We start from the raw sequence: 72,089 nt of genomic DNA, 5'->3' as shown, positions 1-72,089 counted from the left end.
TAATGAAGTGTTCTGTACTTTTGTATATATATAGTAATGTCATATATAAGTATAATGATATAAAAAACTCAGGAAAATTATTAATTATTTTTGTCTCCAGCTTCTGTGCCTTAGGGCAAAAACTTAATTGTTATTATATTTTGCATCCCTGTGGGGGCCCCGGCTGTAGCATGTGCTTTATACGCTAATAGGTTAAACTGACACAGACCATAAGTTGTTCTTATGTAAGGGAGGTTAGTCAGATGTGAGAAGCATGAACATCAAACAGGATTGATATAGATTATAGTCTTGTTGCATGCTCACTTTAAAAATTTTTCCCAGTATTCCCTAAGATGACAGTGCTTCAAAATTTGGCAAAATGAAACACAAATATATGCTCTCTTAATAATGAAAGATTTCAGTTGCCCCAAATTGAGCTTATTGCAAGATATGAAATTCATGCAAGTCCAACATATGATTAACAAATTATTCTGATCATCATATTGCAAAAATTTGTCTTTTTGTCTTTTGTCCCAATTATAGTTTAACTTTAGGTACATCAAATGTCAGTAGATCAAGATATGAGTATGTCCTTTACTTTACTTACTTTTGTACTTTGTACTTTTCTCCACTTTGTATAATTCTATATTAAGAATTACATATTTTGATTAAAGGAAGGTACATACATAGATTATAGCAATTTAGAGTTTACCACACAATAATATGCTGAATTATTCTTTACTGTCTTTCAGGTTGTGGTCAGCGGATCTTGGTTTTTACATCCGTCCACGTTGCTTTGTCCTATTGCCCCAACCATCAAAATCTGGTGAATGGGATTGTCACTTCTGGTTCAGCCATGGCCTTAATACTCTCTGCACCATTTCTTGCTTATCTGAATGAGCAGTATAGTTTTAGGGGCTGTTGCCTCATATTTTCAAGTGTTTGTTTAAACATGTGTGTTGCTGGAATGGTATTTCACCCTGTTAAATGGCACATGGACTCTCCTTACTTAAATTTTGGAAGAGCCAGTGTTAATGATCAAGCATTTTCTTTTGGCAAGAGAGAAAAAGTGTGTGTTCTTCTCAGGAAAATATGGAAGGGAGCAGGCAACACCCTGCGTCTTATCACTTCTCCCAAAGCTGTCCTCCTAAGTATTATAGTGTGCTTGAATATTGGAACACTTTTGAATGTATGGACTTTTGTACCATTTGTAATGAGATATGAAGGTCACTCTGTTGATGACATTTCATTTTCTATGTCGGTGGCAGCTGGGTGTAACGTCGGTGGCAGACTTGTGTCAGTAGTCCTTGGTTGTTTTATGAAGCAGAAGAGCCGTATTATATACATTTTGGGAACAATACTCTCAGGTGGAACACTTTTTGGTATGTATTGCCTATCATCAATAAGAAGTTTTCTGTTGTAATTTTTCCGTAAAGTGTTGCACTTAGTAATGCTTTTCATTGTTTATTGATTGATGTGCTGCTACAAGTGGCATCCTGGTGTGCATTGTACCACACTAATTTTTGAGGCTTGAAAAGACTTATTTTCATATTTCATTGAAATAGATTAAAGGAAATAGTGTTTCTATACACACACACACACACACACACACACACACACACACACACACACACACACACACACACACACACACACACACACACACACACACACACATGGAGCAAAAAATGGGAGATGGAATTCAATGTGGACAAAAGCCATGTCATGGAAATGGGAAAAAGTGAAAGACGACCAGTGGGAATCTATAAGATGGGAGATGGAGTAGAACTAGAAAAAGTAAAAAAGGAAAAGGACTTGGGAGTGACAATGGAAGAAAATAATCAACCAGTTAGCCATATTGATAGAATTTTCAGAGAGACGTATAATTTGCTAAGGAATATTGGAGTAGTATTTCACTATATGGACAAGGAAATGATGAAGAAATTGATAAGTACTAAAATAAGACCTAGATTGGAATATGCAGGAGTTGTGTGGACTCCCATAAAAGAAACACATAAGAAAATTAGAGAGACTACAAAAACTGGCTACAAGAATGGTTCCAGAATTTAAAGGGATGGCATATGAGGAGAGACTAAAGGCAATGGATCTACCAACCTTGGAGCAGAGAAGAGAGAGAGGGGATCTGATACAAGTTTATAAATTGATTAACGGAATGGATGAAGTGGATAATGAGAAACTGATCCTGAGAGAAGAATATGACTTTAGAAGCACAAGATCGCATAGTAAGAAACTAAGGAAGGGACGATGTCTGAGAGATGTTAAAAATTTAGTTTCCGCAAAGATGTGTTGAGACTTGGAACAGTTTGAGTGAGGAAGTGGTATCAGCAAAGAGTGTACATAGTTTTAAAGAAAAATTGGACAAGTGTAGATATGGAGACGGGACCACACGAGCATAAAGCCCAGGCCCTGTAAAACTACAACTAGGTAAATACAACTAGGTAAATACACACACACACACACACACACACACACACACACACACACACACACACATCACACACACGCACACATCACACACACGCGAGACACGGTCAAGAACAGACGTGGGACCGATGCTCTGCGCAATCAGCTGATCCCACTACCTGATGTTGTTGTGTTTACAGAGGCCTGGGTGACTTGTGTGGCAATAGTTTCCAGGAATACATTGTAAGGCAGCATGAGTAAGGAAGAGTTTACACCTAAATGCAGGTATGAAACCAGGGAAGGAATGCAAGAAGAGGATGAATTTGTTGATGAGGGAGAGGGGGCATTCGGAGGTTTTGATGTTAACGCTAGAAAGAAAATTGGATAAATGGATAAAGGAGAGTATGGGAATTAAAGAGAATGAAGAACAGGAAAAAGAGTTTCAGAACTTGAAAGAAAGGATAAAAAGAGTGGAAGAAAATGAAGCAAGGGTAAGAGCAGAAAACGAGGAACTGAAAAAGGAACTAGCCAAGTATAAGAAGCAGATGGAAGAAGGACTTGGTAAAGTCGAGAAAGAAAAAGAGGATCTTAAAGATCTAGTAAACAAAGAAGAGGAAAGAGTACAGATGTGATTAAGAAAGAAGTACAGGCATGGAGAGTCCAAGATAAGAAAGACAAGGATAATTTTCAGGAGGTGATTCAGGAACAACTAAAAGAAAGAGATGAGAATATGGCAAACAAAATGATAGGAGTCCTCAAGGAAAATTAAAATCTAGTAAGGGAAATTGCAGAAAAGAAAAAGAGTGTAATCATATTTGGACTGAAGAAAAAAAAATGTAAAATATAGACCAAGAAGGGAAAAAAGAGGAAATGAAATCAGTCAAAGACCTACTAAAGAATCTATGACAAGGATAGACAGAACTTAGAGGAGGTGGTAGAAGAAATCCACAGAAAGGGACCATATCAAGAAGGAACAGTGAGACCAATTAAGATACTACTAAAATCACAAACAGCAACAAGAAATACTATATAGAACAACAAAACTCAGAGAAACAGAAGGTTGCAAGGATATATATATATATATATATATATATATATATATATATATATATATATATATATATATATATATATATATGAAATAGAAATGAGTAAGAAAAGAAGAGACACAACGAATTGGTGGCAGAAGCAAGGGAAAAAAATAATGAAAGGTCAGAGGAGGAGAAGAAGGCATTTTTTGGAGAATTATAGGAGACAGGATAAGGAAATGATATATAAAAGAGAAGGAAGAGGAAAAAAGTGGAGCAATATTAAGTAAAGGTGATAAGAGCAAGAGATTAAAAATGATGTATATGAATATAGATGGGGTTTTATCAAGTAAATTAGAATTAAGAGATTACATAAAGAAAGAAGAGCCGGATATTGTATGCCTGGCTGAAATAATATTAAATTAGGCAATAAAAATAGACATGGATACAGTAAAACCTCAGCTCACGACCATAATTCGTTCCTAAATCCTGTTCGTCACCCGATTTGTTCATCCCCTGAATCAATTTTTCCCATAAGAATGTATTGAAATACCATTAATCCGTTCCAGACCATAAAAAAATCATACTTTTGTCCATAAAACCCATTCAAAATAGACCTTTAATATATGCATGACATGAACAAAATAATTATAGAAAGCCTAAATTGTTTTACTTACCTAAATGCTATCAAAATGATAATAAAATGAATAAAAAAGAAAAGGTTATTTACTTGAGAGACTGGACGTTGATGGCATGATGGAATGGAGGAGAGGAGGACGGGGAGGAAGACAGACAAGATTCGAGAAGACAGTCATGAGAGAGGACTTTGGATGTGCGCAGCGTGCCAGAGCTACACAACAGCTGTGTAGCGTAACAAATCAGTGCCGCTATGTGGGAGCCTGTTATAGTGAACATCGACGTGGGAAACATGGAAACATTGCCAGTCTTCGTCTCTGCCTTTGGAAGACTCTTGCCTGCTGGGGATTGACTTCCTCACATGTGTGAGAGCAAGTTTGGACTTCCAAGAAGGGAAGTTAAAGGTACGTGGCCAGAAAGTTCCTTTGATCCTCGGAGGTGATGCTCAGTGTGAGAGGAGCGGGCAGTAGAGCGGTGTTCCTTGCCAGGCGAGCAAGGAAACAGCTGCGATGGATGTGCCACAATCTTTAGTACCTGGACATGGCCAGGATGATGATGACAGCAACGCTGAGAGCCACCAGAGCAGCAAGGATAATGCCGAGGAAGCTACAGTAGAGCGCGCCGGTAACATCACCATGCCCAGGAAAAACAGGAGAAAATCGTGGTGGCATGGAGATTATGTTATGTAATATTTTTCGTATGTTCCTGTTTCTATTTTCTTTTGTGCTTATGTTTTGTTTTGTTGTTGTGTGATAGCCGGATTGGCTATCACACAAACGCTTGCAAGCGGGTTTTACTGTAATAGGTATAATGTAAATATGGAAGAGTTGTAATGGGTGGATAGATGGTAAACCAAGTGGAGTTTGGGAAGTAAAGCAGAAGTACTATATATTAAGATGCATATTGTTAACAATCATTGGAACATATGTACCATCAAAACAAATTCATGGACCAATGTATAAAGACATGATAATGACATGGAGGAGTCTACAGAGTCATTAAAGGAAGGAGAAGAGTCATGATAATGCTAAGGAAAGGAGATGGATTGGGAAAATTATGAAAGTGGTATGGGGGAAGAAGCCTGGGGAGAAAGATAATATGATGGACCAAAGAATAAAGGAAAACACAAGATTCAGAGGAAATGACAACCCGGCGAGATTGTACCTGGTTTTTACAAGGGGTATACAAATGAACATATGATATAAGATATAACTGCCCATTGGGAAAGAGTGACCATGTAATATTAGAAATGGATATAGAAGAGGGAAAGGAAGATAGAGACAAATCATACAAAGGAGACCAATTAAATTACAGAAAGGCTGATATTCAGAATCTCGAGAACTATTTAAAAAACGTTAACTGGGAGGAGATGGAAAACTCAGAGAGGGTGCAAGAGAAATATAACTTATTTTTGGAAATATACAAAACAGGAGTCAGGGAATATGTCCTGAAATATAGACCTAAAGAAGAAGGAGAGAAAGATTGGTTTAACGCAAGGTGTGCTAGGGCAAAGGAGAAAAGAGATGGAGCATGGAAAATGTGGAGGAGAAATAGAAATCCAGAAAATAAGGAAAACTTCAAGGCAGTGAGAAATGAATACTATGTTAAGGTGAGGAAGGAAGAGGAAGGGAACTATGAAAAGGACATTGTCAAAAAATGTAAGGAGCAACCGAAATTGTTCTACAGATTCATAAATGGAAAAATAAGGAAAAAGAAACAATAGAAAGGTTAAAGGGAGAGAATGGAATGGTGAAATACCCAAAAGTTACGGCAGAACTGTTAAATAGTAAATTTCAGGAGGTCTTTACTAAGGAATTCAAATTTGAAAGACCACATGGTAATAGAGAGACTGTCTATATGAAAGAGATTAAAGTAACCAAGCTTGAAATAAAAGAGTTGATGAAGGAATTGGATGAAGAGAAGGCAATGGGACCAGATGAAGTCTCAGGCAGAATACTGAAAGAATGTAGGGAAGAACTAGAAAGTCCTATATACAACATCATAAAATGCTCAATAGAAAATGGAACAGTACCAGTAGAATGGAAAAGAGCTGAGGTGGTTCCCATATATAAGAGCGGAAGGAAGGAAGAACCTTTAAATTACAGACCGGTATCACTAACTAGTGTAATATGCAAGATATGTGAAAGAGTAATGAAGAAACAATAGATTGAGTTCCTTGAAGACAACAAATTATTATCAAATAGCCAATTTGGTTTTAGAAAAGGTCGGTCGTGTGTAACAAATTTACTAAGTCTCTACTCTAGAATAGTTGATAGAGTACAAGAGAGAGAAGGATGGGTTGACTGTATTTATTTGGATTTAAAAAAGACGTTTGATAAAGTACCACATGAAAGATTACTGTGGAAGTTAGAGGAGAAGGGTGGCTTAAAAGGAAGCACATTGAGATGGATGAAAAAATATTTGAGGGGGGAGAGAAATAAGGATGGTAATTAAAGACATGAGGTCCAAGTGGAGAGCAGTAGAAAGCGGAGTGCGACAGGAGTCAGTATTGGCGCCAATACTTTTTCTCATATATATAAACGACATGCCAGAGGGAGTGAACAGCTACATAAATCTGTTTGCGGACGATACAAAACTGTGCAGAGTTATAAAGCAAAAAGAGGATTGTGAAATACTGCAGGAAGACCTAAACCCCTTCAGTACTGGAATGCATTTCTACCATGAGTTTTGGGTATGATTAGATGATTTTATTGACATTAGAAAGAATCTATGGAGGTCAGAAGATTAATGGCTAGAGTCTTCATTATTTTAATCCCAACATAAGGATCTTAATCTGTCTAAAATCACCAAATAGTAACCAGAATGAATAGGAAAACACGTCATGGTACTGAAGGGGTAAATAAAATCTGGAAATGGAATAGAAATTGGGAGATAGAATTCAATGTGGACAACAGCCTTGTCATGGAAATGGAAAAGAGTGAAAGACGACTCGTGAGAATCTATAAGATGGGAGATGGAGTAGAACTAGAGAAAGTAAAAAAAGGAAAAGGACTTAGGAGTGACGATGGAAGAAAACAATCAACCGGTAAGCCATATTGATAGAATTTTAGAGAAACATATAATTTGCTAAGGAGTATTGGAGTAGCATTTCACTACATGGACAAAGAAATGATGAAGAAATTGATAAGTACTACAATAAGACCCAGATTGGAATATGCAGTAGTGTGGACCCCTCATAAAAAGAAACACTTAAGGAAGTTGGAGAGACTACAAAAAATGGCTACAAGAATGGTTCCAGAATTTGAAGGGATGACATATGAGGAGAGACTAAATGCTATGGATCTACCAACCTTGGAACAAAATAGAGGGAGAGGAGATCTGATACAAGTTTGTAAATTGATCAATGGAATGAACCAAGTGGATAATGAGAAACTGATCCTGAGAGAAGAATATGACATTCGAAGTACAAGATTGCATAGTAAAAAGCTGAGAGAAGAAAGATGTCTGAGAGATGTTAAAAAATATAGTTTCCCGCAAAGATGTGTTGAGACTTGAAACAGTTTGAGTGAGGAAGTGGTGTCAGCAACGAGTGTGCATAGTTTTAAAGAGAAATTGGATAAGTGTAGATATGGAGACGGGGCCACATGAGCATAAAGTCCAGGCCCTGTAAAACTACAACAACTAGGTAAACACACACACACACACACACACACGCACACGCACACACACACACACACACGCACACACACACACACACACACACACACACAGGAAAAGAGGAAAAGAACTTTGAAAAGGACATTGTCGAAAAATGTAAGGAGCAACCAAAATTGTTCTACAGATTCATAAATGGAAAAATTAGGCAAAAAGAAACAATAGAAAGGTTAAAAGGAGAGAATGGCATGGTGGAAGATCCATAAAGTATGGCAGAACTATTAAATAGTAAATTCCAGGAGGTCTTTACTAAGGAATCCAAATTTGAAAGGCCACATGGTAATAGAGAGACAGTCTATATGAAAGAGATTAAAGTCACCAAGCTTGAAATAAAAGAGTTAATGAAGGAACTGGATGAAGAGAAGGCAATGGGATCGGATGAAGTCTCAGGCAGAATACTGAAAGAATGTAGGGAAGAACTAGCAAGTCCTGTATACATCATAAAATGCTCAATAGAATATGGAACAGTACCAGTAAAATGGAAAAGAGCTGAGGTGGTTCCCATATATAAGAGCGAAAGGAAGGAAGAACCTTTAGATTACAGACTGGTATCACTAACTAGTGTAATATGCAAGATGTGTGAAAGAATAATAAAGAAACAATGGATCGAGTTCCTTGAAGGCAAAAAATTAATATCAAATAGCCAATTTGGTTTTAGAAAAAGACGTTCGTGTGTAACTAATTTACTGAGTTTTTACTCTAGAATAGTTGATAGAGTACAAGAGAGAGAGGGATGGGTTGACTGTATTTATTTGGATTTAAAAAAGGCGTTTGACAAAGTGCCACATGCAAGATTACTATGGAAGTTAGAAGAGAAGGGTGGCTTAAAAGGAAGCACATTGAAATGGATGGAAAATTATTTGAGGGGGAGAGAAATAAGGACGGTAGTTAAAGATATGAGTCCAAGTGGAGAGTAGTAGAAAGCGGAGTGCCACAGGGATCAGTATTGGCATCAATACTTTTCCTCATTTATATTAACGACATGCCAGAAGGAGTTAACAGCTACATAAATCTGTTTGCAGATGATATGAAACTGTGCAGAGTTATAAAGCAAAAAGAGGATTGTGAAATACTGCAAGAAGACCTAAATAAGATCTGGGAATGGAGTAAAAAGTGGAAAATGGAATTCATTGTGAACAAAAGCCATGTCATGGAAATGGGAAAGAGTGAAAGACGACCCATGGAAATCTATAAGATGGGAGATGGAGAACTGGAGAAAGTAAAAAAGGAAAAGGACTTAGGAGTGACGATGGAAGAAAACAATCAACCGGTAAGCCATATTGATAGAATTTTTAGAGAAACATAATTTGCTAAGGAATATTGGAGTAGCATTTCACTACATGGACAAAGAAATGATGGAATATGCAGGAGTAGTGTGGACCCCTCATAAAAAGAAACAAAAACAGTGGAACAGTTTAAATGAAGAAGTAGTGTCTGCAACGAGTGTGCATACTTTTAAAGTAAGATTGGATAAGTGTAGATATGGAGACCGGGCCACACGAGCATAAAGCCCAGGCCCTGTAAAACTACAACTAGGTAAATACAAATAGGTAAATACACACACACACATGTTCAAAAAAGAAATCTATTTGTTAACGTTAGTGAATAAAGAGCTATTGAAGGAAAAAGTAGAGATGGAGAAAGAAAACCAACAACTAAGGAAACAATGTGAAGAGATGAAGGCTAAACTCATGGAAATGGAGATAAAAATATCCGAAGGGGACTTGAGGAAGGAGGAATGCCTTAATCTAATTGATACCAGGATGAAAGAAGTGAACCATGAACATCAGGAGGTACAAAGGTCGTTTAGGGAGATAGTAAAAAGGAAGGAAGAGGAAAATAAAGGGATTACGCAGAGGGAAATGGTAAAGGCGCTAAAGGAAAATGAGTATGTGGTGAGAGATATTGTTAAAAAGAAAAAATGTGTGATCATAATAGGATTGCGGGAGAAAACTAACAGGAACTGGCAGGACAGGAGGGATAAGGAAAATGACAGGATTAAGTCTTTACTGAACAAGATCTCTGTGGAAGAAGAGGACCTATATGCTGAGGTAGAAGAAAGTGTGAGATTGGGAGCTTTTGAGGAAGGCAAGAATAGACCATTAAAATTGAAATTAAAGTCTCAGGTGGCAGCGGAGGCCTTGTTGAGGAGGGCTTGGAAACTTAAGGACTCTGAGGAAACCAAAACAATTTACATAAGAAGAAATATGTCTCAAGATGAGCGAATGAAAATGAAGGAGCTTGTAACTGAAGTGAAGGAGAGGAATGACGAAAGAACAGAGGAGCTGAGGTAGAAGAAAGTGTGAGATTGGGAGCTTTTGAGGAAGGCAAGAATAGACCATTAAAATTGAAATTAAAGTCTCAGGTGGCAGCGGAGGCCTTGTTGAGGAGGGCTTGGAAACTTAAGGACTCTGAGGAAACCAAAACAATTTACATAAGAAGAAATATGTCACAAGATGAGCGAATGAAAATGAAGGAGCTTGTAACTGAAGTGAAGGAGAGGAATGACGAAAGAACAGAGGAGGAAAAGACCAAGTTTTTTTGGAGGATGAGAAATGGGAGGCTAAAGAAGTGGTGGATAAAACAGACGGAATAGGCATTACATGGAAGAATGAGACTAGGAATGGAATAAAAGTGACTTACACGAACATAGATGGATTTCTGTCTAAGAGGCTAGAATGTATGGATTACCTAAGAAATAACGAACCGGACATAATGTGTGTAGTGGAAACAAAGCTAAGGCCAGAAATAAAGCTAGACTGGTTTGTTGTAAAACACTACAAAGTATGGAGAAATGATAGAAAAAATAAAGGAGGTGGTGGTATAATGGTTCTTACTAAGGAAGATCTAATAGTGAAGGAGGTGAACTATAGTAAGAGAAATGAGGAAGTGATAAGTATGCTTATAACAGATGGTAAGAGGGACATTAATATTATAACAGTATACATACCACCCAGAACCAGTGCTTGGGAATATGAACAGTACCAAATGGTGATGAGAAATACTCTAGACAGAATGAAGCAAGAACTCATCAGAAAGGATAGAGTGATGATAGTTGGAGACTTTAATTGCAAAGAAATAGTGTGGGAAGACTACGAAGTGGTGAACGGTGGTGAGTGGGCAGAAGAATTGTTAAAGGTAGCAACAAATAACTTGATGACACAGTGGGTGAGATCACCAACAAGGTGCAGGGGACAAGATGTTGCAGCAAGGTTGGATTTGGTATTTACCAGGGAATCTCTAAAAGAGGAAATTGAACATGAATGTCCCTTGGGGAAAAGCGATCATGATGTCCTAAGCTTTGAGCTGGATACAGAATTAAGCACGAATAAGATTGTGGAACGGGAGGAGGAAAAATACTAGGGCAAATTATAACCATATAAGGGAGTTCTTTAATGAAATTGACTGGTCCGTGGTATACCAGGAAAGGGATATGCAATTGAAATATGATAAATTTATGGATTTGTATAACTCTGCTGTGAAAAGTTTGTGCCATATCACAGAAAGAGGACTTTAAATAATAAACAGTGGTTTAATAGAAATTGTGAAGAAGCAAAAAAGAACAAAGAAAAGGCATGGAAGAAACTTAAGAAAACAGTGATGTATTATCAAGAGAAGTCTACAAAACAGCAAGGAATAGATATGTTGAAGTAAGGAGAACAGCACAGAAGGAATATGAACAGAGGGTGGTGGAAAACTGTGATAGTGACCCAAAAATGTTTTACAAATTCATAAATGGAAAACTAAATAAAAGGGAGGCAATAGAAAAGGTAAAAACGGGAAGAAGTATATGAAGATGCTGGAGATATAGCTGAAATTTTGAACGACAACTTTTGCAAAGTGTTTACAAAGGAGGAGCATTTTATGGGAGGAAGGCCTACAGAAATAAAGCAAATGCAGGACATCATGGTTACTAAGGAAGATGTAAGGAAAATTATAAGCAATCTGGATATTAATAAATCAATGGGGCCTGATGGCATATCTGGGAGGTTGCTAAATGAATGTAAGGATCAATTGTTGAACCCCGTATTTGATATTGTGGAAACCTCCATACGAACAGGATTAGTCCCGAAAGAGTGGAAAAGAGCTGACATTGTGCCTATATATAAGAATGGTAGTAGAATGGAACCGCTAAATTATAGACCAGTATCGTTGACTAGTATATTGTGCAAGGTATGTGAAGAAGTAATTAAAGCTAAGTGGAGTGAGTATCTAGAAAGTGAAAACATTCTGAGTGAAAGGCAGTTTGGTTTCAGAAAAGGAAGATCGTGTATCCAATTTATTATGTTTTTATTCAAGAGTGACTGACATACTACAACATAGAGAGGGATGGGTGGATGCTATCTACCTGGACTTGAGAAAGGCCTTTGATAAAGTACCACACAATAGACTGATGTGGAAACTAAAGATGATTGGAGGAGTAAATGATAAACTAGCAAAATGGATGGAAAATTACTTAATGGGAAGAGAAATGAGAACAGTGGTGAGAGGAAGGAAGTCCGAGTGGAAGAAGGTAACCAGTGGAGTTCCACAAGGGTCAGTGCTGGGTCCCATCATGTTTTTGATTTATGTTAATGATATGCCAGTAGGAATTGACAGTTACATGAACATGTTTGCGGACGATACTAAAATTATGAGGAGAGTAAAGAATGTGGAAGATTGTAACAAGTTACAGGAAGATCTTGATAAAATATATGAGTGGAGTAAGGAGTGGCAGATGGAATTTAATATAGACAAGACCCATGTTATGAAAATGGGAAGAAGTAGATACAGACCAAACAGGGATTACAGGCTGGGTGATGAGAAAATTAAAGAGACCAATGAGGAGAAAGACTTAGGAGTAACTGTGCAAAACACCTTGTCACTGGAGAAACACATTAACAAGATTTTTTTGAAAACATACAACATGCTTCAAAATATTGGCCTTGCATTCCACTACCTAGATGAAGGAATGATGAAGAAGATATTATGTACCTTAATAAGACCCCAGTTAGAATATGCAGCATGTGTCTGGTCACCACATATGAAGAAAAATGTGAAGGTGGAAAGGGTACAGAGGCTGGCAACAAGGATGGTACCAGGACTCAGGGAGTTAGACTATGAAGAAAGATTGAGGAAGCTGGGGCTGACCACATTAGAAGAGAGAAGAACAAGAGGAGACATGATAACTATGTATAAATTGGTGAACAAGATTGACATACTGGACAGAGAGTTGATAAAGGTGACCACAAGTAATCATCTCCGAGGACATAGAAAAAAAGCTAATAAAGGACATCTGTCTAAATGACGTGAGAAAATAGAGTTTCCCGCATCGTAGCATTGATAAGTGGAATAAACTGACGCGGTGTGTGTCAATCAGATGAAAGAGAGATATGACAGGAATGGACAAGGAGACAGGTCACAGAGAGCTTAGCTCGGGCCCTGTAATACACAAATAGGTAAATACAAATAGGTAAATACACACACACACACACACACACACACACACAAAAAAGAAGGAAAGGAGAAAAGTAAACAAAGAGACACTAGGCTGGAGGAGGTGAATAAAAACAATGAAGAAGCACACAACAGCTTTAGAGAAATAATTAAACAACAAGAAAAAGAAAAAGAGTGAGTTGGCCCAACGGGAGATTGTTAAAGTTCTACAGCAAGAGGAGACAATGGTGAGAAACATTGCAGAAAAGAAAAAGTGTGTGGTAGTGAGTGGATTAAAGGAAGATAATATAAGAAACTGGCAGGAGAGAAATATTTAGGAGGAAGAGAAGATTAAGACCATGCTGAATAAGATCTCGGAAGAAGAAAATGCATTTGGAGAAGTTGAGGAATATATTGGGAAAGTATGAAGAAGGAAAGTCTAGAGACATTAAGATAACATTAAAATCCCAAGTAGCTGCTGAGCATGTATTGAGAAATTCATGGAAGCTGAAAAATTCTCAAGAGACAAACATGATTTACGTAAGAAGAAATATGTCACAGGAGGAAAGGACTAAGATGAGAGAAATGGTGACAGAAGTGAGAGAGCCTGAGACTTCATCTGGTCCCATTGGATCTTCAGTTCCTTAATCTTTTATTTCAAGCTTGGTTACTTTAATCTCTTTCATATAGATTGTCTCTCTATGTGGATTCCAGTAAAGAGGAAATTTAATAGTTCTGAAGACCATGAACCTTTCATTTGCAAAATTTTCCATTTATGGAACAATTTGGTTTGACAAATAGAAGTTCTCTTCCTTGTTAACATAAGAGTGAGGTTTTCCAACAAACAAGGAAAACTTCAAGGCAGCAGAAATGAATATGTTAAGGTCAGGAAGGAAGAGGAAAAGAACTTTGAAGATATTGTCGAAAAATGTAAGGAGCAACGAAAATTGTTCTATAGATTCATAAATGGAAAAATTAGGCAAAAGAAACAATAGAAAGGTTAAAAGGAGAGAACGGGATGGTGGAAGACCCAAAAGTATGGCAGAACTATTAAATAAAAAATTCCAGGAGGTCTTTACTAAAGAATCCAAATTTGAGAGGCCACAGGGTAATAGAGAGACAATCTATATGAAAGAGATTAAAGTAACCAAGCTTGAAATAAAAGAGTTAATGAAGGAACTGGATGAAGAGAAGGCAATGGGACCGGATGAAGTCTCAGGCAGAATACTGAAAGAATGTAGGGAAGAACTAGCATGTCCCTTATACAACATCATAAAATGCTCAATAGAAAATGGAACAGTGCCAGTAGAATGGAGAAGAGCTGAGGTGGTTCCCATATATAAGAGTGGAAGGAAAGAAGAACCTTTAAATTACAGACCAGTATCACTAACTAGTGTAATATGCAAGATGTGTGAAAGAATAATTAAGAAACAATGGATTGAGTTCCTTGAATAGCCAATTTGGTTTTAGAAAAGGACGGTCTTGTGTAACTAATTTATTGAGTTTCTATTCTAGAATAGTTGATAGAGTACAAGAGAGAGAGGGATGGGTTGACTGCATCTACTTGGATTTAAAAAGGCGTTTGACAAAGTGCCACACGCAAGATTACTGTGGAAGTTAGAGGAGAAGGGTGGCTTAAAAGGAAGCACATTGAGATGGATAGAAAATTATTTGAGGGGGAGAGAAATAAGGATGGTAGTTAAAGATATGAAGTCCAAGTGGAGAGCAGTAGAAAGTGGAGTGCCACAGGGGTCAGTATTGGCACCAATACTTTTCCTCATTTATATTAACGACATGCCAGAAGGAGTGAACAGCTACATAAATTTGTTTGCGGATGATACGAAACTGTGCAGAGTTATAAAGCAAAAGGAGGATTGTGAAATACTGCAAGAAGACCTAAATAAGATCTGGGAATGGAGTAAGAAGTGGGAAATGGAATTCAATGTGAACAAAAGCCATGTCATGGAAATGGGAAAGAGTGAAAGACGACCTGTGGGAATCTATAAGATGGGAGATGGTGTAGAACTGGAGAAAGTCAAAAGGAAAAGGACTTAGGAGTGACGATGAAGAAAACAATCAACCAGTAAGCCATATTGATAGAATTTTTAGAGAAACATATAATTTGCTGAGGAATATTGGAGTAGCATTTCACTACATGGACAAAGAAATGATGAAGAAATTGATAAATACTATAATAAGACCTAGATTGGAATATGCAGGAGTAGTGTGGACCCCTCATAAAAAGAAACACATAAGAAAATTGGAGAGGCTACAAAAATGGCTACAAGAATGGTCCCAGAACTTGAAGGGATGACATATGAGGAGAGACTAAAGGCTATGGATCTACCAACCTTGGAACAAAGAAGGAGAGAGGAGACCTGATACAAGTCTATAAATTGATCAACGGAATGGACCAAGTGGATAATGAGAAACTGATCTTGAGAGAAGAATATGACACCAAGCACAAGATCGCATAGTAAAAGCTGAGAAAGGGAAGATGTCTGAGAGATATTAAAAATATAGTTTCCAGAGATGTATTGAGACGTGGAACAGTTTAGATGAAGAAGTAGTGTCTGCAAAGAGTGTGCACACTTTTAAAGTAAGATTGGATAAGTGTAGATATGGAGATGGGGCCACACGAGCATAAAGCTCAGGCCCTGTAAAACTACAACTATACACACACACACACACACACACACACTCACACTCTCTTATCTCCCGTGACCTCCGGGGTCACACCTCCGTCATGGAGGCCTAGCTCAGCGTCCCTTCCATTAAGGTGTGACAGTTTCATAAACATTAGCAACCAACATCTCGCTCACCCTTTAGCTAAAGTCTGCACATATGTACTCTCTTATGATGCTGCTCCACACTCACACAGGCACACGTACATATCTGGGAGGCTGCTGCAATACACCTTCGCAAAACTGCCCCCTCCCACATAAATAGTCGTCTCGACTATTTCCCTAGTCTCGTCCTCCAGATTTTAAATCCTAGCTACTCAAATCTGTTTCCTCATCTAGAATATAGTCCTGCAATGTCCGTGGTGGTCGACGCTGGCGGGGTGGGCGGCGGACGGCGGCTGGCGGTGAATCACCCACTGACTCAGCTTCTTCATGTGTGCTCCACCGTCCTCGCTGCCCACGAGGCCGCTAGTTACCAATATATCCCTGATAATGCTGGCTACAAGCAATTCACACATGCATGCCTTTATTTACACGGTACTGTATGACAATTATGCCAGGGCTGGCCAGTGCCCTCACACACACACACACACACACAAGGTACCACACCAGAGACTGATCTGGAAACTTGAAATGGTAGGAGGAGTGCATGGCAGTTTACTAAAATGGATGGAAGACTTTTTGGTAGGAAGAGAAATGAGAACAATAATTAAGGACAGACCATCAGAATGGGGATTGGTGGAGAGTGGAGTTCCACAGGGATCAGTGTTGGCACCAGTAATGTTCGCAGTCTACATAAATGACATGGTGGATGGGGTGTCCAGTTATGTGAGCCTATTTGCAGACGATGCAAAATTGTTAAGAAAAGTGAGATGTGACAAAGATTGCGAACTACTCCAGGAAGACTTGGACAGAATATGGAAATGGAGCTGTACATGGCAAATGGAGTTCAACACGACAAAATGCAAGAAAATAGAGTTTGGCAAGAGTGAAAGAAGAATCAGGAGTATGTACAAGATAGGAAATGAAGACATAAAAACCAGTCATGAAGAAAAGACCTTGGGGTGACAATTACCAATGACCTATCGCCAGAGAGACATATAAACAAAATAATTGGAGAAGTATTGAACTTATTGAGGAACATAAGAGTGGGTTCGTATATCTAGATGAAGAAATGATGAAGAAAATAATTACTGCAATGATAAGACCGAGGCTTGAATATGCAACAATACAGTGGGCTCGAACTTAAAGAAACACATAAGGAAACTAGAGAAAGTACAGAGGGCTGCAACGAAAATGGTGCCTGACTTAAGAGATTTGACTTATGAAGACAGACTGAAAAGAATGCAACTTCCAACCCTGGAAAACAGAAGAGAAAGGGAGACCTGATAGCAATATACAGAGTGATGATTGGCATGGAAAAAATGGATAGGGAAGATCTGTTGTGGAATGGAAGAATGTCGAGCATGGGAAAAACTAAAATGGCCACTTATAGGAGAGATGTGAAAAATATAGCTTCCTCATAGAAGGGTGGAAGCATGGAATAGTTTAGACGTGGAAGTGGTCAACGCAAGGAATATTCATGATTTTAAGAAAAGCTGGACATTAATAGATATGGAGACGGGACAACACGAGCATAGCTCTTTTCCGTATGTTACAATTAGGTAAATACAATTAGGTAAATACACCTCCGGGGTCACACCTCCGTCATGGAGGCCTAACATAGGCACACGTACATATCTGGGAGGCTGCTGCAATACACCTTTGCAACAACTTGATAGTGCAAAATGTGTGCCTTGGAGGAGACGAGGAGGAAGTGGTGGGTGTGGTGGTGACTGATGGAAGGCAAGATATTAATATTGTAACTGTGTATGTACCACCAAAAACAAGTGCATGGTCAAATGATCAGTATAATAATAGTATGGTGGAAAGCACATTGGAAAGAATGAGAAATGAAGCTGCAAAGAAAGCAAAAATGGTTATAGTTGGAGATTTCAACTGTAAAGACGTCAATTGGGAAGAATTTGAAGTGGGGAATGGTGGAGAATGGGGTGAGCAGCTATTAAATTATGCGGTGGGAAATTTGATGACACAGTGGGTGAGGCATCCAACAAGGGGAAGGAGGGGTGATGCCCCTTCGAGACTGGACTTGATATTCACAAAGGGAGTAAATCTAGAAAATGAGATTGAGCATGAGTGTCCTTTGGGAAAGAGTGATCATGAATTATTGAAATTTGAGGTAAAGGTGGGGTTCAGCAAAGATAATGAAGTTGGATACAAGGAATGCCTAAATTATGCTAAGGGAAGATATAAGGAGTGTAGAAATTACTTTAGAAATGTGGATTGGTCCGAAATGTACCAGGAAACAAACATGCAGTTAAAATATGAAAAATTTATGGAAATATATAGTTAGGCCGCAGAGAACTTTGTGCCAAAATATACTAAAAAAATCTTAAAGGGAGATCAATGGTTTAACAAAATCTGTGACAAGGCAAAAAGGGAGAAGGAAAAGGCATGGGAAAAATACAAGAGAAATAATGAGGAAGTGGAGAGAGAAGCATATAGGAATGCAAGAAATAAATATGTTCAAGTGAGAAGAAGGGCACAACAAGAATTTGAACAGAGAATAGTGGAGAATTGTGAAAGTGATCCCAAAATGTTTTATAAATTCATTAATGGTAAATTACCGAAAAAAGAAACAGTTGATAAATTAAAGGTTGGAGATTATATATATGAAGATACAAGTGTCATTGTTGAAAAATTGAATGAGAATTTCTGCAAAGTATTCACAGAAGAAACACAATTCAATCGACGGATGTTACCTGTGACAAGATGGATGCAAGAAATTATAGTAACAAAGAGTGACATTGCAAAAGTTTTGAGTCAATTAGATGTTAACAAGGCAATGGGACCAGATGGTGTGTCTGGAAGAATGTTAAAAGAATATCAAGAGCAGTTGCTAGATCCAATTTTAGATTTAACAAGAACATCTATCAACACGGGACAGGTGCCAGTAGAATGGAAAAGGGCAAATGTAGCACCAATTTACAAAAGTGGATGTCGCATGGAACCATTGAATTATAGACCTGTTTCTTTGACCAGCATTATGTAAGATATGTGAAGAAGTGATCAAAAGCAAGTGGTGTGAGTTCCTGGAAAACAAAGAAATACTAATTGAGAAACAGTTTGGCTTTAGAAAAGGGAAATCATGTGTATCAAATTTGCTATGTTTCTACTCAAGAGTGGTCGATATTTTACAAGAGAGGGATGGATGGGTTGATTGTGTATACCTAGACTTAAAAAAAGCATTTGATAAAGTACCACATAACAGATTGATGTGGAAGTTAAGTAGCATCGGAGGAATAAGGGGAAATCTGATGGAGTGGATGAGAAATTATTTGATAGGTAGAGAAATGAGGACGGTAGTGAAGGAGTGAAGTCAGAGTGGAGGAAGGTAACCAGTGGAGTTCCCCAAGGTTCGGTGCTTGGTCCCATCATGTTCTGATCTATATAAATGACATGCCAGAGGAATGAGAAGTTATATGAATATGTTTGCAGATGATGCAAAGATTATGAGGAGAGTGAGGAATATGCATGACTGTAATATACTGCAGAAGGACTTGGACAAAATATATGAATGGAGCAGGACGTGGCAAATGGAATTCAATACCAACAAAAGCTGTGTAATGAGAATGGGTAGAAGTAAATATAGACCATATAAAGACTACCAGCTGAGGGGAAAACTGTAATTGAAGTCAGTGAAGAAAAAGACTTGGGAGTGACTGTACAGAGTAATCCGTCTCCAGAAAAGCACATTAATAGAATATTTGGAAAAACGTACAGCATGCTCCAAAATATAGGATGGGCATTTAATTACCTGGACGGGAACATGATAAAGAAAATATTGACCACCCTGATTAGGCCACAGTTGGAATATGCATCAGTAATTTGGTCACCATACATGAAGAAACATGTCAAGAAACTGGAAAGAGTGCAGAGGTTAGCAACAAGAATGATACCAGACTTTAAGGAGGTACCGTATGAGGAGAGGTTAAATAGGCTGGAATTAGGCATGTTGGAAGAAAGTAGAGTCAGAGGGGATATGATAACAATGTTAAAAATAGTACATGGAGTGGACATATTGGATAGGGAGAACCTGATCACGATGGCATCCAGTAATTACCTAAGAGGACACCCAAAGAAAATACTGAAGGACTCCTGCACGAGCGACATCAAGAAGTATAGCTTCCGTATCGAGCATTGATGCATGGAACAAACTGAGCGTGGATGTGGTGTGTGCGGCAAGTGTCAGTCAATGGAAGGAAAAATTGGACAAGTGTGGACAAAGAGACAGGACATAGAGAGCTACGGCTCGGGCCCTGTAATCACAAATAGGTAAATACACACACACACACACACACACACACACACACACACACACACACACACACACACACACACACACACACACACACACACACACACACACACGCAGAAGCAAGAGAAAAAAATAATGAAAGGTCAGAGGAGGAGAAGAAGGCATTTTTGGAGAATTATAGGAGACAGGATAAGGAAATGGTATATAAAAGAGAAAGAAGAGAAAAGAATGGAGCAAGTTTAACTAAAAATGATAAGAACAAGAGATTAAAAATGATGTATACAAACATAGATGGGATTTTATCTAGTAAATTAGAATTAAGAGATTACATAAAGAAAGAAGAACCAGATATTGTATGCCTGGTGGAAACAAAGTTAAATGAGGCAATAAAATAGACATAGATAAAAGGTATAATATATGGAGGAGAGAGAGTGGGTAAAGGAGGAGGAGGAGTCATGATGATGTTAAGGAAGGAGATAGTGGTAAATCAAGTGGAGTTTGGGAAGGAAAATCAGAAATACTGTATGTTAAGATGCATATTAACAAAAAGGAGTTAACAATCATTGGAACATATGTGCCACCAAAAACAAACTCATGGACTAACCAAGAATATAGAGACATGATAGATGACACAATAAGGAGTCTTACAAGAATCATTAAGGAAAGGAGAAAAGTGATATTGATAGGAGATTTCAACTGTAAGGAGGTAGACTGGGAAAATTATGAAAGTGGTATGGGGGAAGATGCCTGGGAGATAGATTCCTGAACCTAATGATAGATAATTTGATGGTCCAAAGAGTAAAGGAAAACACAAGATTCAGAGGAAACGATGAGCCGGCAAGATTAGACCTAGTTTTACAAGGGATATACCAATTAACGATGATATAAGATACAAGTGCCCATTGGGAAAGAGTGACCATGTAATATTAGAGATGGATATAGAAGAAGGAAAGGAAGATAGAGATGAATCATACAAAGGAGACCGATTAAATTACAGAAAGGCTGATATTGAGAATCTCAAGAACTATTTTAAAACGTAAACTGGGAGGAGATGGAAAACTCATTAACGGTTCAAGAGAAATATAACTTATTTTTGGAAATATACAAAACTGGGGTCAGGAATATGTTCCGAAATATAGACCTAAAGAAGAAGGAAAGAAAGATTGGTTTAATGCAAGATGTGCTAGGGCAAAGGAGAAACGAGATGGAGCATGGAAAAGGTGGAGAAGAAACAGAAATCCAGAAAATAAGGAAAACTTCAAAACAGCAAGAAATGAATATGCTAAGGTGAGAAAGGAAGAAGAAAAGAACTATGAAAAGGACATTGTCGAAAAATGTAAGGAACAACCAAAATTGTTCTACAGATTCATAAATGGAAAAATAAGACAAAAAGAAACAATAGAAAGGTTAAAAGGAGAAACGGAATGGTGGAAGACCCAAAAGTATGGCAGAACTGTTAAATAGTAAATTTCATGAGGTCTTTACTAAGGAATCCAAATTTGAAAGACCACAGGGTAATAGAGACTGTCTATATGAAAGAGATTAAAGTAACCAAGCTTGAAATAAAAAGTTGATGACGGAATTGGATGAGGAAAAGGCAATGGGACCGGATGAAGTCTCAGGCAGAATACTGAAAGAATGTAGGGAAGAACTAGCAAGTCCAATATACAACATCATAAAATGCTCAATAGAAAATGGAACAGTGCCAGTGGAGTGGAAAAGAGCTGAGGTGGTTCCCATATATAAGAGCGGAAGGAAGGAAGAACCTTTAAATTACAGGCCGGTATCACTAACTAGTGTAATATGCAAGATGTGTGAAAAAGTAATAAAGAAGCAATGGATCGAGTTTCTTGAAGACAACAAAATATTATCAAATAGCCAATTTGGTTTTAGAAAAGGTCGGTCATGTGTGACAAATTTATTGAGTTTCTACTCTAGAATAGTTGATAAAGTACAAGAGAGAGAGGATGGGTTGACTGTATTTATTTAGATCTAAAAAAGGCTTTTGATAAAGTGCCACATGAAAGATTACTATGGAAGTTAGAGGAGAAGGGTGGCTTAAAAGGAAGCACATTGAGATGGATGAAGAATTACTTAAGGGGAGAGAAATAAGGACGATAGTTAAAGATATGAAGTCCAAGTGGAGAACAGTAGACAGCGGAGTGCCACAGGGGTCAGTATTGGCACCAATACTTTTCTCGTATATATAAATGACATGCCAGAGGAGTGAACAGCTACATAAATCTGTTTGCAGACGATGCGAAACTGTGCAGAGTCATTAAACAAAAAGAGGATTGTGAAATACTACAGGAAGACTTAAACAAGATCTGGAAATGGAGCAAAAAATGGGAGATGGAATTCAATGTGGACAAAAGCCATGTCATGGAAATGGGAAAAAGTGAAAGACGACCAGTGGGAATCTATAAGATGGGAGATGGAGTAGAACTAGAAAAAGTAAAAAAGGAAAAGGACTTGGGAGTGACAATGGAAGAAAATAATCAACCGGTTAGCCATATTGATAGAATTTTCAGAGAGACGTATAATTTGCTAAGGAATATTGGAGTAGCATTTCACTATATGGACAAGGAAATGATGAAGAAATTGATAAGTACTAAAATAAGACCTAGATTGGAATATGCAGGAGTTGTGTGGACTCCCATAAAAAAGAAACACATAAGAAAATTAGAGACTACAAAAATGGCTACAAGAATGGTTCCAGAATTTAAAGGGATGGCATATGAGGAGAGACTAAAGGCAATGGATCTACCAACCTTGGAGCAGAGAAGAGAGAGGGATCTGATACAAGTTTATAAATTGATTAACGGAATGGATGAAGTGGATAATGAGAAACTGATCCTGAGAGAAGAATATGACTTTAGAAGCACAAGATCGCATAGTAAGAAACTAAGGAAGGGACGATGTCTGAGAGATGTTAAAAATTTAGTTTCCGCAAAGATGTGTTGAGACTTGGAACAGTTTGAGTGAGGAAGTGGTATCAGCAAAGAGTGTACATAGTTTTAAAGAAAAATTGGATAAGTGTAGATATGGAGACGGGACCACACGAGCATAAAGCCCAGGCCCTGTAAAACTACAACTAGGTAAATACAACTAGGTAAATACACACACACACACACACACACACACACACACACACACACACACACACACACACACACACACACACACACACACACACACACACACAGGGCATGAGAATGTTGGGCGGTCTCCTCACAGCGTGTCACCCAGCAGTGAGTGGGTACAGTGTTAGTCGGGGTTGTGTCCCGTGTGGGTGGCGGCCTGGCACCTGGGCGTGTAGCTGAAGGGTGCAAACCCATGATAAAAGGCTTGGAAAACCACAATGATGAAGTGTAAATACACACACACACACACACACACACACACACACACACACACAAAGAAGAAAAAAAGCTAGAGAACTTTCTTGGATAAGTGTTTGGATGTAAAGGTTAATTGTGTAGCATGAAAAAAGAATACATAATAATGCTAATAATATGATGATAATACAGGTACTTAATAAAGGTAATAATTTTATATTAATTATGAAAATTAAACATGTTAATAATTTTATCTTTATCTTTGACAGCATTTGGGACAGATGGAACTTTTTGTTGGAAGATGACAAACTTGTCCCTTTGCATATTTGGTTTTGGAATCACTTTTACTTTGAATACTATGATCATCATTGAAATAGTGGGTATGGACATGCTGCTTCCAATAAGTGGATTGTGCTGCATGTTTAATACAGTGTGGCATCTTGTTATGGGGCCTCTCTTAGGTAAGTGAAACAGCTGAACTAATGTACTACACTATTCCCTTTCTATCTCCAAAATTCTTATGTTCATAAAAATCATTCTTGTTGTTGCATCTGTGATTGTTGAAGTTAACATCATATAGAGAAGTTAGAGAAATATTTTTAGAATATACAAGGGATAAAAGGAAGTATGAAATTCTTATGATCTTTGAGGATATGAATGATATAACGAGGCACCTTAAGTAGTTTTCACATTTTAACAAACGTAGCCAAACACACAGGTCTTCAGTGATTCACAGGTGATCATAGGAAAGGTTCTTTCTCGGACATTTATTGATGAGTTAGGTGTGACCATAAGAATAGCATACAAATTCTCAGTCTCAATTTCTTATAAGATGATATTATACAGTGGTATTAGTATTAACCATTCAGAATATTACACCAATTATAAACAACACATGCAGAGATTGAACCAGAGATTGGGTAAAAATGAGTAACCATTTTTTTCAGTGTTTTTAATACCCTGAGCTTCACAATCCTCAAGTTTCACATTACATTCAGCAGTACCTTTTTCTCCTGTAACACTCAAAAAAATAATTAACAGAAATATTCAGGGGGTGCTTACCAGCCTCTAATACTTTGTGAAGAGTCCTTTCTTCTTTAGACAGCTCTCCAGGTGTCCAGAAACTCAGCAAGTCTGGAGCGCGCATGGAGGATTCCAAGTTGTCCCATATGTCCTGAATCCCTTTTATGAGCTTTGACACAGTAGTAGTGTTACACTCTCCAAAGATTTTCAATGGGATTAAGTCTGGACTGTTACCAGGCCGGTCCTGTATGTAGTCCACTCCCACAAACTCAAACCATTCCTTGATTAATTTTGCTCCATGTGCAGGTCCACCATCCTACATGAACATGTCACTTATATACATCAAAACAATCCTCCAGATGGTCAAACAACAGTTCCAAATAGGGTTCCTTATTCACTGTAATGTTTTTAGGTAACACCACTAGGTTGACCGTACCATGGTACCAGAAAGCACCTCATACCATGACACTATCAGGGTACAAGTTGAAAATCACAAATCCAGCAACTGCCGGATCTGAGGTTTACCAGATTATTGGAAATTACATACTACAGGTGGTCCATAAATAAGCACCCTTAAACACCCTGCATTATAACTATAACATAACATAACATAAATAATAGGATAACAAAGGGCCACCAGGGCCCATCTAGGTTATCCTGTATCAGTCGCACAGCGACCTCGTCATCAGTACTTAAAGATACACTTACAAGTACACAATACATTATATACTAATTCTAAATATTTGGCCCATTAACAGGGCTAAGTCCTGCAGCGAAATCCTCTACAATTTGTGGTCCCCATACATGGGGATCATGTCTTATTTAACTATAGTAAATTTCTTATAAAAACTATCATGCAGTGCTATACATAATTATAAATCTAATAAATTTAAGTGCTTATCTAATCTGTTTTAAACATTGTCAAACTAGTGCTATTTACAACCGTCTCTGGCAATGCATTCCAGAAGTCTACCACTCTATGACTAAAGAAATATTTTCTTATATCTAACCTGCAGCCTTGCTTTCTAATCTTCCTGCCATGATTTCTAGTCCTATTTCCCTCCTCTAAGGTAAAGAAAGATCTCACATCTATGTAGTTTGTATCTGAGAACATTTTAAATAACTCTATCATATCCCTCTTATACATCTCCTCTCAAATGAAAACATGTTTAATTCCTTTAATCTATCTCTATACTCCAGGCGCTTTAATGCTGGTATCATCCTAGTTGCTCTTCTCTGAACTGCTTCTAACATGTTGATATCCTGCCTATAGTGGGGTGACCAGGCCTGTATGCAATACTCTAAATGGGGCCTAACATAGGAATTATATAAGCTACGCACCACTTCCTTACTTTTATAACTAACATTTCTATTTATAAAACCCAGGATCCTATTTGCCCTATTTCTTGCTTCTAAACATTGCTTTGAAAATTTCATAGTCCTGTCTATCACTACTCCTAAATCCTTTCCTTCCTCTACTGCCTCTAGCCAACATCCCTCCATCTCATAGTTAAAGTTTGTGTTGTCTTTACCTAAATGCATAACCTGACACTTATCAGAATTAAACTCCATCTGCCACCTGTCTGCCCATGCTATCAGCCTGTCCAGGTCTCGTTGTATTCTGTAATTGTCCTTTTCGCCCTGTACTGCACATGCTATCTTAGTATCATCTGCAAACTTTAATACTTTGCTACTAATTCCTATATCTAAATCATTAATGTACACCAAGAAAAGAAGAGGTCCTAGCACTGATCCTTGGGGTACCCACTAACCACTTCCTTCCACTCAGACATTGCCCCATTTAATACTACTCTCTGTTTCCTATCAGAAAGCCATTCACTAATCCAGTCAACTAACCTACCCCCTATCCCATGTAGTCTCAATTTGTACACTAGCCTCCTATGCGGTACCTTATCAAACGCCTTGCTAAAATCTAGATATATAACATCTATGCTATTTCCATCATCTAACTCCTTGGTAATATATTCTAAGATATCGAGCAAATTTGTAAGACAGGACCTCCCTGATCTAAAGCCATGTTGGGTATCTCTAATTAATCTATTCTCATTTAAATGCTCCCAAATACTACCCTTAATGATTTTCTCTAGTATCTTACATACTATACTAGTTAAACTGATCGGTCTATAATTATTCGCATCATCCTTCCTACCTTTTTAAATATTGGAGTAACATTAGCTAACTTCCAGTCCTGAGGTATCTCAGCAAACCTAAGTGATCTTTCAAAGATTAACTTAAGTGCTTCAGAAATACTGTCTACACCCTCCTAAGTACTCTGGCATGTAGCTCATCAGGACCACTGGCTTTCCTATCGTCTAGTTCAAGAATAAATTTCCTAATAATTCCCGGTTTTATATCAATATTTTCTAAAGCTCTTAAACTACTCGTCGCACTGTTTGTAACAGGATTTCCTATTCTTTCCTAGTAAATACTGAAGAAAATTGTTCATTCAATAATTCTACTATGTCTTCATTTTGATCCACTACTACACCATCTTTTCTGAGTGGTCCAATCCTATCCTTATTTCTTTTATCACTGACCTTGTAATAACTATATAATTTTTGGGATCTTTACTCCCAGCTCTAGCTAGTTTTATCTCTGCCTGTCTTTTACTTTTTTATAACCTTACTCAAATCATCTCTGACCTGTCTGTACCTAATCAAATCTACATCTTCCCACTTTTCTGCAACTCTCTGTATGCCCTCTTCTTCTCTCTGATCTGGCTACCTATCTCATGAGTCCACCATAATGGCTTCCTGTTTCTCTGCCTTATATCTTTGTAAGGGATACACTGCATCACTATACCCTTTACTACAACCTTAAAAATATCCCACATCTCCTGTGCAGTTTTAATTCCAAAACTATCTTCCCAGTTTACCTCTCCTAATAACTGACGTAACCTACCATAATTGCCTTTCTGATAGTTTGGGACTCTAGTCTTATTCGCTATATTATCCCTACTGGAATTAATGATAAATCTAATTATATGATGGTCACTGTTTGCTAAAGTCTCTCCTACCTCAACTTCCTTTAAACAATGCTCAATATTTGTTAGTACTATGTCTAAAACCTTCCTCCCCTTAGTAGGTTTATCTACCATCTGCACTAAATAGTTATCCTGAAAACTTTCCATAAACTTATTTTCACTAGCATATCCTACCATCCTCTCCCAGTTTACTGACTTAAGATTAAAATCCCCTAAGATAATTGTCTGACTAGTACATCCCCTATTTATCTCATCTACCATAAGGTTGTCTACATCTGCTGACTGGTTAGGTGGCCTATAAAAAGCTCCTACTCTAATAACCTTACTTTTGTTTACTCTAACATCCAGCCATAAGGACTCTACTCTGTTATCTACCTTAATACCATTAACCTGACTGGAAATGAAGGATTTTTTTTTACATAAATAACTACTCCTCCGCCTATCCTACCAATTCTCTGGTGTAAATACATAATGTATCCATCTACTTCATATTCTTTCCTATTTTCCCTAAACTTTTCCTCATTTACCCATGCCTCTGTGACACATACAACATCTAGGTCCTCCTCAACTATATAACTAGATAACTCGTCCTTCTTGTTCCTAAGACTCCTGGCATTTACATAAAAACATTTAAGTCCTGCTACCTTCCTAGATGCTGTCTCCTTATTTGGAATCCTAATCTTATTTTCTCCTATTTGCACCTGGAAATCTTTCCTAATCTTTTCACTATCTCTGTTTATCCTATCTAATTTATGTCTAGCATCTTTCTTCTGGAATGCATTTGCTACCTCACCCCCTACACTCCATCCCAACTCCCCCCTCCAGACATCCACTCAGCACATCCACACCCTTCCTACTCAGATGCACACCATCCCTAGCATACAAATCCCTTCGCCCATAGAACCTTGGATGTCTTCCTAGCCAGTCCAGTCCTCTTGACTTAGAGTGGCAGGTCATCAACTGCAGCATTACATTTTTGTCTGTCTCTGGACACTACATAGTGCTATATCAGTCTGGATTTAAATATCCTTGTTTCACTTTCCTTCCACACATAGTGATGAAATTGCTGCAATTTCCTCCCTTGTCAGCTCTGGACCTCATGGCATTATCCCACAATGCGCAAAAAAACACTGCTGAAAATTGCAGGAAAAACATATAGGTTGTGTGGGGAAAAAAGAAAAAAAAGTTCACCATGAAGCAAAGTGGGCACCTGAGACCTTTCTTTCAGTGTGTGCGGCAGCCAGATAATTGTGTGGCAGCAATTGCAAGCATAATTTCCAATGAGCAGCTGCACCAAGATACAAGAAAATGCATAATGTGAAAGGGACATTTTCTTCTATCCATTTCTCAGTAATTCATGTTACTTTTTTTTTTCATTGATGCAATGGTAGAAGGTCACTGTTCTTCTCATAAGTGTACTAACAGTAGTGTTTCTCGGAGTTCTCTTCAGTCACCCACTTTCTTTCTATTATTATTCATCAGTGAGCCAAACCAAACTTTCTCTGTATGCCATAAACGTTACATATGGTCTATGACAGGGGTCGGCAACCTTTTGAACAAAGTGTGCTACTACAATTTCTTTTTACTACCTTGTGTGCCAGGTGTGATTTTTCAGCACTATATTGCGGACATAGCCTATGAAAATTAAAACCATAACTTTACAATAAGTAGTGCCAGTGTAATCAAAATATAATGTATACTTCACATGCATAACATAAATGTAACATTTTTGTTGCATTATTTATACTCACCATGTTAATGTGATCCTTGCCCTTGTTTCCCTTTGGCCAAAGTTGTGATTTCTGGTAAATATCTGGACACCTTGAGCTTCACACAACCCTCAGAATAATCCGCTGTAAGCGTGCTGCGATGGGGGTTGAGGATGTGCTTCATGTGCGAAAATATTTGCTCGCATTGATACGTGGATCCAAATGCTGATAGCAATGCAAAAACTACTTTCTTCATGCAATTGAATTTATCAGGCAGTGATGTCCAGGAACTTAAAATGGAGGCTGCATGATCATTCGTACTAGTTTCCAATATTTCTCGAAGATCTTTAAATTTAGCTGACCACAATGATGAGGCCTGAAAGTCAATTAACTGCATTTCCAACTCCGTAGTTTCCATCCACTCAAAGAGAGGCGCGTCCAACTCACTGTATTTAAAGGTGTCTGGTCTAATTAAAAATGAAAACACTGGGCTCATATGTTGGAAATCTTGAAATCTTATTGAGAATTCAGAATTTAATTGTTGCATTCACACTTGAAGGTCAGTAGTGTTGACAGGATGAATTGCAGAGTAGTTCCTCAAGTTTCTGAAATAACGAAAAGAACCAGTTTTGATATCTGCTGAGTAAACTGCAAGCTTTGCAACAAATGCCTTCCAATTATCATACAAATTCATTACTGTTTTTCCTGCACCTTGCAAGAGAAGGTCTCATACTCTTTTACACGTCGTTGTATTCACGTACCGTACCCCTCATTGAGGGTACGATATATTTTCGTTTTAATTTGGTGTATTATAGGAAATAATTATTTAGGATCATTAGAAAATTTCAATCATGATAAAAGTAAGGATGCAAATACACATTCTCTCTCTCTCTCTCTCTCTCTCTCTCTCTCTCTCTCTCTCTCTCTCTCTCTCTCTCTCTCTCTCTCTCTCTCTCTCTCTCTCTCTCTCTCTCTCTCTCTCTCTCTCTCTCTCTCTCTCTCTCTCTCTCTCTCTCTCTCTCTCTCTCTCTCTCTCTCTCTCTCTCTCTCTCTCTCTCTCTCTCTCTCTCTCTCTCTCTCTCTCTCTCTCTCTCTCTGTGTATTTACCTATTTGTATTTACCTATTTGTGTATTACAGGGACTGAACTAAGCTCTCTGTGTCCTGTCTCCTTGTCCACTCCTGTCATATCTTTCTTTCATCTGATTGACACACACTGCATCAACGACATCACTGCTCAGTTTATTCCACTTATCAATACTACGATGCGGGAAACTGTATTTTCTCACGTCATTTAGACAGATGTCTTTTATTAAATGTCCTGGAGATGATTACTTGTGGTCACCTTTATCAACTCTCTGTCCAATATGTCAATCTTGTTCACCAATTTATACATAGTTATCATGTCTCCTCTTGTTCTTCTCTCTTCTAATGTGGTTATCCCCAGTTTCGTCAGTCTTTCCTCATAGTCTAACTCCCTGAGTCCTGGTACCATCCTTGTTGTCAGCCTCTGTACCCTTTCCACCTTCACATTTTTCTTCATATGCGGTGACTAGACACAAGCTGCATATTCTAACTGAGATCTTATTAAGGTACATAATATCATCTTCATCATTCCTTCATCTAGGTAGTGGAATGCAAGGCCAATATTTTGAAGCATGTTATATGTTTTCCCAAATATCTTGTTAATGTGTTTCTCCGGTGACAAAGTGTTTTGCACGGTTACTCCTAAGTCTTTCTCCTCGTTGGTCTCTTTAATTTTCTCATCACCCAGCCTGTAATCCCTGTTTGGTCTCTATCTACTTCCCATTCTATATTAAATTCATCTGAAAAATAACATGGCACTTGTCTATATTAAATTCACACACACACACACACACACACACAAACACACACACACACACACACACACACACACACACACACAAAACACACACACACACACACACACACACACACACACACACACACACACACACACACACACACACACACACACACACACACACACACACACACACACACACACACACACACACACACACACACACACACACACACACACACACACACACACACACACACACACACACACACACACACACACACACACACACACACACACACACACACACACACACACACACACACACACACACACACACACACACACACACACACACACACACACACACACACACACACACACACACACACACACACACACACACACACACACACACACACACACACACACACACACATTGCCTAAGAGTAACCAAGGTGGGAAAGGAGCTTGTAATGTTTGTCCCGTCTCCATATAGTCATGTTAACTGTTGATTAGCAAAATAATGTCCAGGGTAGCCTGCGTTTGAGCCATCAGCTGGTTTGTTTACATCTGCGCAACATGGCGGCCGTGAACTCGAAAGATGAATCAGACTTCACAGGATTTCAAGGAATAATGGAGAAGAGCGTTTATGTGAAGAAAATTCTGGAGTTGGAAGGTAAAATTGAAAAACTGTTTGAAAAGTATGGGGGCCTGGAAACGAGTTATGACAATGTAATGAAAGAGTGTGCCGATATGAAGAAGGAAAATGAAGTACTGAAAGAGGAAGTTAAGCTAATTAAAGTGAATTGCGACAAATGTGGAGAATCTCTAGGAAAAGTGATGGAGAAGCAGGCTGAATGGAAAAAAGTCAGGAAGTGGAAAGAAAGGAGGTAAATTACAAAGTTGCAAGTCTGGAAAAGGAAATCAAAGAGTCTGGGAGAAAACTTTGGGCCTTGCTGAAATTATAGATCAACAGATCATAGAAGAGAAGATTGCTGAGAAAGTGGTGAAGGTTATTAAGTCAAATGAGACATTGGTGAGGGAAACTGTAGACAAAAGAGATGTGTGGTGATATTTGGTGTGGAGGAGGATAAGACACCGAGTAAAATGGAGAGAGAAAAACATAAAAAGGTGATAAATAATATCATTAATGTGGTGCAGGAGGAGGAAAAGACCTAGTACAAGAAATAGAGGACTTCCATAGAATTGGAAAGTTCACAGGAGAAGGTATGAGGCCAATAAGAATCAAACTTAAGTCACAAAAGGATGTAGATGAATTGGTGGAGAAGTCATGGAGGCTAGCCCAGCAGGAAACAACAAGGAAGATTTGGTTGAGAAGAGATCTCGGTGAAAAGGAAAGAGAAATGTTAAATGAGTTGAGAAAGGAGGCTTTGAAAAAAATGAAGAGAGGACAGAAGAGGAGAAGAAAGAGTTTTCTGGAGAATCTTGGATATGAGACTGAGGAAGTGGTTCATAACCCAGAAAAGTACAGCAAGAAAGGACTAAAGAAACTTACGTATGAGCGGAATGTAATGTATTCCAACATAAATGGAGTGATATCGGGATTTTAGAACTCAACGATTACTTGAGGGACAAGAACCCAGATATTGTGGGTCTTACTGAAACAAAACTGAGAGAGGAGAAGACCTGATGATGGTTGGAGAAGGAAATATAATGTTTGGAAAAGAAATAGAGTAGGTAAGATGGGAGGAGGAGTGATGTTGCTGGTTAAAAAGATATAAAGGTGGATCAAGTGAAAGAAGGTATGGGAAAGGCAGAAGTGCTAAAGATCAGAGCAGAAACTAATGAAGGAAAAAGAGGCACTACATAGTGGTGTACGTACCACCTAAGACAAATGCATGGTCAGTACAGGAATATGAAGAAATGATAAGTGATACAGGAACATGTCTGGAAGAAATGTTGGGTGGCTGTGAACGAACTATAATGATGGGAGATTTTAATTGTAAAGAGGTGTGTTGGGAGGACTGGTCAATGGAAGGATCAGAGACAACATGGGGAAATACACTATTGACACTGGCAATGGAAAATGTGTTAACTCAGTGGGTCAAAGAAGATACTAGGTTTGGAGGAGAGGAGCATCGTCAAGACTGGACTTGGTCTTTAGTACAGAGCCAATGGTCATTGAGGAGATGAGGGTGGAGTGCCCTTTAGCAAAGAGTGATCATGCAGTTTTGGAGTTCAAGGTGATAGATGAAGAGAAATCTAGAAGAAATGAAGAATATAAAGTGGGAAGATGGAATTATGCCAAGACAGATTTTGGAAACCTAAAGAAATTCTTTCAAGAGACAAATTGGATGAAATTCAAGAGTGCTAAGGAGCAAATGAAAAGTGGAAGGAATTTATAAAAATATACAAAGAAGGTGAGAAAAATTTGTACCAATAAGACAACATAGAGAAGTTGGAAAGCAGGACTGGTTTAACGATAGATGTGAAAAGGCTAGAACAAGAAAAGAGGATGCATGGAAGAGGTGGAGAAGGAAAAGACGGATTAAGCAGTGGGAAAGTTACAAAAGAGCAAGAAATGAATATGTGTTGATTAGAAGAGAAGAAAGAAAGAAACAAGAAAAGGATATAATTGATAAATGTAAAGACCAACCAAGGCTTTTTACAGACATGTGAACAACAACATCAAAAATAGAGAAAGTATTGAAAGTTTAGAAGTAAATGGAGTATGCAGTGAGGATCCCAGGAAATGGCAGAGGCTATGAATGGATGCTTTCGGAAGGTATTCACAAAGGAGACTGCTTTTGACAAACCACTGGTAATGGAACAGAAAGGGATTATGAAGGAGTTTCAAGTAACTGTGGAGGAGATCAAGAATATGATGGGGAGTTTAGAAGTGAGAAAAGCTGTGGGACCTGATGGGGTATCAGGATGGATTTTAAGAGAATGCAGGAGCAACTGGCAGAAAAAGTTTGTGAAGTAATTGATGCCTCATTAAGGGAAGGTGTAGTGCCCCAAGACTGGAAAAGAGCTAACATTGTCCCAATCTATAAATCAGGTAACAAGAGAGACCCATTGAACTATAGACCAGTGTCACTTACAAGTGTGGTAGCTAAGATGTGTGAGAGGGTGGTGAAGAATAGATGGACAGACTTCTTGGAGAAAAATGGATGCTTTCGGAAGGTATTCACAAAGGAGACTTTCAAGAGTGAAAGAAGAATCAGGAGTATGTACAAGATAGGAAATGAAGACATAAAAACCAGTCATGAAGAAAAAGACCTTGGGGTGACAATTACCAATGACCTATCGCCAGAGAGACATATAAACAAAATAATTGGAGAAGTATTGAACTTATTGAGGAACATAAGAGTGGCGTTCGTATATTTAGATGAAGAAATGATGAAGAAAATAATTACTGCAATGATAAGACCGAGGCTTGAATATGCAACAATACAGTGGGCTCCGAACTTAAAGAAACACATAAGGAAACTAGAGAAAGTACAGAGGGCTGCAACAAAAATGGTGCCTGACTTAAGAGATTTGACTTATGAAGACAGACTGAAAAGAATGCAACTTCCGACCCTGGAAAACAGAAGAGAAAGGGAGACCTGATAGCAATATACAGAGTGATGATTGGCATGGAAAAATGGATAGGGAAGATCTGTGTATGTGGAATGAAAGAATGTCGAGAGGGCATGGGAAAAAACTAAAAATGGCCACTTATAGGAGAGATGTGAAAAAATATAGCTTCCCTCATAGAAGGGTGGAAGCATGGAATAGTTTAGACGTGGAAGTGGTCAACGCAAGGAATATTCATGATTTTAAGAAAAAGCTGGACATTAGTAGATATGGAGACGGGACAGCACGAGCATAGCTCTTTTCCCGTATGTTACAATTAGGTAAATACAATTAGGTAAATACACACATACACACACACACACACACACACACACACACACACACACACACACACACACACACACACACACACACACACACACACACACACACACACAGGCCGGCCCTCATTCTGGTTAGACAAATAAAGTTTACTACATTTTCATTTTAAATACTCATTTGTTGAATCATAATTTTGTCTGGAAATGCATTAGAATGTAGTCACTAGTAAAAATCACACATCATTGAATCATATTTGTTATAAATGTTAGTAAAAGAAATAATTAACAAGATGTTTCAGAAAATAAGTTTACAATCTTTGATGCTGTTTTCTGACGTGTTTTTGTTGTGGCGCGTGACTTCCTTTATATGCATGCCACTTCAGTTTTTCAACAGATTTTTTGTGTTTCATCATCTAACTGATATGTCCCATGCAGGTCTGGTTATTGAGATGTACGGGGACTACAATGCCGGTTTATTCTTTTTGGCTGGTCTCAACACCTCTAGCCTCCTGCTATGGGTCCTGATACCCATTATGGATGCTCACTGCCAAAGGCATCCCAGTTATGCACTCTTTTCACTGAAGCAACATAATCAGCAACAGCAACAACAACAACAACAACAGCAACAGCAACAGCAACACACTTGTCAACCTTTGAGGGAGAATCTCTCTCTTTTGAATCGAGCAGAAACACGTCCTGCTGGATATGCCTCTGTGGTACATTAAAAGAAACACACACACACACACACACACACACACACACACACACACACACACACACACACACACACACACACACACACACACACACACACACACACACACAAGGGAAATTGGGAATAAAAACGCCTTAAAAGAAAAAGCGTTGGTCCCCAAACAGGATTGAGAGAGTTAGTCAAAGAATGGGACAAATGTCTTGAAATCTCTCTCTCAAATGAGTTCAGATCATAAGTAGATGGAAATGGAGAAGTAGATAAATGAGTTCCAGAGTTTACCAGAGAAAGATATGAATGATTGAGGTACTGGTTAACTCTTGCATTAGAGAGTTAGACAGAAGGGGTGAGAGAAGGAAGAAATCTTTTGCATATGTGGTGACCACACCAATGTTACATTTTCAAGTTTAGGTCTTATCATAGTGGTTATGATTTTTTTCATCATACTCTTATCCATGAAATTAAATGCCTTTCTGATATTTGTAAGTGTCATATGTGTCTTTCTGGGATTAGGGTGTCTTGTAATAATCACTCTCAGGTCTTTCTCTTCCTTCCTCTTCATTAGAGTCTCTTCTCCCATTTTGTATTCTCACATAGATCTTCTATTACTTTATTAATTTCTATCACATGGCATTTCTTAGCATTAATTTCTAATCTTCACTTTGGCTCCATTCCCAGATCATGTCAATATCTCAATAGTTTTATATGGTCTGCAAATAAATTTATGTAGCTTCTCAAGCCCTCTTGTATATCATTGATATATATATTTGGAACATTATTGGTGACAGCAATGGTGGGGAGAAGGAGGGAGGTTGTCAGAGGATGAGTCACCATCTATGAAAACGTCTTTGTAACTTTTCTCCTGGGGTGATTCCTGTGAATCCACTAATGGAGGGCTGTGGCTCACTAACACTTGCACTTTCACCAGATTCCTTATTTTCATCACTAATAAGCCTCTTTGGTGCCATCGTAAGTTTCTAAATGAAAAACTACTGACAGAATGCAGAAGAATGTTGTTTTTCTCAAGACTGTGGCAGGACTAGGGATGTGCACCAACATCCGGTTTACTGGTGTTACGGTAATACCGGTATTACCAGTGATATCAGAACAGTACAGTGGCAGATGCGAGAAGGGAAATGACAGAGCTTTGTATATGATCAAATGTGCGGCCATTTGATTACCAGATATTTTCACCACTAATAAGCCTTTGGTGTTAATGTAAGTTTATAAATGAAAAACTACAGATAGAATGCAGGACAGTGTTATTCTGATGACCGCGGCAGCATAAGTCTTAACTTGCGGAGGGGAAAGGGGGAAACCGAGGAGCCTTTGTGTACAACCATGTGTGTGTGGATGTTCGACTATTGGGTATTTTTTTTAGTACAGGTAACTCGATTTACATGATAGATGCATTCCAAGAGGCATCGCGTATATCAAAATTCGCGTAAAACAAACATGTAATTCTCATAAGAAACAATAGATAATAGGGGTGATGTGGGATGTGGTCAAAAAATTTGTACAAAATACTCTATTTATTTGGCTAAATTAACATGTTTTTATTATTTACCATTCTGAATACTAGAAGTGTATTTAAAGCAAAGGGAAAAGCAAGAAATAATAAGAGAAAGCAAAAAATAATAAGAGTAAACAACAAAACAAAGAATATGTAAACACAACACTCACTGCGTCACTGCCTTCACCACTCACACCACAGTCAGTCACCATCTTCCTCTGAACTTTACCACTTTATCAAAAATCCACTTATCAAAAATAACCCCACATACAGAAGAAGATGAAGGACATTTTGGGGCCATCTTGGTGAATTATTGGCAGATTGATGAGATTCCGTCTGTACTCAGTGCTGGCAGATTGCAAATGAGGCACGAGAAGAGCGGAGCTCCCACCTATCGGCCAGCTGTGGAACTCTCTGGTGCGCAGTTTGAAATTGTGTCTGGCCCTAAGTTTGAAAAATGCGGTTGGGCCAAATCGCGTATTAGCAAACTGATCATGCAAATTAAATTAATTATAATATTTTTTTGGTCGTGTTATAACAAAAACGCGTAAATCAAACATGTGTAAATCGAGTTACCTGTATTAAATCAAACTTTTGTGTTTGAGTATTGAAAAGTTTTGAGTATTTAGACGTTTGAGTATTGAGTCTCAACTGTATTTCTTTTACCAATGACTGAGTATTGAGTCTCAACTGTATTTCTTTTACTGATGACACTGTGTCATCGCCCACAGGGGACGGTTAAGAAGTATACACTTATAAAAATTTGTCTCACCAAGAATAGATGAATTAAAGATGTAGTTTCCCCTCCTAATCTCTCTCACCACCTCCTTAATGTTTGTTTCTGTCCTTTTTCTCCCTATTTCTATATAAATTGTTATGTTTCAGAAATTTTTTCTGAAATTCTTCTTACTTTTGTTCCATATCTCTGTTGAGATAAAAATCAAGGCATGTTTTCTATAGAAAAGTGTTCCCCCATCTTAATCATGGCATCTGAGTACCCTGCTGAGTGCCAATACCTCTACACTCATCTTACATAAGCAGTCTCAGTATAGACTATTGTCCTGCTGCAAGCTTGCCATATAGCCACCGCACAGCCAATCTAAGGCAATAATATGCAACACGAGCTAGTACTCTTGGAAGAATTACTGAGAGAGAGAGAGCATGGGAGGGAAGTTTGGAGTGGAAAAGTGGCTCTGGTGTTACTTTCTATGTCATCTGGAAAAAGATAACTTAGCCCACTTCATACAAAATTACCTTCAGTTTAAAGAAGAATGAAATGAAATTGTAGACTGCCAAAGACAAGTAAATTAAGACAATAATCAAGTGATTGGGGAGTTTGTGTATGTTAGCTGTCTGCACTTTTCATCAACCCCGGCTCTCTCTCTCTCTCTCTCTCTCTCTCTCTCTCTCTCTCTCTCTCTCTCTCTCTCTCTCTCTCTCTCTCTCTCTCTCTCTCTCTCTCTCTCTCTCTCTCTCTCTCTCTCTCTCTCTCTCTCTCTCTCTCTCTCTCTCTCTCTCTCTCTCTCTCTCTCTCTCTCTCTCTCTCTGTGTGTGTGTGTGTGTGTGTGTGTGTGTGTGTGTGTGTGTGTGTGTGTGTGTGTGTGTGTGTGTATTTACCTAGTTGTATTGTACAGGGTTCTAGCAGAGCTCATAGTGTCCTGTCTCCATGTATCCACTTATCTAATTTTTTTTAAGATTTATGCACATTATGTGCTGTAACAACTTCATCACTCAATGCATTCCACTTTTCCACTTCTGTGTGGAAAAATGTATTTTACAGTATCCTTCACACACTGCCTCTTTCTAATCTTCTTTGCATGGCCTCCTGTCATTCCAGCATCTTCTATCACCAGCACCAAGTTTTCTCATCTATCTTTTCAATGTCATTTATTCTTTTATACAATGTTATTAGGTCTCGTCTTTCTCTTCTATCTTGTAAGGTTGGCTGTCCCATTTCCTTCATCCTATCTTCATTTGTTAGGTCCTTTATTTTTTACACCATCTTTGTAGCAATCTTCTAGATCTGTTCTAATTTTCTTATATTTTTTTTCAAGCTCTGTGACCACACCACTGCTGCATATTCCAGGTTTGGATGTATCATGCTCATAATAATTTTTTTTCATCATAATCTTGTCCATGTACTGAAATGCTGCCCTAATATTAGTCAACATTTTATATGATGATCCAAATATCTTACTTATGTGTTTTTCGGGATTCAGATTTTCTTATAACCACTCCCAGATCTTTTTCCTCCTTAGTTTTCATTATTTGTTCCTTTCCCATTAGATAGTTCCTTACCAGTCTTCTCTTACTCTTTCCTAATTCTATTACGTGACATTTCTTGGCATTGAATTCTAACTTCCACTTATTACTCCATTCATAAATTTTGTTTATATCTTCCTGCAGCAGCAAGCTCTCTTCTTGGGTCTTGATTACTCTTAGCAATTTTGTATCATCAGCAAACATATTAATATAACTAGTCACTCCATTCTTTGTCATTTACAGATACCTTGAACATAATGGAGGCTAACACTGACCCATGTGGCACTCCACTTGTTACTTTACTCCAAGAGAGTATGTATCTCTGATCACAGTTCTCATCTCTCTAGCTGTCCTTCAAGTAATCCCTTATCCAATCTAACATAATTCCTCTCAGTCCTCTAACTTCCAAAGTAGTCTTCCTTGAGGGACTTTATCAGAAGCCTTTTTTATGTCCAGGTATACAGTGTCCACCCATCCATCTCTGCTCTCCATTCCTTCTATCACTCTTGAGTAGAAACTTGGTAAATTTGACACACATGATCTTCCTGGCCTGAATCCAACTGTCTGTTTGATATAACTTGTTTTTCTTTCAGATATTTAACCCATTTTTCCTTGATAACAATTTCACATATCTTCCCCACAACACTTGTAATTGACACCGGTCTATAATTTAATGGCTCAGTTGACTTTGCTCCTTTTCTTGTATTAACCTAGTTGTATTGTACAGGGTTCGAGCAGAGCTCAAAGTGTCCTGTCTCCATGTATCCATTTATCAAATTTTTCTTTAAAGATATGCACATTATTTGTTGTAACAACTTGATCACTTAATGCATTTCACTTCCACTGTTATTTGTGGGAAACCGTATTTTCCAATATCTTTCACAAACTGCCTCATCCTAATCTTCTTTACATGTTGTCTTGTCCTTCCAGCTTCTTCTGTCACCAGCACCAGGTTTTCCTTGTCAGTCTTTTCAATGCTATTTTCTATTTTATACATTGTTATTATGTCTCCCCGTTCTCTTCTATCTTGTAAAGTTGGCAGTCCTATTTCCGTCAGTCTTTCCTCCTTTAGTTCATGGCACCACCTTTGTAGCTATCCTCTGCATCTGTTCTAATCTTCTTATATTATTTTTCAAGCTTGGCAACCACACCACTGCTGCATATTCCAGCTTTGGATGTGTCATGTTTGCAATAATTTTTTCCTTATCTTTGTTCATGTGTATTGTGTGTGTGTGTATTTACCTAGTTTTACCTAGTTATAGTTTTACAGGGCCTGGGCTTTATGCTCATGTGGCCCCGTCTCCATATCTACAATTATCTAATTTTTCTTTAAAACTATGCACACTCGTTGCTGACACCACTTCTTCACTCAGACTGTTCCACGTCTCAACACATCTTTGTGGGAAACTATATTTTTTAACATCTCTCAGACATCTTCCCTTTCTCAGCTTTTTACTATGCGATCTTGTGCTTCGAATGTCATATTCTTCTCTCAGGATCAGTTTTTCATTATCCACTTGGTCCATTCCGTTGATCAATTTATAAACTTGTATCAGATCCCCTCTCTCCCTTCTCTGTTCCAGGGTTGGTAGATCCATAGCCTTTAGTCTCTCCTCATATGTCATCCCTTCAAATTCTGGAACCATTCTTGTAGTAATTTTTTGTAGTCTCTCCAACTTCCTTATGTGTTTCTTTTTATGAGGGTTCCACACTACTCCTACATATTCCAATCTGGGTCTTATTATAGTACTTATCAATTTCTTTGTCATTTCTTTGTCCATGTAGTGAAATGCTACTCCAATATTCCTTAGCAAATTATATGTTTCTCTGAAAATTCTATCAATATGGCTTACCGGTTGATTGTTTTCTTCCATTGTCACTCCTAAGTCCTTTTCCTTTTTTACTTTCTCCAGTTCTACTCCATTTCCCATCTTATAGATTCTCACAGGTCGTCTTTCACTCTTTCCCATTTCCATGACATGGCTTTTGTCCACATTGAATTCCATTTCCCACTTTTTACTCCATTCCCAGATCTTATTTAGGTCTTCCTGCAGTATTTCACAATCCTCTTTTTGCTTTATAACTCTGAAAAGTTTCGTATCATCTGCAAACAGATTTATGTAGCTGTTCACTGTTATATATATGAGGAAAAGTATTGGTGCTAATACTGACCCCTGCAGCACTCCGCTTTCTACTGCTCTCCACTTGGACTTCATATCTTTAACTTCATATCTTTCTCTCCCCCTCAAATAATTTTCCATCCATTTCAATGTGCTTCCTTTTAAGCCACCCTTCTCCTCTAACTTCCACGATAATCTTGCATGTGGCACTTTATCAAAAATCTTTTTAAAAATCCAAATAAATACAGTCAACCCATCCCTCTCTCTTGTACTCTATCAACTATTCTAGAGTAAAAACCCAGTAAATTAGTTACACACAAACTTCTTTTTCTAAAACCAAATTGGCTATTTGATATTAATTTGTTGTCTTTAAGGAACTTGATCCATTGTTTCTTTATTATTCTTTCACACATCTTGCATATTACACTAGTTAGTGATACCGGTCTGTAATTTAAAGGTTCTTCCTTCCTTCCGCTCTTATATATGGGAACCACCTCAGCTCTTTTCCATTCTACTGGTACTGTTCCATTTTCTATTGAGCATTTTATGATGTTGTATATAGGACTTGCTAGTTCTTCTCTACATTCTTTCAGTATTCTGCCTGAGACTTCATCCGGTCCCATTGCCTTCCCTTCATCCAATTCCTTCATTAACTCTTTTATTTCAAGCTTGGTTACTTTAACCTCTTTCATGTAGACGGTCTCTCTATTACCCTGTGGCCTTTCAAATTTGAATTCCTTAGTAAAGACCTCCTGGAATTTATTATTTAATAGTTCTGCCATACTTTTTGGGTCTTCTACCATCCCATTCTCTCCTTTTAACCTTTCTATTGTTTCTTTTTGCCTAATTTTTCCATTTATGAATCTGTAGTACAATTTTGGTTGCTCCTTACATTTTTCGACAGTGTCCTTTTCATAGTTCCTTTCCTCATCCTTCCTCACCTTAACATATTCATTTCTCGCTGCCTTGAAGTTTTCCTTATTTACTGGATTTCTATTTCTCTTCCACCTTTTCCATGCTCCATCTCTTTTCTCCTTTGCCCTAGCACACCTTGCATTAAACTAATCTTTCTTTCCTTCTTCTTTACGTCTATATTTCGGGACATATTTCCTGACTCCTGTTTTGTATACTATTTCCAAAAATAAGTTATACTTCTCTTGCACCCTCTCTGAGTTTTCCATCTCCTCCCAGTTAACTTATTTGAAGTAGTTCTTGAGATTCTCAATATCAGCCTTTCTGTAATTTAATTGGTCTCCTTTGTATGAATCATCTCTATCTTCCTTTCCCTCTTCTATATCCATTTCTAATATTATATGGTCACTCTTTCCCAATGGGCACTTATATCTTATATCATCGTTCATTTGTATACCCCTTGTAAAAACTAGGTCCAATCTTGCCGGCTCGTCGTTTCCTCTGAATCTTGTGCATTCCTTTACTCCCTGGTCCATCATACTGTCTATAATTAGGTTCAGGAATCTTTCTCCCCAGCCATCTTCCCCCATACCACTTTCACTATGCGCGTGTGTGTGTGTGTGTGTGTGTGTGTGTGTGTGTGTGTGTGTGTGTGTGTGTGTGTGTGTGTGTATATATATATATATATATATATATATATATATATATATATATATATATATATATATATATATATATACACTATTATTATTATTATTATTATTATTATTATTATTATTATTATTATTATTATTATTATTATTATTATTATTATTATTGTCATCATCATCATCATTATTATTATTATTATTATTATTATTATAGACAGAGAGAGAGAGAGAGAGAGAGAGAGAGAGAGAGAGAGAGAGAGAGAGAGAGACTTGAGTGATGAGAAGTGGCGCCGAGGTGGGGGTGTGGGGAAGGAAAGGACAAGGCGTGGGCCGCTCGGGGCAGGTGGTGTGGTGGAGGTTTTGAGGCCTGAGCACAATGCTTCCATTTTAGTGTAAAATACCGTAAACTAGGGTAATTGGACCCTTCTTACGGTAGTGTTTAGAGTAATGCATAAACTAGCGTAATTTTAGGGTAATCTGCCATCCTATGGATAGATGTACTTGGAATGGTGCCAATCTGGTGGCAGGCTGGTTCTCTTTCATGTTCGATTCATGTACACAATCATCCCGTGACTTGTATCATCCTTTCACTCCCCCACCCCATCCCCTTTCTCCCCAGTCTCCACTCACCCGTCTACTACGCGTACACGTTTTGGACCTTCGGACGGTTAGATCACAGTTCACACACAGAGTCAGTCACTTGCGAGGACGAGTCCACACAGAGCAGCCGCATTAGTGGCTGTAGTGTGTAGTCCTGTGTGTGTGTTTGGGGGTGGAGGGGCAATATTTAAACTTATGTATGATAAGGGTGTATTAATCAACAATTAATGGGCAACTTCGACAATCTAGGGTTAAACACTCGAATCTAGGGTAAAATCGACAAAAATCTAGGGTAAGATTTCATCAACTCATGGAAGCATTGCCTGAGCGAGCCAGTCACAGCAGAGTAATAGCTCTCTTCAAGTGGATGGATGATGACGCACATCTAACGTCAAAATTTGATATAAGTGACAGATCTGGTAGTAATGTTCCTGTCAGCTCTAGAGTTGAGGGAAGGTCCTTCTTTTTCTTAATTTGTGTATTTATTTAATACGATTTCTTTATCATCGTGATAAGCAATGCTAAGATTTCACTAGTTTTCTTAATTGTAGGAGTTAACATTCCAATTAAGTAACACAAGTGTGATAGCCACCTGAGAGTTTTTGTTTGCTGGTCGTGGTTATCCTCTTAGTCAGTGGTGTGTGTGTGTGTGTGTGTGTGTGTGTGTGTGTGTGTGTGTGTGTGTGTGTGTGTGTGTAATTCACCTCGGTCGTCTGCTGGTCATCCAGCCAATCTTTCCCATTACGGAGCGAGTTCAGAGCTCATAGACTGATCTTCGGGTAGGACTGAGACCACAACACACTCCACACACCGGGAAAGCGAGGCCACAACCCCTCGAGTTACATCCCGTATCTATTTACTGCTAGGTGAACAGGGGCCACATATTAAGAGGCTTGCCCATTTGCCTCGCCGCGCCGGGACTCGAACCCGGCCCTCTCGATTGTGAGTCGATCGTGCTAACCACTACACTACGTGGTGTGTGTGTTACCCTACGGAACGAACTCAGAGCTCATTATTTCCGATCTTAGGATAGGCCTGAGACCAGGCACACACACACACCGGGACAACAAGGTCACAACTCCTCGATTTACATCCCGTACCTACTCACTGCTAGGTGAACAGGGGCTACACGTGAAAGGAGACGTACCCAAATGTGTGTGTGTGTGTGTGTGTGTGTGTGTGTGTAATTCACCTCGGTCATTTGCTGGTCACCCAACCAGTCTTCCCCATTACGGAGCAAGTTCAGAGCTCATAGACCGATCTTCGGGTAGGACTGAGACCACAACACACTCCTCACACCGGGAAAGCGAGGCCACAACCCCTCGAGTTACATCCCGTACCTATTTACTGCTAGGTGAACAGGGGCCACACATTAAGAGGCTTGCCCATTTGCCTCGCCGCTTCCCTGGACTCGAACCCGGCTCTCTCGATTGTGAGTCGAGCTTGCTAAACTACACTACGCGGTGTGTGTGTGTGTGTGTGTGTAATTCACTGTTTGATCTGCTGCAGTCTGACGAGACAGCCAGACGTTATACCCTACGGAACGAGCTCAGAGCTCATTATTTCCAATCTTGGAATAGGTCTGAGACCAGGCACACACCACGCACCGGGACAACAAGGTCACAACTCCTCGATTTTACATCCCGTACCTACTCACTGCTAGGTGAACAGGGGCTACACGTGAAAGGAGACACACCCAAATATCTCCATCCGGCCGGGGAATCGAACCCCGGTCATCTGGCTTGTGAAGCGCCATAACCACTGAGCTACCGGGCCGTGTGTGTGTGTGTGTGTGCATCATAGATTTTCAACAGTGTGTGTTAAAGAACTGTGCTTCAGCGATAAATATTTTCATGTTTCCACATTCTTCTGGCACAGAAATACATTTCTCTGTAGACATATATACTTGGTCAGCAGTGTCGTTGGTCTGAGTCTAGACTAAGAGCGTTAAAATCTCAATCATCAGTGTCTATAGACTACGTAGCTTTACAATACTCTGTCTGCTCACATACAGCCTGTACAGGGAGAGCTGTGGCAGGTTTGTTAGTGGATAGGCAAGAGCCGGTATATTAAGTATTCACGGAATCGATTACTTGGATTGGCGGATCCGGCGGAACCGACTCGGTAGAATATCAAAGACTTGGAATCACCAGCGTGCCGAGTACCAATCTTGTTTTGGACAAACAAAATTATCAAAAAGTAATTTTCCTTTGGATTTAGATATAGGCATGCGTAAAACATTTACAGCTATATAGGTGCACTTGTTCAGAAAGAGAATCATGTTGATACTCCTTGAGAGTGCTTCTTGGGGGACGTGTGGCATGTTCCCTCCACCATGATCGAGGATCTTCTCCAGAGATGTGAGATTCTTCTAGGCATCTTTTCAGCTCGACACACGGGCCTGTTGGTAGTTGTTACGATAGGTGCAAAATATTCTCAACTCTTGTGTCAGAGATGAAGGAGGGAAAAGGACGGGAAGCATGACAACTTTACTGTGGTCTTGTTAATACATGATGACTCACTATTGTTGTCCCTCTCATGCCAGTATGCTGTTATAACTGTTGTGTGTGTGTGTGTGTGTGTGTGTTTGCGCAGTGCCAGTATCGTTTAACGAGGTGCGATTATTGCTAGTTGGAAACTTTTTCCAATACCCCGCCTGGACGACTTGAAATATAGTCGGTCATGGCAATTTTTGTTTTTGTTAGTTGTGTGTGTATGTATTTTTTTTTCACCACCACGGTCGTCTGCTGGTCACCCACCAGCCTAGACCGATCTTTGGGTAGGACTGAGACCACAACACATTCCACACACCGGAAAAGCGAGGCTACAACCCATCGAGTTACATCCCGTACTGCTAGGTGAACAGGGGCTACACATCAAGAGGCTTGCCCATTTGCCTCGCCGCTTCCTGGGACTCGAACCCGGGTCCTCTCGATTGTGAGTCGAGCTTGCTAACCACCACACTCCGCGGTGTGTGTGTGTGTGTGTGTGTGTGTGAGAATTAAGGTTATTTCCATCCCTGGATCAAAACAAGCAAACGAGAGAAGCACATTTTCTAGACAAAGCTCTCGGACTGACATGTTTTTATTTATGATGTGTGGATCCAGGATACAGACAATCGAAGGACATTACTATAGCTATGGGTACGTATATTATATTATATTACATTTAGTAACACGAAAGCAGCTGCGCAACAATATGGAATTGACTAATGAAGTTTAAAGAGCATGTAAATAAAACTTGATCTTGAACAGAGTAAGTTTCGTAGATTTTCATTGTTCTTCCCCGGCCGGGTGGAGATATTTGGGTGTGTCTCCTTTCACGTGTAGCCCCTGTTCACCTAGCAATGAGTAGGTACGGGATGTAAATCGAGGAGTTGTGACCTTGTCCCGGTGTGTGGTGTGTGCCTGGTCTCAGGCCTATCCGAAGATCGGAAATAATGAGCTCTGAGCTCGTTCCGTAGGGTAATGTCTGGCTATCGCGTCAGAGACTGCAGCAGATCAAACAGTGAAACACACGCCCGCCCGGTAGCTCAGTGGTTAGAGCGCTGGCTTCACAAGCCAGAGGACCGGGGTTCGATTCCCCGGCCGGGTGGAGATATTTGGGTGTGCCTCCTTTCACGTGTAGCTGTTCACCTAGCAGTGAGTAGGTACGGGATGTAAATCGAGGAGTTGTGACCTTGTTGTCCCGGTGTGTGGTGTGTGCCTGGTCTCAGGCCTATCCGAAGATCGGAAATAATGAGCTCTGAGCTCGTTCCGTAGGGTAACGTCTGGTTGTCTCGTCAGAGACTGCAGCAGATCAAACAGTGAAACACACAATAATAATAGCTCAGTGGTTAGAGCGCTGGCTTCACAAGCGAGAGGACCGGGGTTCGATTCCCCGGCCGGGTGGAGATATTTGGGTGTGTCTCCTTTCACGTGTAGCCCCTGTTCACCTAGCAGTGAGTAGGTACGGGATGTAAATCGAGGAGTTGTGACCTTGTTGTCCCGGTGTGTGGTGTGTGCCTGGTTTCAGGCCTATCCGAAGATCGGAAATAATGAGCTCTGAGCTCGTTCTGTAGGGTAACGTCTGGCTGTCTTGTCAGAGACTGCAGCAGATCAAACAGTGAAACACACACACACACACACACACACACACACACAAGAAGGTTCCAGAATTTAAAGGGATGACATATGAGGAGAGACTAAAAGCTATAGATCTACCAACCTGGGAACATAGAAGAAAGAGAGGGGATCTGATACAAGTTTATAAATTGATTAACGGAATGGATCAAGTGGATAATGAGAAACTAATCCTGAGAGAAGAATATGACATTAGAAGCACAAGATCGCATAGTAAGAAACTGAGGAAGGGAAGATGTGTGAGATATGTTAAAAAAATATAGTTTCCCGCAAAGATATGTTGAGACTTGGAACAGTTTGAGTGAGGAAGTGGTGTCAGCAACGAGTGTGCATAGTTTTAAAGAAAAATTGGAAAGTGTAGATATGGAGACGTGGCCACACGAGCATAAAGCCCAGGCCCTGTAAAACTACAACTAGGTAAATGCACACACACACACACACACACACACACACACACACACACACACACACACACACACACACACACACACACACAGAAGAATTAAAAATGGTAAGAGATCTGTTCAAAATCTAAATGATGATGAAAAAAAGACCTACAAGAAGAAGTGGAAGAGATCCATAGACTGGGTCCGTATAAGGAGGGAGTGAGCAGACCGATTAAAGTAGTACTGAAGTCACAACAATCTGCGGAGGATATCCTATATAGAACATCAAAGTTAAGAGAGATAGAAGGTTGTAAAGAGGTGTTTGTGAGAAAGAATAGAAATGAGGAAGAGAGATATAAGGAGAAGATATAAGGAATTGTTGGAAGAGAGCAGAGTGGTATGGAAAAATGATGAGCGGTCTGAGGAGGAACAGAAAAGTTTTTTTATAGAGAGTTATAGGAGAGAGAGTCAGAAAGTGGTATGTGGAAAGAAGGAATTTGGAGAAACCCTGAGACACTGAAAGATGTTAAAGTTTGTGTTGAAAAAAATTGATCTGGAGAGGGAGCAGTGGGTGGACCGTAATGTATACTAATATAGATGGGATACTGTCAAGTAGATTGGAATTGCAAGACTATATGATGGTGGAGAAGCCTGATATAGTGTGTTTGACTGAGACAAAATTGCATGAAAAAACAGATAAATTTGGATAATAAATATAATATATGGAGAAAGGATAGGGAGAGTAAAGGTGGAGGAGGAGTTATGATTATGACGAAAAAAGAAATAAATGTGGATAAGGTTTGGTATGGGAAGAACAACGCAGAAGTGATAAGCATAAGGATAAAAAGTGATGGAAAAGAATTAATAATCATGGTGACCTATGTACCTCCTAAAACAAATTCTTGGACATTAAGGTAATACGACAATATGATCAAGGATACTTTACAGAGTTTGGAAAGTGTATTATCTGGAAAAAGAAAGGTGATACTAGTAGGAGATTTTAATTGTAAGGAGGTGGATTGGGAAAATCTAGTAAGTGGTGTTGGAGAGGAAGCATGGGGAGAGAGATTTCTTAATCTAATGATGGAAAATATGATAGAACAGAGGGTGAAGGAAAATACTAGATATAGAGGAGATGATGAACCGGCTAGACTGGATTTGGTGTTAACAAGAGAAGTGTACCTATGTGGAGATATACAATACAAATGTCCTTTGGGAAAGAGTGATCATGTGGTTATGGAAACGCAGATAGCAACAACACAGCGAAGGAAAGACGAGACATACAGGAGTGGTAGATTGAATTATAGAAAGATGGACACAGAATCCTGTCTACGGTCTGAGTGTAGGTTGGGCTTCCTCACTTGAGAAAAAATAGGAGGTATTTAAGATAGAAAATTGAAAGATGGTGTTTGAAAAATTATTTCAGAAAATTAGATTGGGAGATGTTACAAATCAGAGAAGTGCAAGAAAATATGAGATTTTTATGAAATATTATAAAGAAGGAGTTATGAAATTTGTACCAAAGTATAAACCGAGAGAGGAAGGAAGAAAGGATTGGTTTAATGCAACTTGTGTTAAGGCTAAGGAAAAGAGAGATGTGGCTTGGAAAAGATGGAAAAGAGCAGGAATATACTAAATAAGGAGAATTATAGAGTGGCGAGAAATGAGTATGTGAGGGTAAGGAGGGAGGAAGAAAGAAAATTTGAAAAAGATATTGTAGACAAGAGTAAGGAACATCCAAAATTGTTTTACAGGTTCATAAATGGTAAACTTAAAAGAGAGAGTCCATTGAAAGATTAAAAGGAGAGCAAGGGATAGTAGATGACCCTAAGAATATAGCGGAATTGCTAAATAATAGGTTTCAGCAAGTATTTACTGAAGAAACAATGTTTGTAAAGCCTCAGAATGTACAAGGAAATGTGCACATGGATGACATTAAGATACCTAAAAGGAGTTATATAAAATGTTGGAGGAACTTAAAGATGATAAAGCGATGGGACCAGATGAAGTTTCAGGAAAATTATTGAAGGAGTGTAGAGAAGAATTGATTGATCCATTATATGATATTATAAGGTGTTCATTAGAAACAGGGAAGTACCAGTAGAGTGGAAAAGAGCTGAAGTGGTGCCCATTTATAAGGGAGGCAGTAAGGAAGAGCCTCTTAACTATAGACCTGTGTCTCTAACAAGTGTGGTCGGTAAGATTTGTGAGAGGGTGATAAAGAAATATTGGATACGGTTCCTGGAGGATCATAAGTTATTATCGGATCATCAATTTGGCTTTAGGAAAGGGAGGTCATGTGTAACAAATCTACTGAGCTTTTATTCAAGAGTGGTTGACAAAATACAATAGAGAGAGGGATGGATGGACTGTGTATATTTGGATTTAAAAAAAGCTTTTGACAAGGTACCTCACATGAGACTGCTATGGAAATTAGAGATTTATGGAGGACTGAAGGGAAAAGTGTTAAAGTGGATGGAAAACTACTTGAGATGGAGGAGATGAGAACGGTAATAAGGGATGCAAAGTCGGACTGGTTGGTGGTGGAGAGTGGAGTCCCACAAGGCACCAATACTTTCCTTGTCTATATTAATGACATGCCAGAGGAGTAAACAGTTATATTAATTTGTTTGCAGATGATGCGAAGTTGTGTAGGTGTGTGAAGAGTGAAGAAGATTGTGAAATTTTACAGGCAGATCTGGATAAGATTTGGGAGTGGAGCAAGAGGTGGCAAATGGAATTTAATCTGAGCAAAAGTCATGTGATGGAGATGGGGAAGAGTGGAAGACGGCCAAGAGGGTCATATAAGATGGGTGAAGAAGTAGTGTTGAAAAAGGTGGAAAAGGAAAAGGATTTGGGAGTGATAATACAAGACCATGGGCAGTTTGAGGCTCATATTGATAAGATGTTTGGAGAAATGTATAATTTGATAAAAAAATATTGGATTAGCCTTCCATTATATGGATAAAGATATGATGAAGAAATTAATTAGTACGGTAATTAGACCAAGATTGGAATATGCTGGAGTGGTTTGGTCCCCTTATAAAAAGAAGCATATAAGGAAGTTGGAGAGATTGCAGAGAATGGCAACAAAATGGTTCTGGAATTGGCAGAAATGACCTATGAGGAGAGATTAAAAGAAATGAATTTGCTTACCTTGGAACAAAGAAGAGAAAGAGGAGATTTAATACAGGTTTATAAACTGTTGAACGGACTGGATGAAGTGGATAATGAGCAAATGATGTTGAGAGAGGAAAACTTAAATAGAACTACAAGATCGCATAGTAAAAAGATAGCCAAGGAATATGCTTGAAGGATGTGAAGAAATATAGTTTCCCACAAAGATATGTGGAGGTGTGGAATGGTTTGAGTGAGGAGGTGGTGTCAGCGAGGAGTGTGCATAGTTTTAAAGGAAAGTTGGATGTGTGTAGATATGGAGACGGGGCCACACGAGTATGATACCCAGGCCCTGTAAAATTACAACTAGGTGAATACAACTAGGTGAATACACACACACACACACACACACACACACACACACACACACACACACACACACACACACACACACACACACACACACACACACACACACACACACACACACACACACACACACACACACACACACACACACCAGTAGTTATCATCACTATTATAGATATATCTCCACTATCTAGAAAGGAAAGACAAAAAAACATTACTGAGATATGCAGGCCTTACTCGTCCGTCGTTTATTAGATCACTATTCAGTGTTGTACATCTAGTGGTTTTGTCGAGTGACAAAGCGCCTTCCTTCGACGCCAGCTTGGAGTTAGTTCAGACACGACTCCAACCTGTAGCCATCCTGTTTGCATCATTGACATGAAATGCATTTTATAGGGATGGCATCCACCTCATGGAGGGTGAGAGCAATTGCAGGAATAGTTCAAACCATGGATTGCCCCAGCGGAGACATTTGCCTCAACCCAGAGGACTGGAAAGCCATTCAGTCCGCTCCGCTAGACACCACAGATATGGAGGACTACAATATAGGCTCACGGGCTATGGTTGCCTGCACATCCAGCGACGTCTCTTCTGCAGGCAGCAAAGAACAACAGATGTAACGTAGAAGCAAAAAATGACAAGGAAAAGCAAAGCGTAAATAAGTATGTCACCCGAGAAATAGTGCACGTAGATGCAGTATAAGACAAGGACAGTCAAGCAAAGTAAACTCCTCAGAATGTGTAGAGCCAGAGGTTAATAGAAAGATGAAGGCACCTATACAGCAGTGGTGCATGAGGGCTTGGTGCTCCACGAGGACCTTTTAGGGAGGAGCAGAAGAGGGAATAAAGGGATGCAAAGATGAAAAGGAAGAAGGAACAGAGGCATACCACAAAGGAGAGGGGAAGACGGCAGCTGCTGTGGCGCACGTGCCCGGCGAAGACCACGAGACCGCCACGGAGGGCTGGATGGTTGTCCTCCGCAGGAAGAAGAAAAGACCCAGGAAGGCGCAGGCGCTGTCCAATTTGTCTGAGAGGAAGCCTACCTCTAAGGAGCAGGCTGCTCGTCCCCCACAGGCCAGGGCAGTGCCTTGCAGCAAGAGGAAGGGCTGGTCCTCGACGCAGCACGTGCCCGCAGCATGTTCTGCTCTTGGCAGGAGGAAGTGGCGGAGAAACAGTGCCTATGGGACCTCTCATGCGTGCTGCATTGTCGGGCCGTGCTGCACCACCCCTAGGGAGGTCAATCAGCAGTTTGTTGGGGTGCGAGTGACAGTTCCACCACCCAAGGACGCCATCACCGTCACCGTGGCGCAACTCAGCGGCAGGTCGCCTCACCTATGGGGCACTTCAAGGCCTTGCTGCAAGAGGTGCGTCACGTGATTGGCCACCGCAGCGCCAGCGCCTGGGAGCTGCGGCAGCAGTTTTCAGCTGTGTTTGTGATGGTCCCTCCACCAGCAAACCTGGAGTCCCGCAGTGTCCTGCTGAGGGGTTACTGCAGCCAGGTGCCAGGCGCCTAGGCTTTCTTCCACGTCCACCTACAGGCCGCCCGCAACCACACCAACTGCCAGCCACACGCCCATGCCCACCTCTGTGTCGCATACCACCCTCCACGTGCCCCAAACAGCACAACTACTTACTGAGCACATCATAAGCAGGGCTGATACTCTCAGGATGAAGTATCCTGCTGCTAAGCAGGTTATATGTGGGGATTTTAACAGACTAGATGTGAGTGAAATACCACACCAGCTACATCTAACACAAGTCGTTGGATTCCCCACTCACCATCAAGCAAAACTTGACCTTATCATGATTGACTTAAGTCATCACTAATCTTCCCCCTAGTTGCTAACTCCCATGGGATGCAGCATACACCTCTTCATCCCGAGGTCGCCCTCACCCACCACCTCGCCCATCCCCCACTCTAAGTTCATCAAGACTTACTGACCCATGCCCGACTCTGCCCTCAGGGAGTTTGGACAATGGGTAACACAACACCCTTGGGACAAAGTGTTGGAAGTGGAAGACGTACACAGCAAGTGGCACAATTTTGTTACCACCACAACGAAAGCTTTCCACTGCTACTTCCCAGTAAAGAGTGTACTCATCTGATGCCCTGTGGATGACACCCTGCATTAAAAGGCTCATTAAGGAGAGGAACTGGACCTCTCATACTTGCCCAATCCAGTACAGGAAACTAAGGAACAAAGTGATACAGGAGATAAAGATAGCAAAAGCAAATCATTACCCAAACAAAATTCACCAACTCAAACTCACCAACAACCGACAGTGGTATGACGAGAAGGGCCGGATTGTTAAACAAACCCCTTCCTATCCTTCGAGAGGTCCCTATGAGAGATACTCTCGGCTCCATGGAGACCCATGGTAACGTTAAACCGTTCTTGCCTTCCTCCTTTGTGTGGTTCGCTCGCGGTAAGGTTGGTATGCCGGAAGGGGTTCCTGTGCGCTTGGCGACCTTCACGCAGCCACTTTGTTTACCTGGGAAGAGCAAGTCTCCAGAAATTTTATCACCATTCACCATCATATTTTATATCAGGTAAGCCTATTTTTGTACTTTGTAGTTATTTTTTTTATTAGTTTTATTAGGTAGCAAACCTATATATGTCATAAAAAGACTACCTTACCGGCCAGTTTCCCTAAATAAGAGCATGGCAAAATAGATGCCTGCACATTGCCTTATTAAGCAGATTTTAACTCAATTATATGATGAAACGAGTATATTTCTTAAGATTTTTGTTATTCGTTAGCAGTTTTATATCAAAAGTAACCGACATGAAGAATATAAAGAACGGTCTGCATTCCTTTTGCTTTATATCACAGTGCCATAATACCTGTGTGGGGAATATCTTACCATGCCTATTTAGGCTATCTTCGCATATGGGATGACTGGGAGTTTTGGGAGAAGGATGAGGAATTTGAGGCAGCCCAAGAAATTGTTACTCGTAGACGTTGCAGGATTGTTAAAGGTAATCATGTCTTTACTCATAATTCTAGTTCATACTTTGTAGTGTACTTATGTATATACTTTTATAATCCTCTGTGTCTGATATTGTCAGTAAGATCCTACATCATTATTTACAGTATGCTGAAAACCTCTTGTACTTGGGGAAGAAATATATATGGCTAACATTGTGTTTGTTTCTTCCCTTTTTGCATTGGGGAATGTCACATGATATCCCCAAATTAAGCCTTTGTTTTTTATTTATTTTTATTTATTTATTTATTATTATTTTTTTTTTTGCAGATAGGATGAATCCCTTCACTTCAATGAGTGACGAGGAATTCATTGACCGCTTTAGGCTCCGAAAGGATTCCACTCATGATCTCATTGAAGAAATCAAGGATGATCTTGTAGCAACAACAGATTCCAGAGGTATGTGTCTCAATATTTGCACTAAAATTCACTTTGCTTATAATTTGAAAAATGTGTAAGAAATTACATTGAATTTAGCCCTCAAGTACACTACCTTTCTGAATATCGTCACAAAATCCATGACAAACTGCCTCATACGACCGTGCTTTAACATCAGTGGATTGCCAAAATTATTATATATATGTATATACCTTGTCCTTGACAGGCTGCCCCGTCCCACCATACCTGCAGTTTCTCATTGCAATGCGGTGCATGGCTACCGGCGATCACCAAAGAACTGTAGCTGATTGCCATGATGTGTAGTCAGTGAATGCCTGAAGACTGTTTCAAGAGCAGTTGCCAGTAGGAGTAGGAATTACATCTGTCCTCCCTCTGGCAATGATCTGCATCAGTGTATACAGGCATTCTATGATATTTGGGGTATGCCAGGTGTTGTAGGGGCCATTGATTGTACGCACATTGCCATTTTAAAACCATCAGTACAAAATTCTGAATTATTTCGTTGCCGAAAAGGTTTCTTTTCCATCAATGTTCAAGGTGTGTGTGGGCCAGACTTGCTCTTCCATAATGTTGTTGCTCGATGGCCTGGAAGTGTGAATGATAGCAGAATTTTTGAAAATAGTCGGCAGTATGCAGATTTAGAATACAATCTAAATCCTAGATACCATCTACTTGGAGATGCTGTTTATGCCTCAGTATCAGCTCCAAGGGATGCCCATGAGAGAGCATATAACATCAGTCATTCCCAGACAAAAAAAGTCATTGAAAGAGCATTCGGTGTTTTGAAAAGGTTTGGTTATCTTGGAATGAAAATGAGGACAGATTTAGACACCACTAAAGCCATCATTGTTGCATGTTTTGTGATGCATAATATTGGAGTAAAAAGTAAATTGGTTTTACCTGATGATCTAGAAGATGACAACCAAATTAATGTTCCTAACAGAATGGCTGAACATGTCCAAGAAAATGAACAGGCAACACACAAAAGGCAGCAGATAATCAGAGATCATTTTTAAGCTTGTTGCCTCAGTGCTGTAGAGCATCATTGGTTAACTTTTCTTACCACAGCATTCCCTGTAGACAGGTGTAGGATTTCCCACACCCTTGATAATGTGTAACATAGTTGTTCCTTTATGGTAGGAAAGAAATAAAGCATTGATTCTTTGCATTTTATTATTAAATGACATCCTGATAAAACAAAAAAGTTAAAAAAAATCTGCAAGAGAGGAAACAAAAACAAAAAAACATGCAGTGTTACATTATTTATTGCACTATCAATTTTTTTCTCATTTTCAAGTTTTTTCAAGGCTATCTGCAAGAGTACCTCAGCTTTCTCCTTCCTTATCTCCATATCCTGTATTTGCAAATCTAATAAATATTCCATTTTCCTCATCATTCTTTTTTGGGTTTCAACCCTTTCTTTTGTTACATTACTCGCCTCTGTGGCATCTAAATATAAGTCAGTCTCATTAAATTTTTTTTTGGACTTTCCTCTTGGTGTTTAAGTGGTGGGTCCTGGTGTCTTCAACACCACTGTCTCCTCTACCATGGCCACCTGTGGTGTGACTATGGCCTCCTGTGGTGTGTCCAAGGCCACCATCTCACAGACCATGTTTTTTTTTATTTATTTTTTTTTTACAGTAAGGCCTATAGCGCCTGTAGGCACACTTGAAGAGTGTATGGGAAGCGCTGTTCAGCTTTCGCCCATTAGTGGCGCAGGCAATTTTATTTATAGTGGTACCCATATTAGGGCCCATATCACCACCCAAGCTCATCTTGAGTGTAACCACCTAGAACCTGGGTATCATGGTGACATGTAGGTAACTTTAAACCACTCGACAAATGGCAAAGTGTTTTAAGGCTGTATGTGGTGGGATTCGAACCTACGCGTGGACGTCTGCCCGATCCCATGCTCACCACCTTATCCACTATGCCACCACCTCCCTGGAGTCTGGAGTCTCCTGTCATTGGATAAGTAGTTAGTTGAGTGGAAAAATAAACACATGTACATTTTGCTTGGTCTGCAAATGTATCAGTTAAGTATGCAAATACATGAATTAAAACAATAATTTGACATTTTTATTATAATCATTATTATTGTTACTACTATATTTTTTATTATTATTGTGAGTAGTAGTAGTAGTAGTAGTAGTAGTAGTATAACATTCCAAAGTTTATTATTATTACCATTGATTCTTATTCTTATCAATATCAGTACTTTAAATCATTCCAAAGGATACAATATTATCTTACTAGCTTATTCCTATAAAAGCATTTTCTTACCAATCCCAAAAAGAAACTTGGTAATTTGGATGAGCCGACCATGTCGGTGTGACTTGGCTGAGAATAAATACATTTTAGTGTGTATTCAGGTACTGTTAAGTGCAGCTGAACAGTAAACTATTTCATTTTACTGTTTTCACTGTACAGTATAACTTAATTGTAAACATAATAACTTTTTTGCTATTTCACTGTACTTAAATAAAGGTGTGGATTCAAAATCCAATAATGTACATAATGATATTACACATGCAATGTAATGTCATTATTTGTTAAATATGCTTTCAGTGAATTAAAATCAGTACAAAACTGAAAGGGAAATCTATTACTTTGGTATCTTACCAGTAGATGGCATGGCATCTAGATCATAGGGGTTTCCTATATCTTCTATATCAGAGCCAAGTCTATATCTGACTCGTTGGAGACAGCTGCAGGAGGGGGCCCACCACCAGTTCGCTTAACTTCTCTTTTCATGAGAACATCTTCATGTTTTGCCCTAAAATGAAATTATGGTTGCATTAAATATATTAATAAGCTATTACAAACATAATTTGCAATAATTTTGTGTGGATTAATACTGTATGTTTTCCTCAAATTATATTTTCATACAGTCTCTTGTCAAAACTTCTAATACTTACTTCACTTTCAAACGCTCCCAAACTTTCTTAAGCTGATGCTTGAAGCGTACACAACCAAGGTTGTGTGAGTTGAATATCCTGGTAATTCTAGCCCAGGCCTCCCTTTTCTGTAAGATGGTCTTCCCATCCGTTTTTTTGTTTTCTAAAGTTTTCTCATCCCTGATGAGCTGTATAATAGCTTTCTTTCAGGGATTGAGATGGGGTTTGCTCTCGTAAATTGATTTCTTTACATTTTTAGAGGAAAATTTGAAAAAATATGGAATAATTAACATTAAAAATACCGGTTAACACTTATATTAGAGGGTTGGACAGGAGGGATGAGAGGATGAAGAAAGCCTTATGCAGTGAAGCTGCAGGAGGAGGGGAGGCTACCTCACTGTGCATTAGCTTTTTCATTAATATTTTATTTTATTATTTTTTTTTTTCAAAGGAGGAGGCATAACTAGCCAAGGGCAACAAAATAAGTTAGGTTTAATGAGTTACAAATAATTATTTTAATAACATACTCGTAAATTACCAAGCTCATGTGGAGGGGAGATTATGTTTTTGTGGTTAAGTAAGGTTAGCATAGTTAGGTTTAATGAGCTCCAGAAAATACATGCAATCATATACATTAAAAAGTAATTTCCACAGTATTTCACCCTTGTTTTCAGAACTGTGTAAATTTAACGAGCCAGAAGATAAATAAAATTATTTATTTAAATTATTTTCTTATGGAACCAGTCCTCCCCATCAATTCACTGGATATTTTCCCTACTAAGTTAAAATTTGTCATTATACTCCTTACAAGTGGCAACAAACTCAGAATAAGAGGTGATCTTGGTACTAAAGAGGCCTAAATAGGCATGGTAAGATATTCCCCACACAGGTATTATGGCACTGATATAAAGCAAAAGGAATGCAGACCGTTCTTTATATTCCTCATGTCGGTTACTTCTGATATAAAACTGCTAACGAATAACAAAAATCTTAAGAAATATACTCGTTTCATCATATAATCGAGTTTAAATCTGTTTGGTAAGGCAATGTGCAGGCTTCTATTTTGCCATGCTCTTATTTAGGGAAACTGGCCGGTAAGGCAGTCTTTTTATGACATATATAGGTTTGCTATATATGCTTGACCACACTGTTGTCATCAACAAAGCCATCAGTCTCGGTCTTCCCTCTCACTTGACAGCATGGTTGGCTGACTTCCTCACAGGACGTCGACAAGCTGTGCGTTTTCAGAAATACACATCCTCGTACCAACAGTTAATGTGTGGAGTCCTTCAGGGCACCAAGATGGGTCCACTCTTTTTCCTGATACTGATTAGTGATGCTCTGACAAACACCCCTCATTGCTGGAAGTATGTGGATGACTGCACTGTGGGTGTGCCAATCGACAACAAAATCCAGACTACTCAGCACTTCAAACAACGCTGGACAAACTACAAGAATGGTCAGTGGAGAGCAAGATGACAATCAACCACACTAAAACTGTGGTAATGCATGTCTGCACCTCCTCGGCGGCAGTTCCCCCCTCCCTCCCCAACTCTCCCTTGGCTTTCATCCCCCCAAATGGTTCAGTCAGCCAAGCTGCTCGGGGTCACCAGGGACGACCAGCTGACATGAGAGCTGCAGTCAGCTACACGTTACCGCCACAGTGAGGTTGGCCGCCTACAGACTCTACATGCTGCGCAGACTTACGTCACTGGGGACACCAGCTGATGAGTTAAAGGGAATATAGAACACCTTTATTTTGCCTAGACTCATGTATGCCTCACCAGTATAGTCTTCCTCCCTCACCTCCACTCAATGGCAACAACTGGAGGCTGTGCAAAATAAGGCATGCAGGATCATCCTTGGCCCTGCCTGCACCAATTACGAACACGTCCTAACCACCCTGAGCCTCTCCACTCTCCAGGATGTCTGCCAGACACAGAAAGGCCTTCATCAGGTTGGGAAAAGGCCTGCTACGTCATTCACAGCTTCGACATCTTCCTCTTTACGTCCCCCCCGACCAGCCCATGCCACTCGTCACAACAATGTGGTTATACCCATATGGGCCCCTTGAACTGACCGTTACCAACACAGTGTGATCCTCACCATGGTGCGAGCCATAAACTACTAAGTTTATGTACTAATCTTAAGCCTCCCCCAATAAGTATAAGTAGAAAATAAGTATATTTTCAGTATGTATGTACTGCAATTCCTAATACACCGTATATTATTATTATTATTATTATTATTATTATTATTATTATTATCATTATTATTATTATTATTATTATTATTATTATTATTATTATTATTATTATTATTATTATTATTATTATTATTATGCCGGCTCGCCAGTGAGCGCCTTCATCCCACTCCCCTAGCCTCATCCCGTCCACAGTAATGAATGAACTATACATAGTACATGACCCGTGACCTCTGATCTCGCCTTGCCGATGTAATACATTTTATATAAACTAGAAAATATAAGTTCAGTTAAGAATAGATAAATAGAATGAATAAAAATGGAAATGAATTAAAATGTATAATAAAATGAAAGTAGTATATAATATGAAAAAAAAACAAAAACATAACAGATTAAATGAAATATAGAATAGAATAAAATAAATAAAGTTTAAAATGAGATAAATAAAAAAAAAAATAATACGGCTCGGTATGATGAAATTAAACAAATCGATAAACAAATAATGTAATAATTAAATGGTGAACAGAAGCAAGAGCTCTGACCTCGTCCAGCTAGTGTAGCAATTAATAATAGTAATAATAATAATAATGATGATGGAACTAATGATAACTAATAATAATAATAATAATAATAATAATAATTATAGAAATAACAATGATAATAATGATAATAATAATAATAATAATAATAATAGATAGAATAGAACAGAGAACTTATTTATTAACTTTTACAACTCATTATCTTCCACAGGAGAGAAAAACTGATCTCCGGTGACAGTAAGACAAGTATCACTATAACTGTGTGTTGCTTGTGTCAACTTCCTCCATGTATTGTCACTTCAAAAAGTAATTACGTGTGTTATGTTTATTATTTATTAGTTATCATACTCAATACTCGTTAGTAAATACTGTGTCAGTCAAAGGGAACCAGTTGATCGTGGGCCACGGTCAGTGATCGAGATTCTTTTTGCCATCGCTTCAAAGTAATCACGTAAAGTATGTTTATTACATATTACTCATTATAGTCACTACTCAATAATAGCGTCAGTTAAAGGGAACCAATTGACCACCACGTGATTCATTTTTACCCAGGTGGTGCCTGCCAAATGTAATCAATCCTATTTGAGCTGACAGTTTCGGATGTCCAACACACACACACACACACACACACACACACACACACACACACACGTAGTTGCCTCAATGGTGGTGTCCCAGAATTCTCGTTTTACTGTTTCCTAAATAATATTACAGGAAAGGTGTATTTCTGTTTTCCCTCCTGCCTACGATTTGAATGAGCTAACTGATTTTTCATTACAAAATCTGATTTTGTCACGAACGTCATTTCGTTCCCCCGCAGTCACGATTCCTTCCAAAGATATTTTCAACGGAGAGAGAACGCTAGTGTGTGTGTGTGTGTGTGTGTGTGTGTGTGTGTGTGTGTTGTGTGACCACCAGCTTAACTAATCTAACCTCACCTAGCCTAATCTAACTTGAGGCTATGTCCTGTCTGTATTTGCGTGTTATTTACCGTTGGCGTTTATAGACACGTACATACTACATATATATTTCACTAACGTCTGGTGGTCATCGGTTACAGTATACCTCACCAGTTTCGCTGCAGATGTCCGTCTATCGCTGCTGTCTGTTTAGCCGTGCCTCGTAGCCAGCGTCCGGATGGGAACCTATGCATCATAGTCCGCTAGGTAATGGATGAGAGGATCCTCTATGTGCCTGCATAATTCTCCATCGTACTCCCTCTGAACAACTTGACTGTGGGAAGCTAAGCGTATCATTTCTTGTGAAGGAGTTTGGTATTTGACAGTGGTTCATCGTCCGTTGCTGGTTCACCGTCCGTTGCCAGCGCCAGCCACATCAACGTGGCAGAATACGCCTCAGCATCTCTGCAAATCTCTTGTTTTCTCTAGTCGTAGGCCTTGTCAATCTTTTGATGTGTTGAATTCTTACTGGAGGAGCATTAATTGTTGGTCGTTCTTGTTTCAGCGCTCTCTTAGCCTCATTGTCAGACGTCTTTCAGTAACATGTCTTCATTTTACGCATTCAAGTGCAGGGCTGATTTGATGACCTGTGTTTGTGTCCACTGTCCCTTTGGTGTAGTGGACCCATGCATATACTGTACTATCTGTCTGAAAGAAAAATACCATTACGCGTAGAGTAAAGCATCTTGCATGGTAGCTCTGTGGTGTGGATGCTGGCTTTTGCCTCACTTCGCCACTCTTTGATGTCCTGTGTTGGATGGTCGAGTGTCTGGGCTGGGATGCGTTGTGTAACGAATCATGAGAAGCCACTTTTTGAAATAAGTGGTAATGAGTTCCCTCGTTGTCCCGGTAGACTGTTTCCCTTGGTCCTTGACTCTTAATATTTTTACCGGTAAACATTTAAATTCTCTGGTCCCCGAGTGTCAGTGGACTAGGCCCTCGAGGTATCACCCTTTAGTGGTGATAGTGATCTGAAGGATGGAGTTTGCACTTCCCCTAATATTCTCATCGTGGAAGACACTTTGAGTCAGTTATTGAGTCTTGTCTTGCCCCGCATATGATAATTAATGTCTATGCATCTGTGTCACACTGTGCTACTCATTCGATCTTCAAGCTTTTTGGAATAGTTCTTCTTATCCGCATCTCAAATATTACGATGATTATCTCTCTAATCTGTGTCATGTGACATTTACATCTGACGTTGCTGACAAAGCCGCAAATCAGACAATAAATTTTCTACGTCTTGGTGACAACTTAATTGCTGAGATCATTCACTCAAACAATGTAGTTGACATTGAGAATGATTATTGTCCATATGGTTTTGATGATGCAGAAGAAAGACTCCCAAAGTTCACCACCCACCTGTATACAATTTACTGATTTGTAACATGTTATAGGGAAGGTAGAGGCAAATTTATTCATGCTGCTAAATATCTAGATAAACAGATCAGATTGTTCCCAACAAATAACAGCAAGAAATATGTTAAAGGTGTCTTGATCCGAGAAAAAGATTTAACATACGTAGGTAGAATCTTTGATTCCATCATGGCACACCGAACCTTCATTTGCTGCGAAGGAAGTGTTTAGAAGCAAGATCTATATGAATTCTCACGAGATGACCTTCTTAAGTGTTGTGTTGCGATCTCATAATGTTCAAAGAGTGACCAGTATTAGAGTAAATATTTAGCGCCTCACCACCGCCACATAAGCTCACCAGGTGTGCTGCCTCAGCTAATCAGCTCCACTTACACCAGAGCGACGGCCAACCTCGCAGCAGTAACACCAGCAGCCTCCCAAGCGTCATTCTAAAGTTTCTCAGCTCACCTTGCCTCACCTTACCACGGTCAGCACGGTTAGTCCTTTCCGATCACGCCGGGGTGACTGTCCCCTTTATCTTCTATTACATTTTTGTGGTTTTATTTAGTGCAGCTTTGTTTGTAATTGTTCTCTCTTCCCCCCATCTCTCTCTCTCTCTCTCTCTCTCTCTCTCTCTCTCTCTCTCTCTCTCTCTCTCTCTCTCTCTCTCTCCTGCTATTCAATATTCACTAGAAATGAAAGTTAGATGTAAAAAAAAAAGTATCCTAGTCAACCCTCATAGGAAAAGCTGACCATATGTTAAACTGGGATTTCATTGTTGCATATGACAACCTGGAAGAGGAAGACTAAATAAATAGATCAACTAAAAAAGAAAATATATAAGAATTATAAAACAATAATTAGTCTCTAAAAATCTTTTAATTATTTGGGATAGATTAAAAGGAATATATAATGAAAGGTTAAACATTCCATATTCTAAATCTAAAGACAGCTCTCTTCCTTCTTACACTGCACTACACTACATACAGACAGATCTTGCATACCTACAACTGTTGCTCAACATGATATCTGCACTGTATAGGCCGTATAGAACAGTCCTGGAGTCCGGACTAGGGTAGAGCAAAAATATTTCCAGATCAGACTGTTCACTTGGCCTCAACTTTTTCTTCATTACCTTCTACCTAGAACATTCGCAGCCTAAGGAGTATTGATTCTCTTCAATATTTAACCTAATCTTCCCTTCTTTGCACATATGCTTACACATATCTCTGAGGCAGCTGATGGCTTGCTCTTGCTTTTTTTCCTTTTTTCACTCCAGAGTTTAATGTTTCAACAGTGCACACTGACCTAACTCTTTCATGTCCACGCTCTTCAATGATCAAATTTGTTTATTATCATAATCGTTATTTATTTATTATTATTTTAGAATATAGCTTCGATTTCAGATTCACTGTCAGTCTAAGGTCATATGTGTTATCTGTATATATCTCACCTATCTTCTGTAACTATGAAAAGTTGTTTTTCTTTAATACTTAACATCCGAAGTGAAACACATTCTGGTTAGCTTATATTTCTCTTTTGAAGAGACCTTCGTGTAATAATATTTGAGTAGTTAGGTAGTCGTTAGCGACTAATGTCAATTGACGTCAATTGGCGTCACTGTGACGTACTATCGGTGATTACCTCCAGCCGTTCACTGTGTTAGCTGACAGTATCAGACTGTGTCACACCATGAACACAAGTCTAGAAACTTTGTCATTTTGACCGTTCTAACATGTAAGTGTTGTGTATATAGTGTTGGTTTGGGTTATGTGTTTACTTGGTTTACATGTTAGTGAATATTCATGTATACTATGTGGTTTATACTATTAGAACGTATGTTATGTTTTGTCGGTTATTTCTTATGTATTCGGATGTATGTGTAATGATATTTGAATCTTTGTTACAGGTATGGAATATAGATCAGTTACTTGTTGAATAAAACTTGGAAGCTGTTGCCAAGTTTTACTGCCTCATCACACTCCGTTATCAGGCTTTGTCTTGGACTCTTGGAAACATGTTCGACATTCTGTTCATTCTACATATTCTTTTACTTCATCTTCTCTCTCCCTTGAGCTCCTTCGATCAGAACCCTACCTCTCGCTCCTCCTGCTCAGATACTCCATTGATTTTTTTTATATATGAGGGGAAACTGGCCAAGAGCAGCAAAAAAAAAAAAAAAAAAGGCCCACTATAGAGTTAACCAAAAGACAGGGACAAGTGTTTTGAGACCTCCCTCTTAAAAAAGTCAAGTCGTAACAGTGATTGATTACTGTTTCTGTGTCAGAGACCAATTATTTGACTAGGTCCATCTTGGAGGTGTACTACATTCCACACTCTTTCTCGTCTTCTAAACCATCTATGCCTTGATTTAACATAGCCTATTCTCGTGCTATACATGAAAGAGATATAAAAGAGATATAAACACAAATGGTACGTGAGCTCTCCATCTCCTAAAACTCATGCGCTTTACATTTCTACCCAAAATCATCCCAGTAGACCAAAAGATTTATCAATAGAAAATTACGAAATCTTTCTAGATCGGCAATATGGGTTTTGTCATCACCATTGTACTGGTGATCTGGCCTTCCTTTCTGAGTCTTGATCATTTAGTTTTTGGAATTTGGTGAAATTATTGCAGTCAGTAAAAACACGAGTGTAACATTCGATTGCAAAGTTTAGTTAACCTTTTCTTTTGTTATACTGTTATTTTTCTGCTGGTCCGTTTTGACATATAGTGAACTTGAATTACTCTGATGGGAACCTTATTCCATACATGGATGGATAAGATCCCTATACTGTACAGTGTTAGCTGAGGTGGGAGGAAGGGTGAAAAGAAAACTGGCGGAGATGACTCAGAACACCTAAAATCTTCATGAAAGCTGTTTCAACTAAAAATGAGATGTGAAGTTTCCAATTTAGATTATAAGTAAAAGACAAACCGAAGATGTTTAGTGTAGAAGAGGGCAACATTTGAGTGTCATTCAAAAAGAGGGAATAGTTGTCTAGGAGGATGTGTTGAATTGACAAATGAAGAGATAGAATTTTTAGAAACCAAACAATACTAAGTTTGCTCTGCCACAATCGAAAATTTTAGAAAGATCAGAAGTCTTGCTGGCATCCTGTAGCGTCCCTACGTGATCTGGATACTTCCTGAAAGGTTTGTCATTTATAAAAAGACATGGAAAAGCATAGGTTGCATGGTATTATCGACACAGGAGCAGATAGATGAGGAATTTTGGTTTAGAAGAGAGCGGGTGGTGGAGTGTGATCGCCAGCGATACTCCTATGAAAGATCTTAGCGTTCATGGCAGACCGATCTATGTTCGGTAAGGGTGAGACGTTTCACACACCACACATTCCGTCCTTCTCAGGAAGGACAGTTGTGATCCGAGCTGTTGCACGACGTTGCACAAAATCTCTAGCTACTGCATGGTTATAAACAGTCAAAGGCTTTTTCTACCTTTAATTAACAAAAATAATATCTATACATAAGATGTTGGATACGGCGCCGGTAAATGACAATCACAATTCCTTCTGTCGCATTCTCCACTGCGATTTATTACAATTCCTATACAACCATACATAAGAATCGCTCCGATATTGTACATGAATGCAACAATGCAACTCCTCACTGAACATAGTCGTCTCATGTGCAATAATTTCAACTTTCTCTTTTCAACTATTTATTATCGCATCAGAACAAATTTTACCTCAAGGTCGTCCACTATACTCTCATAACATTATTATGACAGCCGAACACTGTGCTTATTTATCAGTAAATCTCATATGCAGTAATTACAACTTTCCCCCTTTCAATCAGTTACCCATATACAAGAATTACCTTTACTTGGTACATGAATACACGCAACCATGCAACGTAACACACCACTAAATGTATTATCTTTCTCCGTTCACGAAAATGACAAAGTAACGCACTATCGAATATAATGATAAATCTTGATATTTCCAAGCAAGTAACTTTACTCAACGAATCTCTTTCTCTTGGCAACCATACATAAGAACTACTGTAACTTCGCACACAAATACACACAAGTAAATATGTTATGTAACTTATTCGTCAGAGCAACACCACATGCACATACATACAGAGATGTACACCAGATTCTTTACTTATAACATGGGAATGTAAGTGTATAACGGCGTCATATTGATCCGGGTACATACACATAAACACATACACTAAAAATAATACCTAAACATTCTATTATGATTATTCCTCCTTTCTAAATTATTTCAAGGACTGCATTGCAACTTATAGTTCCACTTACTGTTTACATGAAATACAAAATGCTCATGCCTTCTTGGCTAGGGCAGCTTCGCTCAGAGCCTCGGATGTCCTCTCTGCTTTCTCTTTCGTCTCCCTCAGTCCCATACCTCTCCAGCCTTCCTTCAGAGAATTCAGCGGGGATGGAAGGGAGTCAGACTTTACCTACAGTAACACGCCCATTTTATCATTGACCATTCGTGGGAACACAACACTCCCCAAAGTCATTAAGAAGTCATTAAGGCTTGTTTTGGTTTTGAACATATGTTTGTTTCATCTCCTAGATTTAAAGCTAATCCCCAGCTGCCTACTCTCTATTAATCGTCCTGACCCACTGCCCATATTTATGGCTGGTTTATAACTAGTCAAACATCAAGTACAACTTCATTTCTTGTTTCTTCATAGAATATTTTTTGGCATGAAAGTGGCCAGTGCGTGAGGGTGAGATTTACTCACGAATATATATATACCGATTTATTTATATGTTTTTTACATCTACTGGTGTCTGTTAGTAGGCATGGAAATTATCAAGGTTTTCTTCCCGACAGATTGGTTCTTGCGAAGAATTTAAAGTGTTGGTGTAGCAACAAACTGTACGAAGCAAAGGAAGAACATGAAGATAAAGGAAGCATTGCACAAATCATCGCAAGAGTTGAAGACAGACACTGCCGAGATAAAGACCGTCCCACACCAAGGCTGGGCTGCCCTTGTTATCTTCATGGCGCTCTACACCTATGCAAGTACACACACACACACACACACACACACACACACACACACACACACACAGATAGATTAGATACACACACAGATAGATTAGATACACACACACACACACACACACGCTCGGTAGCTCAGTGGTTAGAGCGCTGGCTTCACAAACCAGAGGACCGGGGTTCGATTCCCCGGTGGGTGGAGATATTTGGGTGTATCTCCTTTCACGTGTAGCCCCTGTTCACCTAGCAGTGAGTAGGTACGGGATGTAAATCGAGGAGTTGTGACCTTGTTGTCCCGGTGTGTGGTGTGTGCCTGGTCTCAGGCCTATCCGAAGATCGGAAATAATGAGCTCTGAGCTCGTTCCGTAGGGTAACGTCTGGCTGTCTCGTCAGAGACTGCAACAGATCAAACAGTGAAACACACACACACACACACACACACACACACACACACACACACACACACACACTCACACTCTCTCTCTCTCTCTCTCTCTCTCTCTCTCTGTGTGTGTGTGTGTGTGTGTGTGTGTGTGTGTGTGTGTGTGTGTGTGTGTGTGTGTATATATATATATATATATATATATATATATATATATATATATATATATATATATATATATATATATATATATATATATATATATACAGGAGTCCTCGGGTTACGACGGTCTCGACTTACGACGTTTCGTGGTTACGAACGCGCCCATAAAAACATAAAAAATAATATTAGGCGTCATTTCGTCTTAAGGCGGCGTCACACTAGCACTTTTCCGTCTTCTTTTCCGTCAATTTTCTGACGACTGTCAACTTTTGCAGACGGTGGCCGTCACACACAAGCTTGCTTCCGCCTTTGCCGCGCTTGTCGATTGTAAACAAACATGGCTCCTCATTCACCCCAGCAAGCCGCGGCTTTTTTGCACCTTATAATGTAATCAGCTGTTCTGTGATCCCAAAGGCAACGGTGACCTCTCTATGAGAAATTCGTCAGTGTGTTTTGTCCACTGCTCATCTTGGCCAGCTACTTGGAAGTTGCCTTGGAAATATTCAAAAGCATCGCACATTCGCACTCCCCTGGAAATGTACACAAACAACTGAGGAACTTTTCATTGCTAGGCTAGAAGAAAAAAAATATGTATACAAATATATATTCATCAACTCATTTAAATTTCATGCCATGATAATAGCATTCTTCCGTTTAACAAAAAAATATTTTTTAATAAAAGTGTTGATTAGAAACCATAGTTCTTATTTTGACTAAAAATTGGCGCTAGACGAAAACGATGCGTTCCGTCTGACTCAAGACGACGGAAAGAGTTGACGGAAGAGTAAAAAGACGACGGAAATCGCCTGAGACGACGGAAAAAGTGCTAGTGTGACGCCGCCTTTACGTGGTTTAGCGTCGTACGCGCGACGTAAACAAACACGAACTAGTTTCGGGCGCGCGGCGGAAGAATACGCTTTGTTGTGGTTGTGGGCGAGGAAGATGGCGTCTCAAGTCTCTGAACATACGCCATTTTGGTTGTTTGCACTGTCTCTCTCTCTCTCTCTTGGTTATGGCTCCCAGGCGTAAAGTTCTGCCTCTCTTGATTCACCAGCCCCAGTATCTCCAGCACCTTCTGCAGCTTCCTCTACACAATAAACCTGTCTCTCCCTCCCTTGCAATGCCTCCTTCCAATGTGCAAGCCAACCAAAGGAATAAAGGTAAGAATTTTTTTTTTTTTCCGATATTCCGACTTACACTGAAATTCGGGTTACGACGCTTGTCAGGAACGGATCTACGTTGTAACCCGAGGACTCCCTGTATATATATATATATATATATATATATATATATATATATATATATATATATATATATATATATATATATATATCAGCACATCTCTATTTTTTTTTAACATTTTTCAGCGGCGTCATATGACCGCGATGTTGCGGCTTAGTCAAATGAATCAATTAATCAGTAATTAGATTTTCAGTGCTAAGTCATTAGGTAGCTTTAAAAAAATAAATAAGACAGATTTATGGCTGGGAATGATACACGGATATAGTACATGTAAGTATACTTCATACACAAAGTGCCATGTATAGCCTGATGTCTTCTTGCATCTTCCCTTATTTCTTATACTCGTATCATCTCAACAAATTGCGTCTTTTCAGAGTACGGCCTCCTTGTACGGGTACAGCTTCGGCACCATCTTCTCAGAGTACCTGATAGAGGTTCGAGCCTCGCCAACGAAGGTTTCCTGGATCTACAATTTGTTTCATGTCTCAGCGTGTCTGGGCAGCGTGATGGGAGACACGCTGGTGGAGGAGTTTGGTTGGAGAAAAGTCATTTTTGCCTCGGGGCTGCTGAGTAGTTTGGGCATGGTACTGTCTGTCTTCACCACCTCAGCTGATTTCCTCTTCTTTTCTTACTCAATCCTTGCAGGTAAGTGTCGAAATAGTAACAGAATAATAGTAGTTTAGGTTCACCAGTCTTCATAGTTACAGTAAAATAAAGTTAGTAGTTACTCTAGGTGTCTGGGCCTAAGTCTATCAAGTTCCTGTTTTACTATCTCCTTAACTATGGAACTATCTATCAGCTTCTCCCTCCAGCGCTTTTTTCGTTAGTCAGGAGAGAGAGAAAAGGCTATCAATAATAATATGAAAGGCAGAATAGTTGAATCTACAAAAGTAACCAGCTCATTGAATAGCCGTAATGTTTACTATGCAAACTGTAGAAATAGTTTTCATAAAATAAATTTTCTTCGAGGAGCATTGCGTTAACAGAAGCTTGGTTAGACATGGCAGGAAGAGTATTTAATCCGAAAGTTAAAATTGATGGTTATACAATATTCCATAATGACAGGGAAAACAGGAAAGGAGGAGGCGTAACGTTAGGGACACATTGCAATATTGTTTTAACAGCAGAAGGGGCGTGTCTAGTGGGGGACTGCTTCAAATCATCATTTTTCATTTTATGCCATTTCCATCAAGTTCAAGTGTTAATCTAATAGAAAAAAAAAAGCCTCCTGGCCATTGAAAGTCGTCCCTTTATCTTTAAAATCCAACTTTAAAGGATTGAAAACACGTACTATTAAGAAAACACTTTCCTCTAACTTTGATGATAGCTGAACTAAGATTTGAGGGTGACCTATTATAGACGCGTACTAAATCAAGTGAACGATAGTTATTCAGTGAAAATTTTTATTTTCTATCTTTTCCAATATGCCACTAAGGATTTTAGCATAGAAACAAATAATACACAAGCTCCTCTCGTCTGCAGAGGCACGAATGGTGTACAGAAAGACCGATTAGCGGTCTTTGCCAGAAATGTATTACCCTCAGCTAAAGCTTGAACAGCCATTTTTTTCAGGGTTAGATGGGCCTATGACAGGGATGATCTGTACAAAATTTCATCCAGATATGCCCAATAATTTTTGAGATATGAATCAATGTGTACAGTTTTTCTAAATACTAGAAAAGTATTTGACTTTAGGATGATAGATTTTGGGGATTAAAAAGGTATCTCCAGGGAGTTGACTGGCAACGGACAGAGAAATGTCAAGTAAGGCCTAGAATGGAGATAAGAGGGCAGAAGGCTTGGTGAGGGATGCAGGGAGAGGTGTGAAGAATGGGATGAGGGAGCAATGATAGACAGAGGGGTGAGAGAGTGCTCAGTGAGATGCGGTCTTAGTCAGGCGTGTTGAGATGAGGGATGTGAGGTTGAGGGAAATGGAAAGGACCAAAGTGGGACGAGCAGGGCAGGTAAATGTTCATAAGGTGTAATATTTTGTTCATAGATTACATACAGACCCTGTAGGTAACATCCTATGTAGAACAATAAGATCACCCAAAATGTCCTGTCCTGACACGGGGGATGTAGGTCACTTAAGGCCACGTCACACGATGCATCTTTTGTCGCAGGGTGTCTGGGCGGGTCTTGGTGGATAATTCAAATTCGTGCTCCTTTGCCCCATCATGCGGTCACACGACGACTCATTGTCCCGATGCGCAC

General features: G+C 39.2%; 1 protein-coding gene and 2 pseudogenes across 1 annotated transcript in view; all 3 read left to right on the top strand.

Moving 5' to 3' along the window:
- The first annotated feature begins 46,334 nt into the window (after nucleotides 1-46,334).
- Nucleotides 46,335-46,460, top strand: LOC123505263 (annotated as a pseudogene).
- Nucleotides 46,461-54,031: 7,571 nt separating this feature from the next.
- On the top strand, nucleotides 54,032-56,295 carry LOC123505139 (annotated as a pseudogene).
- Nucleotides 56,296-59,503: 3,208 nt separating this feature from the next.
- Nucleotides 59,504-72,089, top strand: part of LOC123505186 (monocarboxylate transporter 13-like) — a 27,821-nt gene continuing 15,235 nt past the window's right edge. The window contains exons 1-4 of the mRNA XM_045256348.1: nucleotides 59,504-59,691; nucleotides 59,953-60,123; nucleotides 69,688-69,793; nucleotides 70,250-70,520. Coding sequence (XP_045112283.1) covers nucleotides 59,504-59,691; nucleotides 59,953-60,123; nucleotides 69,688-69,793; nucleotides 70,250-70,520 — 736 coding nt within the window. The remainder of the gene's footprint in view (nucleotides 59,692-59,952; nucleotides 60,124-69,687; nucleotides 69,794-70,249; nucleotides 70,521-72,089) is intronic.

Source organism: Portunus trituberculatus, chromosome 17, assembly GCF_017591435.1.
Source record: "Portunus trituberculatus isolate SZX2019 chromosome 17, ASM1759143v1, whole genome shotgun sequence".
In the NCBI taxonomy this organism is placed as follows: Eukaryota; Metazoa; Arthropoda; class Malacostraca; order Decapoda; family Portunidae; genus Portunus; species Portunus trituberculatus.
Note: the sequence above shows the minus strand (reverse complement) of the source record. Positions and strands in the feature narration are given on the sequence as shown.